This window comes from Alosa pseudoharengus, unplaced genomic scaffold, assembly GCF_046254945.1.
Source record: "Alosa pseudoharengus isolate Yale_2024_CS ecotype anadromous, Long Island Sound unplaced genomic scaffold, YU_APseudo_1.1 YU_APseudo_1.1_scf_9, whole genome shotgun sequence".
Taxonomy (NCBI): domain Eukaryota; kingdom Metazoa; phylum Chordata; class Actinopteri; order Clupeiformes; family Clupeidae; genus Alosa; species Alosa pseudoharengus.
The window spans coordinates 36,012,537-36,084,625 of NW_027468881.1; the positions used below are offsets into that span (position 1 = coordinate 36,012,537).

The following is a 72,089-nucleotide window of genomic DNA, read 5'->3' on the forward strand; positions in this document are numbered from 1 at the left end:
ATTTAACACAACTCTGTAAATGTTTAGGAACTGAGGAGACCATTTGCTACAGTTTTGATAATGAAATATTGTCCCATTACTCCCCGATATAGGATTTCAGTTGCTCAACAGTATGGGGTATTCTTAGTCATGCTTTCCATTCCATTATGCACCTAATTTGACAAATCTGGACTGCAGACAGGCCATCTTAGCACCTGGACTCTTCCTCTATGGAGAAATACTATTTAAATATGTGCAGAATTCATTTTGGCATTGTTTTCCTGAAGTATTCAAGGTCGTCCCTGGAAAAGACATTGCCTGGATGGCAGTATATGTTGCTCATAACCTGTATACATCATTCAGAATTGATTGTGCTTTGTCAAAGATGCAAGATGCCCATGTTGTAGGCATTAATGCTCCTCCACACCATCATAGATGTTGGGTTTCGAACTGAGCACTAAGACAAGTTGGATAGGTTGGATACTTGGATAGGCCCTCTCCTCTTTAGCCCAGATGAGACCATAATTTCCAAAAAGAATGGCAAACTTTGATTGGTCTAACCACAGGACCTTTTTCCACGTTACCTCAGTCCGCCCAGATAAGAGGGTGGTATTTTCTGTATCATGTCTCAATACAATTTTAGCTGTTACAGTTTTGGCTGCAGTTTTTGAATTGAGTATCAAACTGGGCACATATACAATGGTTATCAGAGGTTTTCCTGAGCCCATACAATGACAGGTCTGGAAACAGTTCTGGTGTTGATGCAGTGCCATCTGAGGTCCAAAAGACCACGGCCATCCAATTTGTTTTGCAGCTATTTCCCTTATTTGCAAAGATTTCTCTGGATTCTCTGAATGTTTTAATATATTATGTCCTGTAGATGATGAACTCCCTAATTACGTCACAATTTCATGTTAAGAAGCATTAAAATTACATAGTTTCATCATTTGTGCACACAGGTTTACTCAGAGTGATGAATACCCTTAATACATCTTCACTTCTAAGAGACCCTGCCTCTCTGGAATGCTCTTCTTCATACCCAAACCTATTCCCAGTTCCCTAATTAGTTGTGAAACATTCTTCCTTTTGTTTTCTTTATCATTACACAGCTTTTCCAGCATTTTGTTACCCCCGTCCCAACTTTTTTGAAACATGTTGCTGGTATCAAATTCAAAATGAACATATGTTTTCCATGCAATAGTCAAATTTGTAATTTTCAACATTTGATATGTTGTCTGTGTCCTTTTTACAACTTAATATGAGTTTAAGAGATTTGCAGATTATTACATTCTGTTTTTATTCACATTTTACACAACGTCCCAACTTTTTCTGTTTTGGGGTTGTAGATATTAGTGCAGTGATTCAAAGTAAAGCAAAATCTTGAGACATCTTTCAGTTTATACAGTAAATGTTTGAGTTTGTAAAGAAAAATGCAAACACTGCTATTTTTTAAACAGCCTAACATTCCTTTTTCTTCACTTTCTGTATTTTGGTCATGTTTTGATTTGAAATTGAATGTGCAGTGTTCCCAATGCACTGATATTATGGAATTAACAGTTATTCTAAAGATTTTGAGCTTTATTAAATTTTTTTAAAACACACTGCTATTATTCTGCACATAATTGTACATCACATTTGGCTGACACATTTTTAGCCAAAGCGACTAACAACATGGTAAACAGTTAAAGCTTTTTAAAGCAATTCTCTCAACAATTATAGGACCATTTAAAAAAGGTAGAGTACAATAAGAATAAGTGCATCAGTGAGTGTCATCATAAGTGTCAGTTCTAGTCAGGTGGTAAGTGCTAGGATCATCAAGACTAGTTGTAAGTAGTGCTACGAGAGGAGATGTTCTCTAAAGAGCTGGGTCTTCAGGAGTTTTAAGAAGATGGAGAGGGATGTCCCTGCTGCTCTAGTAGGAACTGGTAGCACGTTCCACCAACGAGGATCAACAGATGAAAAAAGTTTGGATTGGCCTGAGCGTACCAGTGGCAGATCTAGACATTACAAGTTCTAATATCATAGGATCAATGGAAAGGTTGTGAATGTTTGAATATGGTGTATGAATAGTGCACTTTTACTGTAAATGTTACCATGCATGTACACTACATTCTCAAGGTATAAAGTGCGAAGGATCACTGTTAATGGTTCTCTAAGATCTTTTGGTGTTATCGCCCAATAATTTTGCATTCTTTGCAATACTTTTGTATTCCCTCGCAGTTTTGTGCTCTCACACAAAGTCAAAAGCATGACAAGGGAATTGCAAAACTATTATGAAAGAATGCAAAAGTAGCTCAAAAATAAAAAGTTACAGTAATTCCCACCATGACACATCAGGGCCTCATTTTATTTTCCTGGCATTGAGAAACATCTACATCTGCATTTCAGGCTTCAGGCAAGGCAAAGAGTAACTCCTCACTTCCGCCACCCATAGACTACAAACTGCCACACAGCACAAACCTATCCTACATATCAACTCTATGTCAAGTTGAATCCCTTGTGGAGAGATAAATAAAAGCTACCTAGGTTTGAGGTATGAAACAGATTTTGTTGTGACAATCAAAGTTTGATATCAATATGGACATTTTGAATTCAATCCTTAGAAATGCTAATAAAATACACATACTCCATACCATTTAATGGCTAGGATCACTGCAATAATAATAATACATCTTTTAATAAATCTTTTAAATAGTCAGGTGCCAAAACATGTAAAGCTTTATAGGTTATTACAAGGATTTTAAAACCAATCCTAAAACTCACTGGCAACCAGTGAAGATTGACCCGAACTGGGGTGATGTGTTTCCTAAATTTAGACTTTGTCAAAAGTCTGGCTGCTAAGTTCTGAACAGTCTGTTAACGAGAGATGGATTGAAGATTTAGACATGTGAATAAGGCGTTGCAATAAGGCGTTGCAATAATCAAGTGGTGTTGGTGATCACATTTTATCAGCGGATGTAGAGATGGAGGGCTATCAAACACAGTTCAGCTTGCATCAAGGTGCCAAGCGATTGATAATGTCAGCTCGAGACCAGAACTTCAGATGCAGAGGGAGGGAGACATTGCTGCGTCCTGACACTTATGAGTAGGCTAGCCACGTGTTCTACTCATGTCTCATAGGTAGAGAAGAGCTGTTCTGGGAGGCTTTGGAGGCCTACATGAGCATTACCAATGTACTTGAGCCGTAGTAGCCTACAGGCCAATGTAGGCTATTTGCTGTTGAAATTAATAAATGGATAAACTGATAAATTATTCACTGTTGTGCCTTTGTTTAATGAACCTAGTCTAGTGTAAAGTGTTAAATAAACAAAAACGCCCCATGTCAAACAGTGCTTGGGGTAGCCTATTCATGGGTTTCATCAGGTCCCTTTACACAGGTGTATTAATCAAGCACCATGCAGTCTGCATTCATAATCAAGGTGCATGATTGTATGCACCTGTGGAAAGGGACCTGATGAAACCCATGAATAGGCCTGTATAGCCTAAACTGACGAATGGCAAAGCATTCTGCTTTGGGGAACTTTTTGCTATGGTAGGCTATGGCATGGCCATGGTATTCAAATATACTGTACTATATGTTCAACAGGTTGAAAGTTATGTTTAACATCCCATCTCCCAAAAATCGATGAAGTTTTATTTATTAATCTCTAAAGAAATGAGTAAAAATCACAAACAACTTCAGGCGGTGCTCTCGTCCACCAGCTAGATGGTGTTCTTCCCCCGGTGCTCATGGTTCAATCCAACCACAAGCACAAAAAAGGAAAATTAGAAAATTGACGCATTATTTCAATTTTTAACTTCTGAACAGAAAATCATAACTGTGCTCAATTGAAAATCAAAATCATCAATAACCCCTTTACTAAAGAATGGATAACAGATTTTAAAGCCTATTTTTATATTTTTTCATGTGAATTCTAAAAATAGAACACAACACTGCAAATCGTTACACGGACCAACAAAGGCATGTATAATTATCTCTGTGTCCTTTAAAGATAGCCTGATCAACTTAAAGATGACCTGGTTTTGGAAATGTTTCTCAGTTGATAATAACAGGACTGGACAAGGAGTTTTACATGTTGGTCAAATTTTAAATCTGTATAAAATAAAACCCCTAAGTTTCTAGTTATTTCAGGCTAAATTTCCAAGAAAAGTCTGAGCAACGACTTTGTCAGAGCCGATGAAAAGGACTTCTGTTTTGTCAGAGTTAAGTTGTAGGAAATTCTGTGACATCCAGTCTTTCACATCAGCTATGCAATCCTGCAGTACAGTTAGCGGTTTGAGTTAGAGGTACAGCTGTGTGTCATCTGCATAGCAATAAAATTATGTTATGACAGCGAATCATGTGGCCTAGAGGTAACATATACAGGGAAAACAATATTGGTCCTAAAATTGAACCTTGGGGAACACCACAAGTAATAGCTGAGGTAGAGGAAGTAAAATGACCTATTGAAACAAAAAATGTCCTGTTGGACGAATAGGATTTTAACGAGATCAATGGTATCAAAAGCAGCAGTAAGATCCAGCAACAACAAAACAGAGTGCTTACCAGAATCAGCTGTCATTAATAGATCATTAGTTACCCTGATAAGAACAGTTTCAGTGCTATGCTTAGGACAAAAACCTGACTGAAATTTCTGCACTTCAGAAAAAAAACATCAAGAGGTTTCTTTGTGTTTTGAGCCCCCAACGTTGCCTTCAAGGCAGCACTGCCTGGAAGGCGCTAGGAATAGCCGTGGGTTAGGTGCCTTTAAGTTGACAGTGGCAGTGCTGCCTGGAAGACGACGTTGGGGTCTTAAAACACCATTGAGCCATCAAGAACATCTTTTACAGAATTTTGGAAATAAAGGGCAATTTAGAGATTGGATGAAAGTTTTTTAGTATGGAAGGATCAAGGCAAGGTTTCTTTAGGAGGGTCTGGACACTGGCTGTCTTGAAAAGGTAAGAGACACACCCTGACTGAGGGAAGAGACTCTGGGATGGGCCAATTCTAGCCCCCCCCCCCCCCCCCGACATTGCACAGTGCCTAATTCAGAGGGCACTGTTCCCACCTATTTTGGCCTACCATCAAATGCTTTACCTCTTAGAAAGCTGAGACCCTGTAGTTTCTTGGAAACAATCAGAATGCACAAAATATGGAATAATTACACAATAGTCTCTATTTTTGCATTTTCTTTGTTGGTTCAATGGGTGTGTATAAGGACTATACATATGCACAACTAATATTGGATAAAATTACATGCATATTCAATTACTATGGATTTCTGTGAATATTTCAAGGCCCAATATGCTGCATCTACTTATTGCTAAGGATATACACTGCAGCTAGAAGTTAGATAGATAGATAGATAGATAGATAGATAGATACTTTATTGATCCCTAGGGGAAATTCAAGTTAGGAAAGCACCAAAGGCGGAGGAGGGGAAAAATTAAATTTTCGACATAGTAAGATTAATCTGACAATGTAAAGGACTATACAGATTGTACATGAAAAGTGTTGTCATGTATGGATTCCCAAGAGTCCAAGCTTTTAAATGGTGTATAATATTACGATGTTTCATAGCAATATAGTGCATACAATTGATTTAGAATGTTGGGGAGAGGTGGTGGAGGGGGAAGGTGTGCCGTGGAAAGCACACTGTTTAACTTGAGAGCAGACTAGGGCCTTTAGCATTAAACACTTTTTTGAGAAGAGTGGCTGGTAAATGTCTGAAGGACTAGAGGAAGGATTCATTGCTGCAACAATGTCAGTGAGTCTGTAGAAAGTCTAAAATGGCTCAAGTTATTAGGGCAAGATGGGAGACATAGGGCAGTGTTTCCCATACATTTACTTATTTGTGGCAGCCCACAATATCAACATTGACCACCACACAATGATTTTCCAGGTTGTACTAAATTGTGCTTAAATCTGGTTAGCATCATAACCACGCTGCGCTAATTTGTTAAAAACTGTTGCATTCAAGTTAATTCTGCAAACCTACCACCACAAATAGAATTTAATTCTTTGGGAAACACTGTGGGACATTAGCAAGAGACATCGGAGAAGTTTGACCTAATATTAGCAATCTTATCAATAAAAAAATATAAAAACTTTTAACACTCATCAGCAGAGGATGCCAACACAGTGGCAGGAGTAGGATTCAGGAGATGATCAATAGTATTGAACAGGAATCTAGAATGGTTTTGATTGGTGGAAATAAGGTTTGAAAAATACTGTGGCATCTTTGACTGCTTTGTTAAAGGAGGAAGTTAGTTCTTTCAAATGTTGGTAATGAACCAGAAGCTTAGTGGCTTTCCATTTGTGTTCAGTTCTCCTACACAGTCTTTTGAGGCTATGTACTGTATTTCATTAGTGATCCAAGGAGATTTGTTGATAATAGGTTTCCTCTTAGTTTTAAGAGGGGCTACAGTATCTATTATGGTGGTGCATAACTCATTAAATGTGTTAAGCATGTCACCTGTATCTTGTAAGCCACCAGCATTAGGCATGGTATCACTAAGTTTGTTAAACAAAGAGGAGAAATTATAGGCAGTGTGATCCTTAAAACTGTGAAAACTAACAATATGCGTGAGTGGTGGAGCAGCAACTGGGAGAACACTGTCAAAGATGATACAATGGTGGTCTGACACCAATAGGTCTTTCACTAAAACATTGTTCAGCTCCAAGCCAAGAGAGAAAAATAAATCTAAAGTATGCCCACGGTTGTGAGTTGGTTCTAACTAACATGCTGCAGTAAATTAAACGCATCTGTAATATTACAGAATTCAGCTGAGTAACAATTTGTGGAATCATCAACATGAATATTAAAATCTCCAAGAATAATAATCTTATCATAGTTGAGAATGACAGAAGATAAAAAATCAGAAAATGGCAAATTACAAATGCTGCCATACAATGTTTAAGGGGTCGGTAAACAACAATGCAGAGCACGGGGACATCACAGATTAATTTGAACATAAAAACCTAAAAACTTGAGAAGTTTTGCACACATGCAATGTGTGCTGAGCAGCAGTATTTCACAACAGCTCCAGCAGCAGCAAAATCGGCTCCTCAATCTGCATGAGAGAGTTTCAGGACTCCACACAGAGAGGGTTTTGTTTGACAGTGTGCTAGTGTTCGGAGATCGTTTTTGATAATAGCTTCTTAGGTAGAATGTTAGCATATGTAAACTTTCCCAGTACCTGCTGTACCTGAATATGTAGCTGTGGACGTGGATATACACCGTCAATGAACAAATATGTTTATACATACATACACACACAACAGTTATGCAATTGCCTTTTTATCTAACTGGAATTGCATACACTGCGGAAGAGTACTATTTAATTCCTAGACACTAATTCAAAACATGCCTGAAGCTAAACTGATTAAAACCATCTGAGAAATGTGCTATCAAGGCTTCATGTGAATGGTTGTAGGGACTAAGCAGATTGAGAATGTGATTGCCATTCCACCCGTCCTCGAATCCCCCACAGGGACTTCACCAAGGTGTGTGCATCTGAATGTGCTGGAGGCCTCTCAGCTTACAGAACAGGCCCTTTCTCCGCACCAATCACATGACTGCTTTCATCCCCTGCAGGTAAGTGAGCTTGCAGGGGGAGTGTCCTCATTCAGTGGAGGAGGAGGGAGAGCAGGTCTGAGGTGAGAGCCAGCCCTCTCTCCGAGCGAGTATAAAGAACCGTCACACCAGCATCAAGTCACTCAGAGGTACACCTTTCCTCTTAGTGGACTCACCTGCTCCGGTTCTGTCCATCTCTCCTTCTTCTTTTGGCCTGTAGCCCTCCCAAGTTCACAACAGCAACCATGAGTGTCAGAATCTCTTCGTCCAGCTACAGCAGCGGTGGCAGCATGAGCGGCGGTGGCTTCAGCAGCGGTGGTGGCGGTGGCTTCAGCAGCGGTGGTGGCGGTGGCGGTTTCAGCAGCGGCGGCAGCGTCAGGAGGAGCTTCTCCAGTCACTCCGCCATGGCAGCCCCCATTGGCGCCAGCCGCATGAGCTCCGTGTCCATGAGGCGCTCTGGCGGTGGCGGCGGCCTGGCCTTGGGAGGTGGTGGTGGCGGCGGTGGTGCCAGCTTCAGCAGCTACAGCATGAGCGGAGGTGGTGGTGGTGGCGGCGGCTACGGCATGGGTTTTGGAGCTGGTGGTGCTGGCTTCGGCATGGGCATGGGCATGGGTGGTGGTGGCGGCTTTGTGGCACCCATCACAGCTGTCACAGTCAACCAGAGCCTGCTCGCCCCCCTGAACCTGGCCATTGACCCCAACATCCAGACCGTCCGCACCCAGGAGAAGGAGCAGATCAAGACCCTCAACAACCGCTTCGCCTCCTTTATTGACAAGGTCAGTGCTCTTCTCATTGCAAAATCAGTAGAGAGAGTCAGGCATATGGAAGAGGGCATGACATCATTCTTTTAGGCTTGTCATGTACTCAATCTACCATCTAAAGGATGTTGCCTGTAATGCTCTTCACTTCAAAAACATAAAGCAAACAACTACACAAAACAATCAAACAAACAAAACAGTGCATTGCTGTAATAAGCAGTTTTTGTACAAATTTACAAATTCTTGTCCAACCTGTAATGTGGTCTGCCATTGCTTTACATAGCAAGAAGCACTTTCCATACTTACCCAAAGCAGCAGCTACCAGTTAATTTCACCTGTGTACTCAGGTGATGCTCATGAAATATTTCACAGCTTGCTCTACTGCCGGAAGTACTGAAGGTATAGGATTCAGATAGCACAATGCTACATAAAACATACATGCCAGCCTGGATGCACAAGTCATTACTCTTTAATGCTTAATACGAAACCCTTTCTCCTTACAACAACAGAGAAAGTTCTATTTGCTGACTGAAAATAACAATCCAAAATGTGTGTGAATATGTGAGGCTGTGTGTGGAGTGGGGGTTTGAAACTCTAGCCTGGAGAGATCCTATGACTGCAGCCTCTGTCTAAATAAGGGCGGTGATCAAGTTATCTGCCCATTCCCATGGCAGCACTGACTCTCTGACTCCAAATGGGAGATGTGGATGAATGCCTGCTTGCTGTGGGAATGTCTCCTGGGTCTGCGAGTGCAGCATTGTTTCGTCTTAAACATATTCTTCTATAAGTAGCTTCACAGCGACATGATAGTGGGAAGGGTTTTTCTCTCAGGAATAAAAAGATGGCTGCCACACCTTGATGGCAGGTTATATTAATGGGCCACACCTGCTTTTCTAGCTATGAAAGGCTGTGGTCACTTTTTTCAGGTGCCATTTGGATAATTAAACTATGAGTCAGTGCATAACTGATGACCTGCAATCTTTTCAATGATCAGCAGGAGAACTGTGAATTTGTGATCTGAAAAAAAACTGAAGCCCTTCCCAGATGCAAGACATAAAATATGAAATTGAAGGCAAAGCCACAGATCAGGGCGTAGTAGAAAGTTAGCTCACTGACAGGGAAGTCCCTGCGGCAGGGGAGAGGTTTTTCATTTCTGCTGAGGCTTGCCCGGGTAGAGGCTTGGCGTGGGTGTGGCTGCCTCGCCTCTGTGCCAGGGGAGGAGTTTTTGTCATATGAACACTATGCCATGCTAGGTCTGCCGAGGTCAATGAAATGGGGCTGCACCATGCAACTTGTTTGCACGGCAAGCGGGCTTATGCCCTGCAGCAAAAGACAACACTTGGCACTCTGACAAGAAAACTTTGGTGTGAACAAATGTTCCACAACCTGCAAGAGAATTAGCCTTGAGCAAATTTACAAATATACTGCATCAGTTTTTCCATATATGCCAGTGTTGATCTAATGAGTCACTAAACAAATGGAATTAAAAAAGAACAGGATGCCTACTACAACTTAAATATAAAATAATATTTTCTTTTATTCAGTACTGTGCAAAAACTAAAGAGGAAATGTAGTACACTATAACTGATCTAATGATGTTTAATTTTATTCCCACAGGTGCGTTTCCTGGAACAGCAGAACAAGATGCTGGAGACCAAGTGGAGTCTTCTCCAGGACCAGACCACCGTGCGCTCCAACATCGACTCCATGTTCGAGGCCTACATCGGCAACCTGCGCAGACAGCTCGACGGCCTGGGCAACGAGAAGGTCAAGCTGGAGGGAGAGCTGAGGAACATGCAGGGTCTGGTTGAGGACTTCAAGATGAAGTGAGTGCCTCAATTATTTATGGACATTGGTCATTGTCTACCACCTGTCAAAGAGAGACGTATGCAGTTTCAGTTCCTACTCCTATATGACTGACCGCCCTCTGCTCCTTTTCTGTAGATATGAAGATGAAATCAACAAGCGTGCCTCAGTGGAGAATGAGTTTGTTCTGCTGAAGAAGGTAAAAGTAACAATGTATTTGCACTTTGTCAGGGTGATCTGTTTTGATCTCCCATTGCTTTGACCTCTGAACCTGCAGACTTACCCATTCTTTCATCCCTCTTTAGGATGTTGATGCTGCCTATATGACCAAGGTGGAACTGGAGGCCAAGGTTGATGCCCTTCAGGATGAAATCAACTTCCTCAGGGCCATCTACGAGGAGGTGAGTTGGTCATACTTCATCCACAGGGTCCAATCCAAATTGCACTTGCAGTGTTCTCAAGCTCATACGGAACCTTCACATTTGTTTTTCCCTTCCTCACTCAGGAGCTGCGTGAGCTGCAGGGACAGATCAAGGACACCTCTGCTATTGTGGAGATGGACAACAGCCGTACTCTGGACATGGACTCCATTGTGGCTGAAGTGCGTGCTCAGTACGAAGACATCGCCAACCGCAGCCGTGCCGAGGCTGAGGGCTGGTACAAGGCCAAGGTGAGTGCATTGGTGTGGCACTAGCGCTCAGTACTTTATCAATGCAGGATATTGATTCTTGCACTAACTAGAACCTCCATATTAACATCTCTTTGTACACAACAGTTTGAGGAGATGCAGTCCTCTGCTGGCAAATATGGCGATGACCTGCGCGCAACCAAGTCAGAGATCGCAGAGCTCAACCGCATGATCAGCCGTCTTCAGAATGAAATTGAGTCAGTCAAAGGACAGGTGAGTTTTGTTCTCCCATCAAATATTACACCATCAACAAACAATTACCCAACCTCCACCTGACTGACTCATGCTCCTCTGTTGTGATGCAGCGCGCCAACCTTGAGGCCCAGATTGCAGAGGCTGAGGAGCGTGGTGAGATGGCAGTGAAGGATGCCAAGCTGCGCATCAGGGACCTCGAGGAGGCCCTCCAGAAAGCCAAGCAGGACATGGCCCGCCAAGTGCGCGAGTACCAGGAGCTGATGAACGTCAAACTGGCCCTCGACATTGAGATCGCCACCTACAGGAAACTGCTGGAAGGAGAGGAGTCCAGGTAAACTTATCAAACATAAGCATATACTAAGGATCAGTAATATCTATAAATTAATATATCTTAAACTGAATTACCTATCTGTTATAATCATTGTTATAATCAATAACAATGACATCATATTACTTCATCCCTTCCACAGAATCTCCTCTGGTGGTGCCTCTGCAACAGTTCACATCCAGGAGTCCTCATCTGGTAGGTGTAATTATTCATCTCAAGACTTAATAAGAATCCAGGAAATGAAAATGTGTCATTTTGTATACACTGTTTTTTGATTGCTCTGACCTCTAATGAAAAAAAATCTTGTTTTTGCAGGAGGCGGTGGATACGGCTACGGTGGCGGTGCTGGCATGGGCGGCGGCTATGGCGGTGGTTCCGGCTTCAGCATGGGCGGCGGCGGCGGTGGCTATGGCGGTGGTTCCAGCCTCAGCATGGGCGGCGGCGGCGGCTATGGCGGTGGTTCCAGCCTCAGCATGGGCGGCGGCGGCTATGGCGGTGGTTCCAGCCTCAGCATGGGCGGCGGTGGTGGTGGCGTGTCCATGTCTCGCTCTTCTGTGACGTCCAGTAGCATGCGCCGCTACTAAATGAGGAACACCTTTCCACTCTTCCCTCCCCCCCCATGTTCTCCCCTATTCCACTCACTCACAGAGCATTGACAATGTCCTGAGCAACAAGCTTTCTCCATTAACAAGGAACCTCAAAAGTTAAAGTCTGGAGGATAGTGGCTTATGTTATGCTCTGAACATGAGTGTTCTTCTTGTGTTGCTACTCATTTAGTCTCCATATTACCCAGTACAGATCCTGTAATAATCCAGTCCGTCATGAGTTTATCAGCATATATGAGAGATGGTACAAACCAGCAGTGTGGAAGTCAAGTCCCCATTCTGTCAGTCTGGTTGTTATTGATGTTCTATGCAAAAACATAATGTAATTCCATATGGCATAACATCTGTTTGGACATGCATACAAAACTGCACTAGATTCAAATTTCATTATGAAAAGGCTGAAAAAAAAAAAAAAATCCCAGAAATAGTGCAATTCACATTTCCAAACACAAGCCCATGGAGCTTCAGAAACAACTCAAAGTGATATCCTGGCCCTCAATGAATAGAGTAATTGTTTGATAGCCTACAGTATGCATGGTCATCATTTGCTCTGTTCTCTACATTTCTCCTGGGATAATGGGCCTTGCAGAGAGCTTCGTAGGCAGCTCTCTGTTATCACTAACTTCTCCATGTGTCCCTGCAACCGCTGATCTTGACCAGATTTAGGATGTGCCATGTACAACAAGTGAAAACACTGAATAAATCTTGGTCCTTTATAAAGTATTCCTTTGTGGTTGGTTATTTTTGCTTACATTCACTTGTATTACACTGAGAAAACAAAACATTAAATGTATATATAATAATATTTTCAACGTTACATACAATTTTAAGAACTGTGGAAAACAGAAAGAATCCTCTTTTAGGAGGTGCTGTGAATGAAGAAACAGGAATGAATGCTATAAAAAAGACAGTCTAAAGGATAAAAGATTTGTAGTGCAGGGAAACAGTTTTACTTTAAAGCTGACTAACAATAAAGATTTATAGAAAGGGAGGGACAAGTGGGGGTATAGCTGAGTAGTTTGGAATGTATCCCTCTTGAGGCTAAAAGCCATCTGGAACTCATAGGAAATGTGTTATGAAGACATGTTCCTGTGAGGCAGCTAACATTATGCAATCCTATCTCTGAAACAGATAAACCTTAAACATAACTGGTGTAAGAATACTCATGGTGAACATTTTAATGTTTTCCCAGCTAACAAGAGTAGTGAGTCTAAAATAAGTGACTGCCCCCCAAACTATGAGGATTATATTAATATTTGTGTTAATTGTTCCTTAAAGGGTACTATGCAACATTTTCAACTTAACAAAATGGCTTGCAAGATTTGCAATAGCGTCCTGGCAAAGTCTGAATCAGGAAGTCTTGTGAGAAGCGAGAACGAGCGAAAAACACTAGGGGCTCTATCTTGCACTCCAGCGCAATTGACTTTGTATACTCGCACTTTTGTCTTTCCTATTTTGCAGTCAGTGCACTATATTACATCAACGCCTAATTACGACCTATTCATTTGGACAACTTTATACAGCCCTATAAAGGCTAAAGTTACCTTTAGTTTTGTTCCAATTTACCGTTGTGTATGGCTTTAAACATTGTGTGTGCTATAACATCAGCCTAAGCATTATTCCAGCTGCGCTAAGGTTTTGACAAGCACCACAATTTGCCTACCTTGTTGTAAACCATCTGAAGTAACTCCAAGCTTTGCTATGTTCCTTCCTTTCGTTGTTTTCGAAAACATTTTATATCCATGATGGTCTTGAAGTCTTGAGTAAGTGAATTAGCTTAAATCAGCTTATTATGTGCTGTTAACCAGCAACCATTGATAGTAAAAGAAAGCAGCAAGTAGCCTTGGCTACAATTTCTGTAGTTGCTGCGTCCATTCATTGTTATTCTCTCTCCTGCTCAAACAAAAGTTGTGCGTGTATTAAGTTAATGATAATGTGTTAACAAACTCTACTTTACAGAAAATATTGTAAATAGCCTACTGCCATGCAGTTAAAGGGACACCAGGCAAGCCTGATGCTTTTTCTCTACGAAACTCCACCTCGCTCGGTCTTTTTTTTTTCTTTGCATCTTCCGTCAAGGGTTTTCGCTGCTTCTTCGCCGGCTCTGCCATTATACACACGTTTGCAACAATCGCTAGCGTTTCGTTAGCCTCCCTCTGTGCTGTGGATGCAGGATGGAAACTGAAACTGCTTCGGTCGCCGGGTACGATACACTGAACTTGCAAGCGGGATATTCGTCCTACAGGCAGTAGGGGCGGGCGAGAGATTCTTCATTCGCCCTGTAATGAGTCATTTAACCATATACCGACTTACGAAGATGAGTAATTAACACGAAAACGTTGCCTGGTGTCCCTTTAATGGGATACTGTGCAGAGTTGGAAAGTTAGGTCAACTTAGAAACTGTCTCTCGTTGTTGAGTTGCCTGATGGTAAGGTACGGCCGTAGCTTACACCTGCAGGAGCGCTTGGCCGCCTGTGCTGCGCAACGCACACTTCGCTCCTCTCATCTATACGACGCAGTTCCCATTTCTGCAAACCATACATAATTACAAGGAAAAATATTACCACACGAGGGAAATCAGTGTGGTGTCCATTAAGATGTGAAAAAATAGGTATACAGTAAATCTAGAGTGCACATTTCCATGAATCACGGATGTGTTGATGACATAAATATAGTCTATAGAAATATTAGAGGACTTAACCCTTAGAACCCGATTGACGCAAAGTGCGTCAAAAAACACACCCTTTCTTCTCTGTTACATTGCTCCGGAACGGTTCATCGCAGCGAGATGAAACCTTTATTGCACGGCAGAGCAGAAGTGGGGCTTTCCAACGAGACTACACACTTGTCTGTACGATCAAGTATGAAAATTAAAAAAAATCATGAAATTAAATCAAATTGCATCATATTTACAGTCTACTTCCCTGCGTTCACCTGCACACACATTACTCTAGTTTGAATTACTCGCAAACCCGTGATCGCATCGATATGGCAAGCATATCAGATGAAAGAGGAGAAACAGGGCTATCCATTGGTACCATGTTTATCGACCCTTCTGGCTTATAAAACCAGACGAAGTGAATGCAAAATAATAACGTCATGTACACAAACCAATGCTGCACACTCATTACTTTCGTTTGAATTACTCGCGGACCCGTGATCGCATAGATATACCACGCATGTCAGATGAAAGAGGAGACACGGAGCTATCATTTGATACCACGTACATCCTTCTGGGTTATAAAACAGACGAAGTGACAGCAAAATAATAACTTCATATAGCTGGACTTACCCCACGTTTTTGTCTGTTCTTGTGGCAAAGCATGTTTATAATCCAATGCTATCATGTGTTTCTCTATGGCAAAGCATGTTCATATTCCGGTTTTGAGATCCTAGCAAATTCCTGCATGGCATCCAATTCAAGGCTCACATTGCATCCCAATTTGTTCAACAAATAAACACCTTTTTTGCCTTTACTTTGTTCATGGCAATGCAGTAAAGAGTTATAGAATTATTATGACTGCATACACACAGGCACGCAGGCTAACACGCAACCTCGGGTCAAGTCAGGTCAGATCGGTTCGTGTCACAGATATGGAGCGCAGAAAGGTCATTTTTCATCACTAAATAAAAAATGGCATTTATTTCCGTAAATCACACAGCAAATATTTCTGTAAATTGCTCAGCCCCAGAGTATCCCTCTAACATGGCAATTATATTGCCCAATTCAGGACAGTCTGCCCTACACACACATGAAATGCATGTAGAGCTGTGAGCTTGCTGTGGTGAGATACATGTCGAAATATAAGAATTTTTATAATACACTTTTTATATTTTAATTCTTCAAAAATCTAAATAAAATCAATGCTAGTATTAATACATGAAATGATGACAGATCTGAATAGCCTAGACTCTCCTGAAAAAAACAATATATAATATATGTGTGTGGCACTTACAATGACCAGAATAAATCCTTATGAATAAAGGTAGTGAAAATGCCCTAAAAACAGCTTAGGGTTCTAAGGGTTAAGGAGACGTGATGTTGAACTGCATGCCGATGCAATTTAACCAAAATGCCCCAGCAGCAGCACGGGAGAGGAGAGCTTATCTGACAGAAAATCTGCATTGTAGTGAGGTAATGTTAGATTACATTGCAAAAATATCACCATGCATGCATAACCTCGTGATTCAGTGAGAGTAATCCCAAAACATCGGAAAGTATGTCATTGTCACATTTCTGTATTACATTTTGTCAAGAGGAAAAATCCATAGCAAACTGTTCTCAACTGAACAGTGCTTATAGCGCTGTGAATGCTCCTGGCTGCGCTGGCAAATCCGCCATGCTATGGAACAAGCACGCCAGATTTGTTTATTGCAGTTACGCCCAAACCACACCCATGAGTAATGTAGCTACTTCAGACCACCCCATTTTAGATTTGCGTCGGGCGCAACCATGGAGGTATTGGGCGCAACAGTCATTATCCCGCCGGTAAAATAGCAACAGCGCCCGAGATCCACCCTCAAAGCTACTTGCGCTTTGCGTTTTCATAATTCCGTTTTCCGTCGTTAAGATAGAGCCCTAAATGCTTTAGGGCAATTCGACATACACACGCCCATAGATATTAGAAAGCTAGACCGCATTGTCCATCAAGTTCTATTAGGTAGCATACGTGAACACGACCGCCATATTGCTGGGGGCAAACATCTAACTGTCTATGGGCAACACTTGCCGGCAATCAGAGACACTTGTTTCTCCATTGGCCTTCAGTGATCGTTACCATGATGGCGCGTTATTTACTTACGCTCTGGAGCCTAATGTGGTATGTAGCTTTCTTATATCTTTGCACAAGCCCCCCTAAATTACCGGTTAGCCATGCCGACTAGCTATAAGAATAAGCAGCAATTGCTTCATTTTTAAGATGTTCATCATTACATTGCAGAGCAAGGGAAAGACTAAAGAGACAATTGTGAAATATGCAGCTTAAAGCTTGTAGGGGGAGCTCAGTAGAGGATGGATACCCGATCCGAGCCGAGGGTTCGGACAGATATTTAGAAATGACATTGACACTGACATTAACATTGACATCGAATGCTCTCTGTCCATGCTTCATGCTGTGTTGAGTTACATCCAGTTGGGACATTCCAATTTAAAGCAAAGTATTCTTACTGATTTTGTCAGTAACACTGCACACAACATGAGTGGGAATGAAATCACCATCTAACTGTTTGCCATGCAGTAGGCTACAATCTTACGTGTATGCTCCGAGGAAATTCGGAAATAAGTGCGAGTGAGAGAGTGTTCTGTTGCAACTTTTTCACTGTTGGGTGCCTCCTTGAAGGCAAACACTGGTTGACACTTTATTACATAGCATATAACTAGCACATTACTACATTTATTTCTACATCTGGTTTCCATTGTGATCTAATATTCCACATTTCCAGCTCCATCTGTAAGGTGAAAATTGAGACTGGATCAGTTTCAAATCAGGTTAATGTCTTATCAATATTGCCTCAACAGAGTATTAGATATTAATGGGTTGCCTTATTAAATGTGCGCTACAAATGCCCTCTTGATTCCTGAACCAGTTAGTGCCATTGTTTTAGAGCTGCTGCTGTGCCTTTACACTCACAGCGAACTAATACCTTTAAGATATGTTGAAAGTGTATAGTTAAGCAATATAGCATGAGTGAGAGTGGGATTGGTCATGGATATTCCCACGGGTGTTGTTCGGCCGTAGCCACGAGGCCGGAGGCTGAGTGGCTAGGCAACAACAGCCGTGGGAATATCCATTACCAATCCCACGATCACGAGTGATATATTGCTTTTATACAACAATTCTACCACAGACTAAATCATCTGAAAACACTCCATTATTGTTTAAAAAATGTTTATTTCAACTTGGTTTTTAAAGGAACCGTATGTAAGATTGTGGCCAAAACTGGTACTGCATTCACTTTTAAATTACTGTAGAGCAGTGTATCCCCTCCCCCTGCCCCCTGACTGGCAGTGCTGGCAACATGGATGCCAAAACACTACTGACTTTGTGATTAGTAGATAGGTGGAGGGTGGTGTATCAGGCCAAAACACAATATGACAACATCAACATCAGTTGAGGGCTGCAACTTCACTTTTTAAATGACAATATCCTGGCCGGACTACTGTTGTCAGTGATAGAAGTATTTGAAATGAACATGATTTCTTAATGTCTAGTGACATATCAGGGCCATTTTATGATTAATTGAAATACATTTCTTACATACGGTTCCTTTAAGTATCAAAAAATAGTTCCATTTTCAATACAGCGTCTTGGTTGCCACGTCACCAACATTAACACGGTATCCTGGGTAATTTCATCTCCCACTTAGTTTTAAGCCTGCATCGGTCCTGGCTATATTTTTAGGGTTGATTTTAAGGGGAAAATAGCACTCCCCCTTGCTACTACCCCTACATGTGCACGCGCAAAAACGAGGGTTAGGGAAAAAATCTAGGGAGGGACAGTGGCCGGTTGCACAAAGCACCTTAAGTTAAGTTTTTCCCTTAAAATCTGATTTAAGGGTCCCTTAAAATAAAAACGGTTGCACAAACACCCTTAAAGGGGTGGTTCAGGATTTTGGACATAAGACCTCATTTCCAAGTAAGCAAGTGTGATATTTATCAGTGGAGACCGTTTTCAACACGTTTCATCCAGTCCTTCTAATTGCAGAGTTCGCAGGTGCTAGGCTAGCGCAAGTCAACGGTATGTGCTAGCCTGCCACTAAAAACAGTCTTATCCACTCCACAGTACACCCGAGGCAAATAAATTATAACGCCAGACTATCGATGTAAATGTCTGTATTGATACTGTTATTTCTAACGTTATTCTATCCTTGCATTTCAACGATCGCATTACATTTTGAGGGACTAGTTTCTTACCACGACGGAATTATACTTGCTCCGGTTAGTAGTACTGCGCCGAAAAGTAAACAGTAAAGCGCACTCCAATGGGGATACTTAGTAGTAGCCTTGGTAATATCAGTCCGCTGCTGAGATGCAAAAGGACTACTACCAACTTCAGGGACCAAAGTATAACTATTGCAAGGCGATGCGAGGGTAGTTGTATTTCTTACACTATTCTATCAACACAGACATTCGATTGTCTGGAATTTGCCTCGGTGTACTTTGGAGTGGGTAAGACTGTCTTTAGTGGCAGGCTAGCACATACCGTTGACTTGCGCTAGCCTAGCACCTGCGAACTCTGCAATTACAAGGACTGGATGAAACGTGTTGAAAACGGTCTCCACTGATAAATATCACACTTGCTACTTGGAAATGAGGTCTTTTGTCCAAAATCCTGAACCACCCCTTTAAGTTTTCTCCTTAAGATTTCCTTAACATTTTCCCTTAAGTATTTAAGGGTTTGTCCTTATCTTGTAAGTAGGGCTGTAACGATATACGATTTGAAACCGAAATCGCGACATTCATATCCACGATACTGTGTCGCGGTGTGAAAAGGCAGAATCGCGACACACCCTTTCTAGTGTTTCACGCAGTTCTTTGCATCTTACGCGGCCGCAAAATCAACCTACATCTCCCGCTTTATGTATCGGTAGCCTACGTTGTCCAAAAACAAATAAATAAATAAATAAATAAATAATAATTTCATACCTCTCCTTGCTTTCATTTTAGACTATGTGTGCAACTTTACCAAACAGTATAGAAGTAAACCCCCTCTCCTTGCCCCGCTCTGTCTCGCGCTCCCTCCCTCTCACTCTCCCTCCCTCTCCTGCTCAATGAACACGCACGACTTAAATAAAACATTCACAATCGTGAAAGCAAGGACGCATAAAAGACGACTAGCTAAATTACTAGTATTCATGGGTTTCATCAGGTCCCTTTCCACAGGTGTATACAATCATGCAACTTGATTATGAATGCAGACTGCATGGTGCTTGATTAATACACCTGTGTAAAGGGACCTGATGAAACCCATGAATATCCGCTTAGCATCATTAGCATGCTGCACATATTTGTTTAAAACTCTTGCATTGAAGTTGACTGATCATCTCAATACCAACGTTTCCCAAAAGGGCCTGTCCCAAGGAGAACAAGTATTACCTTGACACATGGGGAAACTGAACAGTCCAATCAGTAGACTATGATAGGCTAGCTAGCCAACTATGCTACTTTGTTTACAATATTTCCAGGCTTCAACCAGACAGCTGAATTAAAGAGGTAGAGTTGTAATAAAAAATAGTAGGCCTAGGCTATAGGCTAATCTGCATAAAGTGTGCTGTCATAAATATCAGTCATTCAGAAAAATATTTGTATATCAGGATATAAAATAATAGATATATTATATTGTAATCCTCTGGTGTTCTAAGGGAGGCTATTAAAATGTTATTTAATAAAAAGTCTAGCCCCCCCCCCAAAAAAAGGGAAAAAAAAGAAAAATCGAGATTCGTATCGAACCGTGGGTCAAAAATCGTGATACAAACCGAATCGTGAGGTTGGTGTATCGTTACAGCCCTACTTGTAAGAAATCCCTTAAACTGTTGCACAAACGACCTTAGTAGTCTAACTAATGGGAAAAACCTAAGGGACATCTGACTATACCTTAACCATATTATTATGACCGCCGCGCAGCGAAGCGGCGGTCATATAGGTTTAGTCAGATTTTTTTTTTTTTTTTTCTTTTTCGCATGTCCAAATTTCCGTCAATGAGTCCCGGGACACTGAAAGACCGGGGTAGACGAAACTTGGTGGGCATGTAACCCCATATGTATAGCATGGAACCATCGTTTTTCGTTTTGATCTGTAGCCCCCCCGCTGGACTGCACCCCCCGAAAGGAGGGTAGGGCAGACACAGTTTTCTGTGAATATCTCGAGAACCGTAAGGTTTAGGAGGACTATTTTTTTTTTTGTATGTTGATCTCAAGGGGCCATGTCAACCCATTCCATAACCACTCATTTCATGTATAGCGCCACCTAGTTAAACACAAAAAAGTAAAAATGAGGTGTTGTAATCGCAGGTATCTGTGACCTAACATAGTCAAAACTGCACGAAATTGGAAGTGTAGGATCATTATGACACCCTCTGAATGCACGCCAAGTTTCGTGGAATTCCATTCATGGGGGGCCACACAATAAATTAATTTAGGGTAGGGCAGACACAGTTTTCTGTGAATATCTTGAGAACCGTAGGGCCTAGGTTGACCAATTTTTTCCGTATGTTTGCCTCCAGGGGTGATGTTAACCCATTCCATGTGCACACATGTGCATAAACAGATACACACGCACACACATACATTCACAGTAATCATACGTATGACACATACTCACACAGTAGACATATGTACGCATGCATGCACATGCACAAACACACATACGCAGGCAAACACACAAGCACGCACACACACACACACACACCCACACACATAAACATGAACACGCACACATGCACACAATTCAAGAATTTCTCAGAATTATGAACAGGCAAGATGGGGGTGGGGTTGTATAAAATGAATTTTACATGTGAAATCTATGAACTAATCATGTTTTGGTACTTGTTGTCTAGCAGTTACCAGTGAGAATTGAGTGTGGATAATGCAATTTAGTGAGACAGTTAGAATCATATAGGCCTTTCAGCGTGATTTATTTTTGTGGAAAAAATGTGCTGGACTGGGCGGCGGTCATATTTTGTACCGCTCTGCGGTACATCTAGTTTAGACAGAGGCTGTAGTCATAGGATCTCTCCTAGTAGTGCAGCAGATTAATGGCATATTTCAAAAGAATCGTTCAAATTGGTATAGAAGCATGACATTTGGCACAGATACTCTCTAAGGGTCACTTTTTGGGAAAAAGGCGCTGGCCACCCAAAAATTCAACATGGCGGCCATTTTTACAAGATGGCCGCTATTTCTGTCAAATGTCATGTCAATCGTTCAAACAGTGATGTAGGCATAACATTTTGTGAAAATACTCTCTTAAGAATGTTTTTTTTTTGTGCTTGTGTGCTTGTCCCTCAAAAATTGAAGATGGCAACCATTTTTCTAGATGGCCATATGAAGCCATTCCTCCAACAAGGGCAGCTCTGCTGCAACACACTAAATGTGCTGCATATCAGGCAGGCTGCATATGGGGTCAAGCAACCCAGTGTCAGTCAGAAGCAGAGTCCTGCTTACTGGAGATGAAAAAAGCTTGGTGAACAATGGGGGGTATTCTGGACAGCAAATGCACCAGTTGCACAAAGTTGTGAACAGCTAGCCAAGTGTGGCTGCAAATCAGAGTGCCGTGGAGGATGCAAATGTTTTAGATTGGGTTTCACTTGCACAGAACTGTGCAATTGCAAATGTGAATAAAAAAGTAAGTTTGCAGTGGGTGAGAGCCGATTTCCTGATTCTGGACCATGATGTATATGAATTCCTGGATATGTTGCCCCCAATACAACACTTGCTGACTGCCAAGCAGGGAGGCATTGGCTACCATTTTAACAGTCTTTATTATGACTCGACAGGGCACAACCTCTCAAGCTCAGGCTGGACACTCTAACCACAAGACCTTTGAGCTGGTGAAAATGTGAATTTATGTTATTTTTTCAATCATTTCTTTTAACTCAGTCCCAACAGAGTACACTATTAAAGCAACACTCACTGAAAAATGCCTTGAATTTTTGCAATTGCCTTTTAAAAGTGTGGCAGTTAGAATATTTTTGCTAACATGCATGTGTGCATCAGTGTACATACTACCGAAATGACGGCCATCTTGGAAAAGGTCTCCATCTTGAATTTTTTATTGGCCATCCAGTTTTTTCAAAAAGTGGCCTTAACAGAATATTTGTGGCATATTTTCTGTATCACCTTTTGGAAACAGTGGCAATGAACATAGGACAGGAATGGCAGCCATCTTGAAAAGTGGTTTCCATCCTGAATTTTTGAGTGACACATACCTTTTCCCAAAAGAGTGTTCCTTGAAGAGTATTTCTGCCTAATTTTATGCTTGCATCACGATTTGAACAATTGAAATGATAAATATTCGACAGGAATGGTGGCCATCTTGAAAAATGGCCGCCATATTGAATTTTTGAGTGGCCAGCGCCTTTTTCCAAAATAGTGGCCCTTAGAGAGTATCTGTGCCAAATGTCATGCTTCTATACCAAAGTTAGGGATGTAACGGTATGAAAATTTAACCTCACGGTTATAGTGACCAAAATGATCACGGTTTTCGGTATTATCACGGTATTTTTAAAAGTGTGTTCAATATGTTCAGAAAGCACTGATAGGCCTACACAAGCTGAAATAGTTTCAAAAAGTGTCCCGTTCAGTTTTTCATGTTTAATTGGCTATGTGCTTATCGCTTAACTTACCCTACCATGACTTGGAGGTTGCTATTACTGTTATTTAGTGATGTAGTACTCAAGTCCGGTCTCGGACTCGAGACCGGTCTCGAGACCAATTTCTGCTTTCTCGGTCTCGTCTCGGACTCGTTTCTTCAAAGACTCGGTCTTGACTCGGTCTCGGACCACAGTGGGAGGAGAAGGACTCGTAATTTCAGAACGAGTCCTCGAGACCAACGCATTTTTTATGTTCATATAAAAAAAACACAAAACACATAACAACAATAATAATAAAATGCAATGTTGACCGGCATTATTTGAAAATGACATCCCATGGTGCAATGCAAAGATACTGCCATCAGAGCCAGTCAGCATAGTCCATATTAAGACGTTAAGACTGCTCCTCTAAACAATTCCCAATCTAGCTTAGTCTGTAGGCCTAATGGTTGATTATTAACTGGGGTAATATTAAATTATGAATATGAAAACTGACATCCTAAAGGACTCGGTCTCGACTCGGACTTGCTTCCTCAAAGACTCGGTCTTGACTCGGACTCGACTGTATTTGAAAACCAACAGACTCGGTCTCGACTCGGTCTCGACCCTTCAAAGACTCGGTCTTGACTCGGACTCGGCATAGGCGGTCTCGTCCCCATCACTACTGTTATTTGGATCCAATGAGTGAGACCAGGCTTGGAATTTCACCATTCTGGGGGCGGTGGAGGGCACAAAGGCCACATAGGCTATAAAAAATATCAAAGTTGTATAGCCTATTCACTGCAGTAGACCTGCATCCCTGTATGAAACATTACAAAAACATGAAACATGACATATTATATAGAACTGCAAATCATCTGAACATCTAATATTTACAGATATCTAGGCTATATTTAACATTTATTTTATATTTGGCCTGTTATGAAATCATGTATTGAACAATTTAAGCACAGTTCAGCTTTAAGAAACTCAAATAGCCTAGATGCATGCTTAGCATTTTGTGATCTACTTTCACAAACTCTTAGTCAGCTGTCCTCTGATTTACCGATATATAGGCGATATTTGTAACATTTATTTTGTATTTGGCCCGTTGTGAAATCATGTGGAACAATTTAAACACATTGTAAAACTTAAAGCCCAAATTTGGAGACATCCATGCATGTCGAAATGTACTGCAAATTCAAAAGTGGATTACTCTGGAACGGCTAACTGTACAGGGGACTGCTTTACACCTTTATGTTCGGTAAGGTCTGCTGTTTATTCTGATATATGGTTTGTCATGTGTTAAACGAAAGGTTCGTGAAGTATTGCACCGAGAGGAATGGGTAGGGAGATGGACGAAAACCTTCAGTAGAATTTATGATTAAATGTAATTATATTATTTACGTTTCTCGCGAACCGTTCACCACAGCGATTCGCGGCTAACATCGTTTAAAAGCTGAGAAAAAGCTCTTTCATGTGATACTTGTGATGTCTGTGTGATGAGTAGGCTACTTCGCGAGTAGTTCAACTGAGAAGAATAGGTGAATTTAGACGCACTTTCTTTCTTGCGCTGTCACTTTCTCCACTGCGTAAAAGAAATTAATTTGCGCTGTGAATGCTAAGATTATTTTGACAGGCCATAGAGGCTAAATAAAATTCGCTATTATTAGGATGCAAAGCAGAATATTGAAAGAAGGGCACCAAGGGCACCGTGGCCTGTAAACCTCTGATTTTCAAAGGGACATCACGGCCAACGCAAGGGGCAAAAACGTGGCCGCCGTGAAATTCCTACCCTGAGTGAGACCAAAGTAAGTGTTCGAAATAAAACTTTAGGCTACTGTGTTCTTCTGATAACGTGAGTGGAATGGATTTAATGTGCACGCGAACATAAAAAGACGCAGAGTGCAAATGATACAGTGCAAGTTTTGCGGTGAAAATGTTCCGCCTTTTAAAATCAGGTGTAGCCTAATCCAATTCGCAGTTAAAACCATCAATTAGACAACAGAATCAGTAGGGTACCAATTTTGCTTCATTGTACCAGGCCTACTGTATGTCAAAAGCAGGCTCGGATGAAGCTGGGAAGGATTAAACACACGGTTTCAACACCGTGATAATCAACCGTGATAATTATGATATTTCAAAAGAAAATGGTAATTGTTATCGTCAACATTTTTATCACGGTTTATCATTATACCGGTAATCGTTACATCCCTAACCAAAGTGAACGATTTTTTTTACTAATCTGCTGCACTATAGAGTTTCAAACTCCCCACTCCACACAGCCACACATATTCACACACATTTTGGATTGCCATCATTTTTAGTCCAAAATACTCATGCATTCAATGTAAATATCCTTAAACTGTAATACTTCAATGCTTCATATAATGTATCTTTAGCTTTGTGCTTGTTAGGATTCCATCTGGGCTGATCCTCCACGCCGCCCCACTGGACACTTTGTGTATTGCCGGTCATGTTGTTTTCCCCTTGTGTTTCTGACCCCACCCTGGCCTGCCTAGTCACCTCCTGCCTTGTATTTAGCTTTCCCATCAGATTCTTGTCTCACCTGGTTCTGTTTATGGCCTGATCATGGTCTTCAGACATAACTGAATTGCACAATCAAGGGGTGCCTTTTATCTCATTTGCATACACTGGGGAAAAGTGCACTTTCACCCTCAGGCAAAGATTTAAAACATACCGCAGACTAAAGATTAAACTAAAAGACATTTGAGAAATGTGCTATCAGGCATCCATGTGAATGATTATGGAGATTAAGCACAGTGAAAATATGACTGCTGTTCCACCTGTACCCCTCAGGGTCTTGCTGACTTTATCTAAATGTCTGCACCTCACCTGAATGTGCTGGATGCCTCTCAGATTTGGCCCTCTCCACCAATCACATGGCTGCCTGCATCCCCTGCAGGTAAGTGAGCTTGCGGGGGAATGTCCTAATTCAGTGGAGGAGGGAGAGCAGTTCTCAGTATAAAGAGGGGTCACACCAGCAGCAAGACACTCAGAGGTACATCTCTCCTCTTAGTGGACTCACCTGCTCCGACTCCTTCCTAGCCCTCCCTAAGCTCTCAACAGCAACCATGAGTGTCAGGATCTCCTCATCCAGCTTCAGCAGCGGTGGCAGCATGAGTGGCGGTGGCTTCAGCAGCGGTGGCAGCATGAGTGGCGGTGGCTTCAGCAGCGGTGGCGGCAGCATCAGGAGGAGCTTCTCCAGCCAGTCCGCCCTGGCAGGTTCCATTGGTGGCAGCCGCATGAGCTCCGTGTCCATGAGGCGCTCTGGTGGTGGCGGCGGCCTGGCCATGGGAGGTGGTGGTGCTGGAGGCCTGGCTCTGGGTGGAGGCATGGGTCTTGGAGCTGGTGGTGCTGGCTTCGGACTGAGCATGGGTGGTGGAGGTGGTGGCTTCGTGGCACCCGCCATCACAGCTGTCACCGTCAACCAGAGCCTGCTCGCCCCCCTGAACCTGGCCATCGATCCCACCATCCAGACCGTCCGCACCCAGGAGAAGGAGCAGATCAAGTCCCTCAACAACCGCTTCGCCTCCTTTATTGACAAGGTCAGTGTAATTTTCAAAGTCAGGCATAGGCAAGAGGGGATAACATCATTCCTCTGTGCTTATATGTACTCAATCCATCATCTGAAAGAATGTTGCTTGTGTTCTCACTAAGAGTTCTCACTAAGTCACTAAGAGCAGTAATAACCAGTACTGTGTTCTTCCAGTTGCTTCACATAGCAGGAAACACTTTGTGGGATGATAAAACAATCATGACAAGATTGTGCAGGTCCGTGTCGTTTTCTCAGTAACTTTTTAAAATCTGTTTTTTTTTTAAATCTCTTTGCTGGCAAGTGGGATAGAGTGATAGTTGTCACACGAATCACCCCACATTTTTTGCTTATCATAACAGAGTTATCATAACCCTCCTGTTGTGTTCGCGGTCAAATGTGACCGATTGATCATTCTTTTCTCTCAAAAATATTGTTAACTTATTCTGACCATCATGATGAGGCTCCTTGACTTTGTTAATACAGGGCATCTGAACACACAAAACAAATGTTGATAATTTTTATAACAATTTGAGTCTGTTATTAAACTTTAGAACACCCATGTGTACAGTATTGCCGGTCAAAAATGACCGGCCATTAGGAATGAATGGGTGAGAAAATGGTCAATGTATAAAATTGAGTCCAGGCACATACTTATTGATCAGATGGACTGTATATATGCTTCTGTACATTAGAACACACACACAAACATACCCTCACTCCCCCTCTTTGCTTCTATGCCAGCCCCCACTGGAACCTTTCCCCAATGGAATCTTCCCCTTTCTGACTTGCATGAGCTCAGGTCAGTGAGGCAGTGAGGTTATATCCAATAGAACACAAGTTGATACAAAGGTCTATCACAACATTACATGATAACATGATGTGTGTTACTATGGATTTATAACAAAGTTACAATGCAGCGGCCATTTTTGACTGGGAACAAAAACTAGAAAACATAAAATGAACACAACAATGCGTGAATATTTTGGACTAAAAATGACGGCAATCCAACATTTGTGTGAATACGTGTGGCTGTGTGGAGTGGGGGGTTTGAAACTTTTGTCTGGAGGAGAGATCCTATGACTGCAGCCTCTTTCTAAATAAGGGCGGTGATCAAGTTATCTGCCCATTCCCATGGCAGCACTGACTCTCTGGCTCCAAATGCGAGATGTGGATGAATGCCTGCTTGCATTATTTTTTGCACTTTTGTGAGCACAATTTACTAAATCGTGCGCACATTTTACTAAATAGTGTGCTCATTTTACAAAATTGTGCTCTGATTTAAATTGTTTGCAAAAAAATAGTAAAATATGTCCACGATTTACTAAATTGAGCGCACAATATAATAAAATGAGACCACAATTTAGTATTACTAGAATGCTATGTAGCAAAACGAGCACACAATTTAGTAAATTGTGCACTCAATCTATTTAAATGAGATCACAACTGAATAAAATGAGTGCACAATTTAATAATATGAGCACACATTCTCTCATTATACAAAAATATCTTGCAATGACACCTTCTGGGCTCCATATATATTTCCTGTGTCATGATGACATTTCAAAACCATCAGCAGACATCTGTCTTGTATAGCAGGGTTCTGTTAGCAGCTAGCATCTACAGGAAAATAAAATGGCTGCTATTTCAACTCCAATTCAACATTTGTCTATGTAGATTAGGATATGTGAAACCTGTTTTTAGGTTTTTCTTAATTTTGCATTATATTTTGTCTCATCTCTTAAGAATCAGCGTCAGTCTAACTGATCTAATGATGTTTAATTTTATTCCCACAGGTGCGTTTCCTGGAACAGCAGAACAAGATGCTGGAGACCAAGTGGAGTCTTCTCCAGGACCAGACCACCGTGCGCTCCAACATCGACTCCATGTTCGAGGCCTACATCGGCAACCTGCGCAGACAGCTCGACGGCCTGGGCAACGAGAAGGTCAAGCTGGAGGGAGAGCTGAGGAACATGCAGGGTCTGGTTGAGGACTTCAAGCTGAAGTGAGTGCCTCAATTATTTATGGACATTGGTCACCGTCTACCACCAGTCATAAAGGGAATGTTTCAGTTTCCCACTACTGTATGACTGACCACCCTCTTGTCCATTTCTGTAGATATGAAGAGGAAATCAACAAGCGTGCCACAGCGGAGAATGAGTTTGTTCTGCTGAAGAAGGTAAAACAGAAATGATCTACCCGCGATCTTCCATTGCAGCTATGACCTCTGAACCTGCAGACTTACCCATTCTTTCATCCCTCTTTAGGATGTTGATGCTGCCTACATGGTCAAGGTGGAACTGGAGGCCAAGGTTGATGCCCTTCAGGATGAGATCAACTTCCTCAGTGCCGTCTATGTGGAGGTGAGAGTTGGTCATACTGTACTTCATCCACAGGGTCCAATCCAAATAGCACTTGCAGTGTTCTCAAGCTCATACGGAACCTTCACATTTGTTTTTCCCTTCCTCACTCAGGAGCTGCGTGAGCTGCAGGGACAGATCAAGGACACCTCTGCTATTGTGGAGATGGACAACAGCCGTACTCTGGACATGGACTCCATTGTGGCTGAAGTGCGTGCTCAGTATGAAGACATCGCCAACCGCAGCCGTGCTGAGGCTGAGACCTGGTACAAGGCCAAGGTGAGTGCATTGGTGTGGCACTAGCTCTCAGTACTTTATCAATGCAGTGTGTGTTAATGAAATGTGCACAGATTAGGACCTTCATTATAACATCTCTTGGTCTTCAACAGTTTGAGGAGATGCAGTCTTCTGCTGGCAAATATGGTGATGACCTGCGCGCAACCAAGTCAGAGATCGCAGAGCTCAACCGCATGATCAGCCGTCTCTCAAGCGAGATTGAGTCAGTCAAAGTACAGGTGAGTTAACCTTCATTTTTGCTCTCCCCACCAAATATTCCATCATCAACAAAGCTCCACCTAACTGACTTACATTCCTCTGTTGTGATGCAGCGCGCCAACCTTGAGGCCCAGATTGCAGAGGCTGAGGAGCGTGGTGAGATGGCAGTGAAGGATGCCAAGCTCCGCATCAGGGACCTCGAGGTGGCCCTCCAGAACGCCAAGCAGGACATGGCCCGCCAAGTGCGCGAGTACCAGGAGCTGATGAACGTCAAACTGGCCCTCGACATTGAGATCGCCACCTACAGGAAACTGCTGGAAGGAGAGGAGTCCAGGTAAACATATCCAACATAGTGCACATACTAATTATCAGTATGATCAGTAAATTGGTATAATTTCTAACACCGAATTACGTGTTAATAACCAGAGGCGGACAATTCTTAAGTAAATGTACTCAAGTAGGCTACTGTACTTAAGCACATTTTCAAGTATCTTTACTTTACTTAAGTATTATTTTTTTTGGAAACTTGTGACTTTCACTTCACTACATTTTGAAGACAAATATTGTACTTTTGACTCCACTACATTTTAAAAGCTAGCATTAAGTAAGACATTGGGTTTGAAGAGATTTTGCAATTATGTGATCATACTGTTGTGTTGTCTTAATTTTGTCAATTACTGAATATGACCATGGCAGTGGTCATGATGGCAGTGGTAGGTAATGCAGAGAATTCTTTGTCTCGGCCTACATGTTAAATAAGTCACTATAAACTCACACAAGGGATTTTTTCAGAGCTCCAACCTCAACATCACGCATGTTGATTTGTTTACAAGCCAAAGGATAGGACCCAGAAATTATATTTTTGTAAAAGTCATGTTGATTGACTAGGTAATAAACTTGATTCAATAAGGCTGGCATCCCAGTGCAAATGGTCATTCTCCCAAGTAATTAATTTACTATGACTTCAGAACAATTAAAAAACGTACATACCGGTAATTATGCTTATGAACAAAAAAAAACCTGTTCATTTTACCTGTTGTTTGAGGTCACTAAGACCATCAATAGGAAAAAAAGCAAGAACATTGGGTACAACGATGGTCAATATTGTACCACATTTTCTTGATCTTTTTCCTACTAACAGCACAGACACACACACACACACACACACACAGACACACACTCACACACACACACACACACACACATACACAGTGGCCTTGAACCACAGGGCTATAGGATGAAAATGGGCAGCTTTGCTTTTTCACTAGCAAAATAGTGTCCAACCAAAGAACGTGCATTTCATATCAGTTTAAGTCTGTGGCCTCTGCATCACTGACAAAATTAACATTATACAACACATCACTAGAGAAATACTTTGTACTTTGAATACTTCAGTATTTTACCAAGTTTTTAACAAGTACTTGCATACTTTCACTTAAGTAAAAATTTGACTAGGCAACTTTCACTTGCAGTGGAGTAATGTTTGACTAGGAATATTTATACTTTGACTTAAGTAAAGAAATTGAGTACTTCTTCCACCTCTGTTAATAATCCATCATCCTTTCCACAGAATTGGTGGTGCCTCTGCAACCGTTCACGTTCAGGAGAGCTCCGCTGCTGGTGGTAGGTAGAATTCCTCATTTCAGGACTGCATAAGAATCCAGGAAATGAATAACACTGTGTGTTGGCTGCACTCTCTTTTTGCTGCTCTTGCATTTAACTGAATCAAATGTTTTGCAGGAGGCGGTGGCCTGGCCCTTGGTGGTGGCGGAGGATTCGGCTATGGTGGTGGTGCCGGCATGGGCATCGGAATTGGCGGCGGCATTGGCGGTGGCTCCAGCCTCAGCATTGGCGGTGGCAGCAGCATGTCCATGTCTCGCTCCTCCTTGATGTCCAGTGGCATGCGCCGCTTCTAAATGAGGAACAACACCTCTCCTCCCTTCCATCTGCTTTGCCCCCTGCTATCCCCAATTCCACTCACAGAACATTCGACAACGTCCTTCATGACGTGTTCTTCATGAACAAAAACCTGAAGAGAGAAAGAAATTATGCCAGAAATGGTTAGAGCATCACACTTTGGAAGCCTTTCCCATCACAGGCCCATGGATCTGCAACAAGCCATGTACATGTCATGTGAAAACACTAAATAAATGTTGGTTCTTTATGAAGTATTCTTTTGTTGTTGGTTATTTGTTTTTGTATTCAATTGTCTTACATTGAGAAAAAAAAAAACAAATCTGGGGAAAACAAGGTGTGAATTCAATCAGTTATTCAATCCAATTCAATTCAGCAATATTGGGGTATTATCAATGTTCTGCACTGGGTAAAAGAGAATGAGAGCTGATGGGAAAGGACTGAGAATAGAAATACATGGGAATGCAATGGTATCAAACAAAAATATGAAATCATACGAAAATCACTTTAAAGGTACACTAAGATTTTCACCTTAATATAGCCTTTACAAAGCCAATTTGATAGTAAACAAACTTGTAATAGTAAACAAATTTGTAATAGGCAAACTGTTCACCTACGGTAGCATACAGCAAAGACGTAGTGAGTTGCTACCGAGAAAACCAGCCGGAACGGCTGCCCGACAAATCTCGTGAGAATCGTGAAACATTACCTTGTCAGTAGATATAGCTCTTTGGAGATAGTTTTAGCCTGTTGTTAATCCTTCACCTCCACAACAAAAGCATTTTCATTGTGTACAGGGGGGGATAAGTCACGAGAAGTTTGCTGTTTACAACAGCAGAGTAAAACAGAAATATATCACCACTCTAGAGAGGGCTCTACAGTCACCAAAAATACCGGAACCTGCATAGTTTACCTTTAAAATCACAAAATTACGGGGATCCAAAATAAAGAGATGAACACTAAAGTATTGATATCTAAAGCAAGCTGAGAATAAATGAAGATGTTTGGGGGGGGGGGCATGTATGGGACATGTTGGGCTAACACTGCATAAGAATCCAGAAAATAAATAGTGCTGCGTTTTGTCTGCTCTCTCTTTTGATGTATCCCTCTCCTGGGCCATCTGGAACCACAAGGGAATGTGTCATAGACTGCACAAGAGAAGCCAAGGCTTTTATGTAGCATCTAATGTTGCGCAATCAAATTCCTGAAATAGTCAGATATACCTTAAACATAATTGGTCTAAGGTCACGTCTCATGAATAATATTTAAAAATCTCATAACAGTCAATATATGTTCAAAGCATTTTATTTGCAATTACACAACTTTCATGGATTATTGATTAAGAAAGACAGATACAGAAATACTTTTTTACCTACTGCAATAGCATTTTATAATGACCCCCAGAGCAGAGACAGAGAATCCCCCCAGAGCAGAGACAGAGAAATTATATTTTTAGAATAATATATGTATATAAAATGTATGCATGTATGTGTATATGTGAATGATGATTGTATGGCTGTTGTAACACTAATTTCCCTCTGGAGATGAATAAAGTATATCTACATCTATCTATCTATCCATCTATCTATCTATCTATCTATCTATCTATCTATCTATCTATCTAATTATTCCACACTGTTTAGTGTAGATGCTTTATCATTGTCATTGATGCATCACAATTATCACAGTTATTACAGAATTACACAATTATCACAGTTCTATGCTCTCATGTCCTTTCGTTACATAAATTCACTGCTTTCAGAACACTGACATCTGGTGGTTAACTCATAAAAGTGCATACATGGAAGTGAAACAGCACCGACAAAAGAAACAAATTTGTGACATCCATAAAAAAAGAACTCTTGTAACATAGAATATTATTCTCTTTATATTGTGGCTGGAAAGTCACTTATAATGAAAACATCTCACTGACTAATATAGCCCTGTGTTTTACATATCCTATACTCAACATTTTGCTGGTCTTTTGATATGAGGATGATTCAATTATAGTCTTCAATGAAAAAAGTTTGTTTGTTATACGATTTCAAACTAATGGACTCAAGACCCATGTGTATATGCTTCTAGGTAGGCTATAATGCTTTACGGCATTTCAAAAGGTGAGATATAAAACATCACAGTAATAAATTGACATAATATAGAAACTTAAACCCATCTTGAAAACAAAAATAGACCAAACCTAAAAACTGCAGTGGTGACATTAAGTTGCGCTATTTTGCATTCTCCCAGGGGACCTGAAAAGCAACTGTACATACACTATCGGTCAAAAGTTATGCAACAACTGCTCTTTTATGGTTCCTTAAATGTTTTGTTTATGGTATTATGGTTATGTAGTGTACACAAACGTAAATTATATATAGGCTCTTCCATTTTAGCCTATTGATTCGCAGACTGATAATTATGGCCTACCGAAGTTTATTGTAGAGTTGGCTGAGCTAGTTCTTTCTAAAAATTACTTCCTTTTTGAACATAAGTATTATATACCATTTTTCTAAAAAAGCGTTGGCTCATTTCGCAAATCAGACTTCACATTCTCAAAGCTGTTTGTTCATACTCCATATCATCTTATCACTTCATTAAGGCCGTTTCTCCCTATCTTAGTGCATCACTGCTAACCTGACTCTCGCCAGATGAATTTCGTTCCGCCTAGCTCCACTCATCCATCTGCATTGCACTGCACTGCATTGGATCGATCCATTGGAGTGGTGCTTCAGAAGGCTGGGCCTTATTAAAAAATCCTTGCATAAGATTGGATAAGGCACTTGTCCGTCATCTATTGACGTGCTACTTCAACCACTCACATCGAAGCCAACCCGTGACGCTGAGAACAGTCTCACAGTCGCTTCTACGCTACGTCACATCTATGAAACTCCCGCCCTGCGTCCTGATTGGCTCTACCATACAATCTCGTGCTGAAATCACTCTCAACGGAACCGATCCCAGATGGATGTCAGTGGAGCTAGGCGGAGCTAAGCGGAACGAAATTCATCTGGCGAGAGTCAGGTTACATCAATGCAACTGATTTTGTAAAAACGTATGCTGTTTTTCAAATGTATAATTGCTAATGTCATATACTGTACTAGTTCCCTGCTGAATAGTCCTACCCCATGAAACAAATTGGCCTTATTTTATCGCTTGTGTCATTACATGCAAATGTGTTGAACTAGTTGTCATACTGTAACTAGTCATATTTTAGTCACTAGTCATATTATGTCTAGCTTATATACATATATTTGACCTGACAGACAGGAACGTCAGGATATATAGAAAGATGTAGAGTGGTGCACAACTCACACACATAAATACACACACACACACAGTACACATGCACGTACAGGCACGCATGCACATTGTGGTGCATAATGTAGGAGGACATTTTTACATTTCAGATCTGTGTGCAAGAAAACCATTCTGTATATTTTACTCATGTGCTCTTTTACTTTTGTTTCGCTTTACTTACTTCTTACTTTCGTCCCGGACGAGGCCCCAAACTGTCGTGCTAAAATTCTGGATTGTTCAAAACACTTCTCTGAGACCTATGCCGTGTCGCTAACAAGCGCAGTCTAAAGACACAGAGAAAAGGCAGACTTCTTATAGGATTTGTCAAAGCTTACATCTCCCCTTGTGGCATGTCAAATATTCACTGACCACATCACCCAAACTCGTCAACATTGTACACAAGGATGTATCCCTTAACAACCGACATCAGTGACATTTCCCCAAACTTCGACCTAACATACATGCAGGCGCCAACCTTCTTGGTGAAGATGGCAGCTCCATCTCAGGGCCCCCTCTATCCAAACCAGCACGTGCTGTATGCACAATCACCTTGAGAAAGAATGTCACAAATGCTAAACATCTCTCATCATCCCAATTTCTGTTGACTTATACACTTCTATGAAGAACTTGCTCACAAACAAAAGTAAAAGAGCACATGAGTAAAATATACAGAATACACACATATGGTTTTCTTGCACACAGATCTGAAAGGTTACATGCACACACGCAGGAACGCACACACTCGCACGCCCGCAGACACATAAACACACACACACACACACACAGACATGCACGCACACACACACACACACACACACACACACACACCCACACGCACACACACATATTGTGGACCATTGGGTCTATTTTTAAGTGCATGTCTGCAGTTGCAGCATTGCGAGCTTAGGGAAAAGCCACTTGCTCATGATTTTTTATGTAAAAATAAAAGTGACTCCTTTTTGCTAAGACTTTGTCTTGTAGTCTTTCAAAGAGCAAATGTCAGTTACACTTTACTTGACAGTATTAGGGTTAGGGTTAGGGTTAGAGTTAGGGTTAGGGTTCATGTGTCATGACAGTGTCATATGTTCATGACAGAGTCATGTCACTCTTATGTCGATACTGTCAAGTAAAGTGTTACCCAAACGTCTCTACCTTCAGGCTCTTATTTATGTTGCTATTATTGCAACATTTCATACTCTTGGCAGTTTATCAATCACCTTCAGATAGACGCTGAGAATGTTTTTCCAAACAGCCCTGAGGGTGTTCCCATACAAGTTGAGCACTTGTATTACACAAATAGAAAACGGTCTAAATGTTGTATACTGGCACAGATGTGTACATCCTTAGTATTATTACTGATACAGCCTCAGCAGGAATTTTGTCAAGACTGCATCTTATCATACTGTTTACTATAACACTCATGGAATGTACACAGTTGAGAACCATTATGATTGCGAAATGTGTTGAAGACCACACTACCACTGTGTATGAGAAATGCAATGAGATAGAAACGTCCGTTGAGACCTCCCTGAAGTCTTTAGGGGTAGGGACTGCACATATGAGCGTGCCTACATGTTTATAACAGACAGGATGGTTCTATCAATATATAATACATGCATCGACTATCAAACTGGAAGTGAGTAATATTAAGAGGTTTTATGTTTACGTTTTTACTTATAACAACCTTATAAGTAATTAAAAATGAACATTTAACATCCATTCCACCTGTTCCTGAATCCCCCTTAGGGTCTTACTGACTTACCCTGCAGGTAAGTGAGCTTGCAGGGGAGTGTCCTTATTCAGTGGAGGAGGAGGGAGAGCAGGTCTCAGGTGAGAGCCAGCCCTCTCTCTTTACAGTATAAAGAGGGGTCACACCAGCAGCAAGACACTCAGAGGGACATCTCTCCTCTTAGTGGACTCACCTGCTCCAACTCCTTCCTAGCCCTCCCTAAGCTCTCAACAGCAACCATGAGTGTCAGGATCTCCTCATCCAGCTTCAGCAGCGGTGGCAGCATGAGTGGCGGTTTCAGCAGCGGTGGCTTCAGCAGCGGTGGCAGCATGAGTGGCGGTGGCTTCAGCAGCGGTGGCGGCAGCATCAGGAGGAGCTTCTCCAGCCAGTCCGCCCTGGCAGGTTCCATTGGTGGCAGCCGCATGAGCTCCGTGTCCATGAGGCGCTCTGGTGGTGGCGGCGGTCTGGCCTTGGGAGGAGGTGGCGGTGGTTCCAGCTTCAGCTACGGCATAGGCGGAGGTGGTGGCGGCGGAGGTCTGGCCCTCGGGGGTGGAGGCATGGGTTTTGGAGCTGGTGGTGCTGGCTTCGGACTCGGCATGGGCGGTGGAGGTGGTGGCTTCGTGGCACCCACCATCACAGCTGTCACCGTCAACCAGAGCCTGCTCGCCCCCCTGAACCTGGCCATTGACCCCAACATCCAGACCGTCCGCACCCAGGAGAAGGAGCAGATCAAGACCCTCAACAACCGCTTCGCATCCTTCATCGACAAGGTCAGTGTGCTTCTCAATAAAAAGTAAAAGTTTAGACAGAGTCGAGCATAGGCAAGAGGGGATATCATTCCTCTATGCTTATTATTGTGTACTCAGTCCATCATCTGAAAAGACGTTGCCTGTAAAAGTACTCATTAAGTCACTAGTAATGTGCAGTAATAAGCAGTAAATTGGTCTTTCAGTTGCTTCAAGTAGCAGGAAACACTTTGTGGGGTGATAAAACAATTACAAAGATTGTCCACTGTGTCTATTTCTCAGTAACTTTTTAAAATGTGTACTTTGCTGGCAAGCGGCTTAGAGGACTAGCCCAGATGCGGCCACATTATATGAAGCAGGTCGCCTGGCCAGAGTGTAATACTATGACAGCAAAAGCTCTATTTTTGAGTATTTTGGACAAAAAAGTATGGCAATCCAAAATGTGTGTGAATATGTGTGTGTGGAAGGGGGGGGGGGGGTGAAACTCTTGTCAGGAGGAGAGATCCTATGACTGCAGCCTCTGTTTAAATAAGCGGCGATCAAGTCATCTGCCCATTTCCATGGCAGCACTGACTCTCTGGCTCTCTCTGACAAATGGGAGATGTGGATGAATGCTTGCTGTGTGAATGTCTCCTGGCATGATCTGCAAAAGACCCCAAAGGCCCTGCAGGATGAGAGAGGCATCCGGGTGTGGCTTCCTTGCCTCCATGCCTGGCATGCATGCCACATGTTTACACGCCAAACGCCCAGCAGCAAAGTACAATGCTTGGCACTACGGCAAAGAAAACAACTTTACTGTGAACCAATGTTCCATAGCTTTTAAGAGCCTTGAGCAAATTCACAAGCCTAATCCATCAGTTGTTCATAGACGCTGAATTCCCACGGATCAGTGACTGAACAAATGCAATTAAAGAAAGAACAGGACGGCTACTTAACTAAAGATTCTTTGCTTTTATATATGCACACCACAGCTAAAACAATGTGTCATCAGAGATGGGCTCAATCATTCATAAGTAATAACATTTGTTAAATAAACATTATTTTAATTTAAGATTTTTTGAATTAAAGATTTTTTTTCCATGAAAGGCATCATAAATATCTCATATAACCAAAATAATGTTTTTAATGTTTTTATAAGGTTTCACTTTGTGTACACTTTTTTAGCTGTTCAAAATGTTATAACTAACTTAGGCACTATCAAACGCATACTTGTCTCTTTGTCACATCTGACATCTATCCCTGTCAGTCAGGCTCTGACAAAATTGATAGTTCTTGAATATTTCAGTGTTAATAGTAATATCTCCTGTGTCATGATGATATTCCAACACCATCAGTGGATTTCTAATTAAATTACTTGAAAAATTGTTCTTCTTATGTAAGAAGAAAAATAAAATGGCTGCTATACACAAACTCCATTTTTACTCTGAAAAAGTTTAATGTGTCATAATGTCAAGTTTTTGTCTCAGGAATCAGTGTCAGTTTAACTGATCTAATGATGTTTGAATTTATTCAATTTTATTATATAGGTGCGCTTCCTGGAACAGCAGAACAAGATGCTGGAGACCAAGTGGACCCTTCTCCAAGAACAGACCACTGTGCGCTCCAACATCGACTCCATGTTCGAGGCCTACATCGGCAACCTGCGCAGACAGCTCGACGGCCTGGGCAACGAGAAGGTCAAGCTGGAGGGAGAGCTGAGAAACATGCAAGGTCTGGTTGAGGACTTCAAGAATAAGTGAGTGCCTCAATTATTTATGGACATTTGTCACTGTCTACCATCTGGAATGTATGCAGTTTCAGTTCCTACTTATGTGTGACTGACCGCCCTCTGCTCCTTTTCTGTAGATATGAAGATGAAATCAACAAGCGTGCCTCAGCGGAGAATGAGTTTGTTCTGCTGAAGAAGGTAAAACAGAAATGATCTACCACGATCTTCCATTGCAGCTATGATGTCTGAACCTGCAGACTTACCCATTCTTTCATCCCTCTTTAGGATGTTGATGCTGCCTACATGGTCAAGGTAGAACTGGAGGCCAGGGTTGATGCCCTTCAGGATGAGATCAACTTCCTCAGGGCCATCTATGAGGAGGTGAGAGTTGGTCATACTCATAAACCCACAGGGTCCAATCCAAATTGCACTTGCAGTGTTCCCAAGCTTATACGGAACCTTCACATTTGTGTTTCCCTTCCTCACTCAGGAGCTGCGTGAGCTGCAGGCACAGGTCAAGGACACCTCTGCTATTGTGGAGATGGACAACAGCCGTACTCTGGACATGGACTCCATTGTGGCTGAATTGCGTGCTCAGTACGAAGACATCGCCAACCGCAGCCGTGCTGAGGCTGAGACCTGGTACAAGGCCAAGGTGAGTGCATTGGTGTGGCACTAGCGCTCAGTACTTTATCAACACAGGGTATTGATTTTTGAAATGGGCTGTAACTAGAACCTCCATATTAACACCTGTCGGTCCTTAACAGTTTGAAGAGATGCAGTCCTCTGCTGGTCAATATGGTAATGACCTGCACGCAACCAAGTCAGAGATCGCAGAGCTCAACCGCATGATCAGCCGTCTCACAAGTGAGATTGAGGCAGTCAAAGGACAGGTGAGTTAACTTCACTTTTGCTCTCCCCACCAAATATTCCATCATCAACAAACCTCCACTTGACTGATTTACGCTTCTTTGTTATGATGCAGCGCGCCAACCTTGAGGCCCAGATTGCAGAGGCTGAGGAGCGTGGTGAGATGGCAGTGAAGGATGCCAGGCTCCGCATCAGGGACCTCGAGGTGGCCCTCCAGAACGCCAAGCAGGACATGGCCCGCCAAGTGCGCGAGTACCAGGAGCTGATGAACGTCAAACTGGCCCTCGACATTGAGATCGCCACCTACAGGAAACTGCTGGAAGGAGAGGAGTCCAGGTAAACATATCCAACATAGTGCATATACTAATTATCAGTATAATCAGTACATTTGTATAGTATAATAGTAGTCCCAACATAATAATAGTCCAAAACCTGGCCTAAAAAATTATCTGGCCATTGTTAGGTAGCAACAACAATGACAAATCCTAATCCACCTTCCCTTCCACAGAATTGGTGGTGCCTCTGCAACCATTCACGTTCAGGAGACCTCAGCTGCTGGTGGTAGGTAGAATTCCTCATTTCAGGACTGCATAAGAATCCAGTAAATGAATAATACTGTGTGTTGGCTGCACTCTCTTTTTGCTGCTCTTGCATTTAACTGAATCAAATGTTTTGCAGGAGGCGGTGGCCTGGCCCTTGGTGGTGGCGGAGGATTTGGCTACGGTGGTGGTGCCGGAATTGGCAGCGGTGGTGGCGGAGGATTCGGCTACGGTGGTGGTGCCGGCATGGGCATCGGAATTGGCGGCGGCGGTGGTGGTGGTGCTGGATTCGGCTACGGTGGTGGTGCCGGCATGGGCATCAAAATTGGAGGTGGCAGCAGAATGTCTCAATCCACCAGCTCCAACATGATCCACTATTGATAACATCTTCTACCTCCAACATCCTCCAGCTCCAACATGTGCTACCCCTATTGATAACATCCTCAAGCTCCAACATGCGCTACCCCTATTGATAACATCCTCCTGCTCCAACATGCGCTACCCCTATTGATAACATCCTCTACCTCCAACATCCTCCAGCTCCAACATGCGCTACCCCTATTGATAACATCCTCCACCTCCAACATGCGCTACCCCTATTGATAACATCCTCCACCTCCAACATCCTCCACCTCCAACCTGCGCTACCCCTATTGATAACATCCTGAGCAACAAGTGTTCTTTTTGAAGCATTTCCAAACACAAGCCCATGGAGCTTCAGAAACAACTCAAAGTGATATCCTGGCCCTCAATGAATAGAGTAATTGTTTGATAGCCTACAGTATGCATGGTCATCTTTTGCTCTGTTCTCTACATTTCTCCTGGGATAATGGGCCTTGCAGAGAGCTTTGTAGGCAGCTCTCTGTTATCACTCACTTCTCCATGTGTCCCTGCAACCGCTGATCTTGACCAGATTTAGGATGTGCCATGTACAACAAGTGAAAACACTGAATAAATCTTGGTCCTATATAAAGTATTCCTTTGTTGTTGGTTATTTGTGCTCACATTCACTTGTATTACACTGAGAAAACAAAAGAAAACAAAACTTGGGAAGGCAAGGTGTTGTGGAGGTGAGGGTACACCTTCAAATGAAATCTCAATCAAATTCAGCAATATTGGGGTATTGTCCATGTTTGGTGCTGGTAAAAGAGAAAGAATCATTTGGAAGGAAATAAAAAAACAAACATGGGAAAGCAATGCTATCAAACATGCTATCAAACACCTCAAACATCAAACATCTGAAATCATGCAAAGTCACTTGAAATGCACACAAATAACAGAAATAGACTTTCAAATGCACACAAATAACAGAAATAGATTTTCACTCTTAAACTCTGTTGTTGGCAGTGTTAAGACCTGTTACTGTACACTTGTAGACAGACCCGTGTTGAAAGTGCCATATAGAAATCTGGTATGAAATAGTGCACATACGATTTTGCTACTTGTTCATCTTTGTTTTGACTCCGCTTCATGTCGTGTCTTTTCTTCTCCCTCAACACATTAGAAAGCTTGTGAAAATAAGAAGCTACCTAGGCACTCAAGTGAAAAACGTTTCACTTGTGGCTGCCTGTGTTTGCCATTGGTTAATTGATGATCTAATCATACCTGTCAACACTCCCATTTTTCCCGGGTTTCTCCCATATTTCAAGGTCATCTCCCAGCACCCTCCCGTTTTGTTATTTCTCCCGGAAAACTCCCGTAATTTGCATGGCCATCAAACTTCATTTTAAAATCATTGATGCTTTCAGGTTGCCAGATTGTGTATGAAATACACCCTATACACGATCACTTAGTTTCAATTTCAACCGTTTGGTCATAGGCTAAAACCTGGTAACCCAAAACCCAAATAAAGAAGCGGGTGCCAACTGCGCAGCCTGAGTCTCGTCGTAAGCAAGCGGGCTAGATGAACGGCCTACTCCAGAACTAGCTGTTGTGAAATTGTTGGGAATTTAATTGATTAACACATCACATAAACTGTTATTGAGTGTTGTTGATACACTGAACTTGTTCCCTCGGAACCAAATCTAACAGCAAGCAGCTTTGGAGTTTTGGAAGTAGGCTGCAGATAGGCAGCTGGTGGATACATAACTGGCATGCGTAAGGTAATGGTAAGGTAAAAGCAACGACCGAAATGCAGTGTTGAAACACGTGTATGAAACGTATTAAATATGCAAACACAGATCCGGTATAAACACTGACCCCCCCCCCCCAAAAAAAAGGTATGGATCTAATGTCTCACACTTGTTCACCCACTCATATTGATGTTTTAAACAGACTTGTCTCAGAGATTGTTCACTTCCTGACGAAGGCTTTTGACCTGAAACGCGTCAAAGTGTTTTTTAATATTGATCTGCCCATGAAATAGTCATTTTAAACTTTTTTCACTTGATGAGTGCCTAGGTATCTTCTTATTTTTACAATTGATCAAGCCCTCAACCTAAGAGCACCATCTCAACAACAAAGACTTATCGTTTAATAGCTTTTTTTACATTAGAAAGCTTCTTAGGTGAAATATAACACTAAAGTAATCCATATTATACATATTTCACCACCTTCCTAAAATAATGGCATAAGTCATTTTATTCAGGTTTTGTTTAGAAAACACAAAAAGGTTAACCAAAAATAGACTAGGTGCACGAAAGGCTCTTCCTGTAGGCTTATGTATTTCCGGTGAAGCGTTAACTTTGTTATAACGATATCTTCTGTTATATTCTGCTCCTTCACTCCAACACTGAATATTTTGTTTGCCCAATAACAACAATTTTAACACACGCATAAATCCTTCTTTTTCATAACCCATAACCTGCTGATTCCCTAGTGCAACACCCAACCGGGTCCGTGTAGACACTTATTACATTAACAACAGTGGCAGGTTCAAACACCTGGCTCCAACAAAAACAAACAAGCGCACAGAGTTTTTTTTGTGCATGTAGCCTATTGAATGATAGAATGATGGCAAAACAAATTGTCAAAAAATTACTCATGCCATTATTTTAGGAAGGTGACGATTTGCATATAACATATGGTTATGGTTATGGTTAGGTTATGGTATACTTTTGTCCAAAGCGAGATATCTGTGCTTAGTAATCATACGGAAGCAACATCAACAAGGGCCACATTGTAGTTGTGTCTGCCAGTCACTGGGCACAACAACCCCTCATAAATCAGTAAATTAAGATCAATAACAGTCAATTTAAATTCAAACCATTTAATTTCTGATTATTCCACATTGTTCAGTGCAGATGCTTTGTTATTGATACATTACAATTAACAAGTTATATCATGCTCTCATGTCCTTTTGTTACATGCATACGTTCACTGCTTAGAGAACAGTGACATCTTGTGGTTGTAACACATGAAAGAACAAACAGGTGACACATCTCTAAAAAAAGAACACTTGTAACATATTCTCTCTATATTGTGGCTGGCAAGTAAAGTCAGGTAAACAAGTGAATATAGCCATATGTTTCATATATCTTACTACTTGTAGCGAAGCTACTAGCTTAACTACATTTCTCAGTAGCTTGGTGGTAGCGTAGCTATTTTCTGAAGCAGACAGCTTTTCAATTTGTTTTTTGACCATGTAGAGCAGTAGCTTTTACAGAAGCTACATTTTCCAGAGCATTTGTGGAGCTCACAGTAGAACTTTCTTCTGGCCACCCATACATGCAAGTTCAGTTTCATTCTATGGATCTGACAAACATGACATTTGTCCAACTAAATCTGAGAAGAGACAGGCATTGGTCCTTTATTGCACTACATTGTCTGGGAAACATTAAGGCTATCTATACGGTGTAAATTTGTAAGACAAACTCATTTTTTATGGCAGAGCTGAAGCAACGAAATTGTGCTTGCAAAGATGTTGGTGGTAGAGTCTGGTTTCAACTGTGTGGTTATAAAATTGGCTGTCAATTTTTTTTGCATTAATTTTAACTTGCACATGGTAGAGATAAACTGACTGGGTAGCCTAATTGTACTTATACATGTCAGCCAAGTATAATTAAACTGGGATAATCAAGTGAAGGTGAAACCTTTACAGGCAAAAATCCACCAAACAATGAAGATGCAAACATGCATGCACGCACAGTTACATAGTGTATTCCTTTGCTATTGCACTTCAAATATAGTTAAGGAGTTTTGAGTTAGCTTGCAGTTGATCCTGCAAGCTTAATGCAATTTGAGCATGCCCATGTACCCAATGCACTCTCTCTCAGTACCTGCCTTTTTGTGGACTCTTTTTTCCCCAAATTGATTTTGGAGCTGTGAGAGTAATCAACAAGGGTTATTGTATTTGAACTGAACATATGTTATAGCCTACATGTGTAAATAAAGGTAAGTTACTGTATCTGTTTGGCTAAGTTACCTTGGCTGGTAACACTTTATTTTAATGTGTCGCTGTTACAGTGTACCTACCTAATTAGGTACAGTGGTACAACCTGTGTAACAACATGTACTATCAGGTACTATCATTGTACTTGCATTATGTATTTGTGGGTACCTACATATAGTTGTTACATTGTAATACTGAGTGCTTTTACAAAATTTTGCCAATTTGCCTAAACTTTTATCAGAGGCAAAGAGCTGACCTGAGACCTGCTGGATGGGGTAAATCTGGTCATGATAGATTTGATATGCAAACCATTCTTAGCTCCAGGGCCTCATTGTCTTCATTGTACATGTAACAGCTGTGCTGCTACAACCTTGTTACTCTTTGATACAGTGGAATAAACCCATTAAAATGAAGTGTAACAGTTAAGTACTTACAATTACATATTACATGTATGTTGTGTCATTGGTGTCTTGGAACATGTCTGCCATTACCCTACATAGCACATGTATCAACTGTGTTGGTACACATGTATTAATCTTTTGATACAGTGGAATAAACCCATTAAAATAAAGTGACCAATTAAGTACTTACATGTACATATTATATACATCCTGTCATTGATGTCATGCATTCTGTAATTGACGTGTTGAAACGTGTCTGCTGTTACACCACACAGTACATGTGAATTAGTAGACCTGTTTCAAGACATCGAAGACACAACATACATGTCATATGTACATGTAAGTAATTAACTGGTACACTTAATAGGTTTATTCCACTGTATCGAAGAGTAACAAGGTTGTAGCAGCACAGCTGTTACATGTACACTGAAGACAATGAGGCCTTGACTGGAGCTAAGAATGGTTTGTATATCAAATCTATCATGACCAGATTTACCCCATCTAGCAGGTCTCAGGTCAGCTCTTTGCCTCTGATGAAAATTTAGGCAAACTGGCAAAGTTTTGTAAAAGCACTCAGTATTACAATGTAACAACTATATGTAGGTACCTACAAATACATAATGCAAGTACAATGATAGTACCTGATAGTACATGTTGTTACACAGGTTGTACCACTGTACCTAATTAGGTAGGTACACTGTAACAGCGACACATTAAAATAAAGTGTTACCTAAAAATACAAAGTAGCAAGTAGTATACAAAGTAGATTTCAAACTGATGGACTCAAGAGACCCATGTGTGTATGCTTCATAATGTTTTACAGCATTTCAAGAGGTGAGATATAAAACATAACAGTAATAGACTGACATAATCTAGAAACTGTACTGTGTTCCATAAACCCATCCTGAAAACAAAAATAGACCTAACCTATTAAAAACTGCAGCCGTACTGTGGTGCTATGTTGCGGTCTCCCTGGGGTTGTTGGGGTCAAAGGTCATTATGTCCATGTGGATAAGACCTGAAAATCCATCATGCATACATAACCATGAAACACATAAAAATGACAATTTCTAATAATCCTACACATACATACATACATTAAATTGTGGTTTGCCTAAGAGTAAGTCTGAGTGTTATAGTGTAATATAATCTTACTGAGTGTTATAGTGTAATATAATCTTACTCTTCCATTCGCTTGTGTCCAACTCCAGGCTCTCAAACGAGTCATCATATGGGAGGGACTCCGGCTCGGTCTCAGGGTCATGGAACTCCGACAGGTAAGGGTGGGAGAGGCCCTCTGCAACAGTCATCCTGGCCTCGGGGTCCAGCAGCAACATGGCCTCCAGCATGTCCACCGCTAGAGAGAAAAAGAGAGGGGGGGGGAGGCAGAATGAAGTGAGAAAGGAAGAGAGTGGCCTTGAGGAAAAAATCCAAGAAGGTTCTTCATCATAAACATCTCAACTTTACTCAGTGAAGGAACCCTGTGTCTATTCATGGTATTTTGAGTCCTGAATCTGGTGTGTGCATGTTCCAATGACAACTATCAACTAACATAACCGACATAGGCCTACAACTGTACAGATCTAGCTATCTACTGGAATGACCAAAAGACCCACATTTTGTGAAACTGCTTTTCGCACACAGTTGGGAACAATTATGATTATGACCGAAAGTTCTGACTAACCTTTAGCATCCATGGAGGGGAAGACCTCCCTGAAGTCTTTCTTCTTTTGAAGGGGTAAGGACTGCACATATGAGCGTGCCTGCATGTTTATAACAGAAAGGATGGTTCTATCAATGTATGATACATGCATCAACCCACCCATCATTAAACCCTGAAGTGACTAATATTAGAGCAAGAGCTATTGTGTTGACATTTTTGTAGATTCAAACTTGGTTTTAAAATCTTTTCCACAATTGTAAACCTAACTACTAATAAACGTATATGTAATAAATAAAAATATAAATTGAGGGAAAGGGGCAAAAAGAGAAAGATGAAAAAATTATACATTAAGTTCCAAATCTTTAAATTACCAATGAAATGGATTACTCCAAAAATGTTACAATAGGGATTATATTTTAAGGATATTAATATATTCTGGCAATTCACAGATCATATGTTATGAAACACTTTACAACAATTGAGCAATACGGTGAAGATGAGTGAGGTCCATAAAAGATAACTGTGAAGTAAATCCTAATAAGTGTAATCAACATTAATCAGATCTACTGTATTGTGTTACTAATCTCAGGAGAGCTTCTACACATGCATGTATCTGCTGCCCACTGAACAGTAAGGAAGAGTACATCTTCACTCTGCATCTTTTGGATCAGGGAGGGCTGAGGGGTTCCTGTCATTCTCAGGATCTTCTTCAGCTGATCAATGCCTGAGTGTGGATGTCAAGGAGGACAAAGCACTGACACACGTAAGTACATGAACACATGCACACACATGCATACATAGGCTAAACGGTGCTCTATGACGCCAGTAAGCATCCTTGAGATTGTGCTCATACATGTACGCACACGGGCACACGCACACTAACACACACACACACACACGCACACGCACACGCACACGCACACGCACACGCACACGCACACACACCAGGTTTATGTGTATCTATACTGTATGCTTCTGTCAGTGTGATGCAAGACAAGTTAAAGGATACTATCGCTGCCAGGAAAGAGCACCTGGCCAGTGATCATCTCAGCCAGAATGCACGCTGCAGACCACACGTCCACTGTACAGAAGGAGCCACCGTGAAACAACATGAGATGGGTATGACTAGCAGCACGGTCAGAGAAACAACATGAGATGGGTATGACTAGCAGCACGGTCAGAGAAACAACATGAGATGGGTATGACTAGCAGCACGGTCAGAGAAACAACATGAGATGGGTATGACTAGCAGCACGGTCAGAGAAACAACATGAGATGGGTATGACTGGCAGCACGGTCAGAGAAACAACATGAGATGGGTACAACTGGCAGCACGGTCAGAGAAACAACATGAGATGGGTACAACTGGCAGCACAGTCAGAGAAACAACATGAGATGGGTACAACTGGCAGCGCGGTCAGAGAAAGAACATGAGATGGGTATGACTGGCAGAACAGTCAGAGAAACAACATGAGATGGGTATGACTGGCAGCACGGTCAGAGAAACATTTTTGCAAGAAAGTGACATTTAAAGTCACACTTTAAATTTGCCACAGTACCACAATTGCAACAGGTGTGACTTCTTTTACCTTCCGAGGTTTTTCTGTCTATAGCACCATCCTCACCAATGTTCACTAATAATAATATGTGTGTGTTAAGGAAACTAGAACAGCAACAAAGATTTATGATATCAAAACATAAGGTTGTCAGGGCAACGTTTCTTTAACACGTAAGTAGAAATGCAACAAATGTGAACAAACTATTTCCATCTACTTTAATCATTATACCTAGGTAAATCAAGAGTTAATCAACTCCCTGTAGAGAACCTATTTTTATGTCCATCAGAAGATCATATGCTCTTTTCAAGTATTTCCAGTAAGGATTTCTTATTCGAATGGTCAAAATGTGCAGTAAAACGTGGAATGGAAACCCAGTGACATTCTCTCTCCAATTCACACAGCCAGGATTGTGCATGAGCATGAACTTATTTAAAGCATACTGGACAGACAGCGAGGAGCAATGTGCTGACTGTCACACAAATGTATTGGCTCATAGGCCGCGCCTCTAAATGCTCAAACTGACACACTTTAAGACATGCTAGGAACATTTCACTTACGAAGCTGTAATGTAATGTTGTCAAAAGAACATCAGATTATTTTTTTTTACTAAAAATGAACTAGAATGAAAAGGAAATAAATCCTTCAACAGAATGGTGTCAATGGGCCTCAGCTCTCACCTGATTGACTGTAGTGCATCCAGTTGAAGATGACCTCTGGAGCCCTATACCAGCGTGTCACCACATACCCGGTCATCTCAGTCTCTGTGTGGCGAGCCAAACCAAAATCCAGGATCTACCAAAGGAGGGAATGAATAGGCATTCATGAATACAAAACACTTTTCAATATATTCAAAACTTATTTAAGTCCTGGGATTTGCTTCACTATAATAATACACTCTATTACAACACCATTTGTGTATTAGTATACTAATTACCATGATACACCCTGTTAGGTAATATTATATTCAACCACTGTCCTCTCAGAATTTTACCTTTAATTCACAATTTTCATCGACAGCCAGGTTACCAGGTTTGAGATCCTATAAGACAAGCATTTTATATTTGCGTCTGCATAACAAAATATTACGTTTTCCATTACAACCAAAAAAGTTGGGACGGTAGGTAAAACGTGAATATAAACACTATTTGATAATCCTGTATATCCATAATTAGTTGCAAAAAGAACATAGACAACATATCATAATTATGTCAAAAACGGGAACAAGTTGCATAATGCTAAAGAAAACACAAAGACATTTCACAACTAACACGGTTTACTGGCACCATGATTGGCTATAAAAATAGAATTCCAGAGAGGCAGAATCTCTAAGAAGTAGAGATGTGGAGGTATTCATCACTCTGTATAAAACCGTGTGGGCAAATAATACAACAACACTGTACGAATAATGCTCCTCAAAGTATAATGGCGAAGAATTTCCAGGACCTCTGGGCCTCAGATGGCTCTGCATTGAAAACAGACTTGTTTCTGCTATGAAGCTTATTGCACGGGCTCAGGAAAACTTTGACAACCATTGTCTATGAACAGAGTTTGGGGCTCCATCCACAAATACTGATCTGGGCCTGAGCTCATTTCAGCGGAAAGTGAAAACTGTCCAGTGATTAGACCAGCAAAAGTTTTTTTTTTTTTTTTTAAATCATGGACCCTGCATCCTTCGGGGCTAAAGAGGAGAGAGACCATCCAACTTGTTATTAGTGTACACAGTTCAAAAGCCAGCATCTATGATGGTTTAAGGGGGTAATAGTGCCTCCGGCATTGGTAGTTTGCACATCTTGAAAGGCAAAATTAACGCTGAATGATATTTTCTAGTTTTGACCAACATATGCTGCAATCCAGATAGTGTCTCTGTTTCAACACCTGATGTGCTGTGTTTGCGCTATTCTCTCTATTGAATATACAGTGTGGTTTAGATGTTTTACAATCATGGTTTTGTTTTTATTTCAATTTTACACAGCGTCCCAACTTTTTTGGAAATGGGGTCGTACAGCATGAACATACCAGAAATCTCAGACATAATATGCACAACATTTGAAGATTCTGGATTGCTTTTAAAAACTCACCCGATGGATAATTCCAGCTGAATGGATGTACTGAAGAAAAACAACAATTACAAGTCACTGGCACATATTTCCCATTGATCAAAATTTGTGAGAAACATCAGTAACAGGCAATGGGCAGACCTTTAGCCCCCGTAGTATTTGGTAGAATAGATAGATGATAATTCGGTCTGTCAGTCTCTTTCTCTTCATGATGTGACTAAGGTCCTGGGCCACAAAGGGCATTACCATGTAACTGTGATAGAAATAATATACATACATTTCAACAACAAACACAAACATTTACGACATGCAAAACACAACACAAAATGTAAATAAACCACATTCCAATTCACACTGTGAATGATTTATTCCAGTTCACACTAACATGCTGATAGGAGCTTATCTTCAGAGAATAGCAGTGAATGTGCAGAGACTTGTAAGGTCAGCCCCATTACATAACTACTGATAATGAAGTGAAGGAGGTTAAGTTATCCATTAAGTCTCAAGACAGCTCAAGCAAAAAAGTGAGAAACAATGTTTCAAAATGTTACAGTAAAAGCCTATGGTATTTTATGGTCTGGGCCATTATGGATCAAATTATACAAAATATACATATCAATGTGCACACACATTAATGTATCATTGATATGTAAACACACAGACACACACACGCAGACACATAGACACACACACACACACACACACACACACACACACACACACACACACACACAGATTTCGACCTGACCCAGTTTGTATAGCTTGTCTCAACAAGCTGGGAATTTTAGCACAGGAATGCACTTTTCCAAGACCCTACTCACAAAGTTTGGAACTTCTCCAGTGTGGAATCAGGTGTGAAGATATTCAAGAGGGAGATCACCTTTAAGGAACCAAAACACAATAGCAAATGAAATGTTGGTCTGAAGCCAAAATAAATATACTGATTACTTATTATGAGCCACTGACTCTGTCTTACAGTAATACAAGCATTACTCATGTTCTAAGTAGACTGCATCTTCTATAGTAGGCTATATGTCTACAATTAGAGCCCTCATTTGAGACTGTGATTAAGGATAACGGGACAGTAAGTCAATAATGTCATTCATTTATGAAGCGTATGGCAACACAAACTAATAAGGGTAAACACTTCTTCAACCAAAATACAAGAACAGGTTTGGTAAGTATTGTATGGTGGTCAAAAACAACGCCCCCTGCTTCCTTTTATTAGCTCGTGGCTAAAGTACAATTTAATTTTTAAACATATGAGCTGTCAAACAGGGAGCAACATATTTGCAAAAATCTTAGAACTTACGTTGTCATGTTGGATATGTCTGAGCAGTCTGACTTCACGGTAAGCCCTTTTTGCAAAAATCAATGATTCAAATGGACGATAAAGCTTCTTTATGGCCACCTTTTCTTTGGTCTTCTGGTCAATAGCAGAACTAAATACATACAATAACACACAATAATAACAAAATAAGAAAAAATGAATAACACAATAATACAACATTGGCAGAGTAAAACCTCTGAAATTATGTTTGCTTGATGGCATGGTTCTCATGTCCTCCAATAAACTGCATCTCCTGAATGTTAAAAGCACAGTTCAGCTCTAAAGAATGTCTGCATATTTCAGATACCACAGCTACTGGGCATAGATTTCTTTCTTATCTCAAAGTCTGTAGCAAATACTAATTACTGTAATAGTAATTGTCTGAAACTGATTAACTTTGCAACTATCTCAAAGAAATAAAACGTGAAATTTGAATGACTTAGGCTACAGTCATACCACTGCATTTCTGCCGAGGGATCTATTTGTGTTTACGATTTCAGCTAGAATTTCTCAAGAAGTCTACACATGCCAGTCGACACTGGGTCTGTTCTTACCACACCGTCCCATATGCACCGGACCCAATGGATTGTAAAGACGTGTATCTCTCTGGGACATCCCAAGTTGTTTTCTGAATCTCAAATATGTGAAAGCCCGCTTTCCCAGGGGATGACATCGTTTTAATCCAGCTCTCCTCTGGAGTTACGGCACAATCAGTATTCTTCCAGTATAGCCTGCTCTCCCGTGACTTGACTTTGCCCCAGGTGAGCAAAAGCGCACGGGCTACACGCAGAGGCCCACCTCCCGGCGCACCTTTACCTGTCACGTGGTTAGACTGACGTTGAACAAGTGTTGGACATTGGACAAGGGGTAAATCAAAGGAAATTAAATTGCGATGGGTCGGCCATAGTTTGGGTGATCTACGCATTTAAGCGATTTTTGTGAATGGTGCTTATCAAAATAGAGATTGTGGCGATATGTTCGATGTTTACAATCACCATTCGTTTCAGTTGTTCTTTAATTCGTTAATTATTCATGAGCGGCGGTATAAGAATATCCTAAATAGGCCGATGCGCACATGCGAATAGCCTAGCCTACCCTAAATGGAATTGTCATTGTAAAGCACGTGTTGCATGATTGATATATCATTTATCAGTAGCCTAGATCCATGCTTAGTGCCAATTCTGATGAGATGTAGGTCTACTGTGCAACAACCTGATAGGTTTGTTGTATGATGACCAGTTGTATGATGCTTGTTGATCTGAAATTGATGATGGACACTCAATGTGATTCCATTCTTGTGCGTAAGATGGCAGTGCAAACAACAATTCCACCATCGCGGATAGCCTACTTGGCATTTCTGGGGAAAGGGCTGACAGAAATCAGAAGGCAATCAATTTGGCATGCCATGCACCGTTGATAAGCTACCGATGATCTTGGTAAGATCAATAAAAGTTGTATGACTGCAGTGGTTTGACATTTCATTTCAGAAGATACGGTATAAGGTAGGCTAATGCAAATAAAGTGCACCCACTGTTATGTTTTGTCTGACTCATCTAGCATAGGCCTGCCCTGCAGTGCACAATTCTGAATATGTGACAATGAAGTAGCCTAGCAGGGGACTTCAGTTATTCTGTTATTCCTTGCTTATTTGTTGGCTTAGGCCTAATTGTTATTTTTTGAAGAATATGGCTATAGGCCAAATGAATAAGTAGGCTATCCCAATAATGGGACAATGAAGGCGGGGCTATTTTCAATCACGTAAGGTTCTTTTTCAGGCCATCTTTGAAATCTTTATGCTCCTCTTGGGGTAGTTTCATTAATTAGGCTACCCAGTACTGCTTTTAACTGATTAAGAGATTAGTTAGCCTATGTCTAAGTGATTAATTTGGCAGTGCATTCTTGTTTACGTTTAGGATTTAAAATGCCAAATGTAAGATAGGCTATAAAGAAATTAGTCCACGTGCACAGGCATATGCCAAGAACACTCTGAAAACTATTCAGGATTACATATACGACTGGCGGACCACTGTCGGCCCACTTGAGGCAGATTTTGCGGTCCGCTGGCGTTTTGCTCATCGGTTCTTTGGCGGTCCACTGGCGTGTTTGCCGACAAAGGCCCCAATATTTTGCCACTATTGGTCTAAAATTATTAATTACATTTATTCAGTTATACTTCATCCATCATTTTAAGAACATTTCATGTCTTGCCTTAATATTGATGACAAGTTAAATTTAAAGAGATGGTGGTCCAAAGGCAGACCACAAGCGCACGCCATCAGCAGTCCGCTATCTACCGATATGATTTTGCTATCTGGGATATCATGATATAATGGACATCTCTTCAAACCTGTAACTGTGAATAAGACTCAAATAAACTATAGGGTATCTGGAGAAGTGAAACCTGTCTTTTCTTTAAAATATATTTGTTTATGTTAGCCTGCTTTGAAAATAGGAATTTGCAGTGAAAGAAAAAGGGACCTATTGATTTAGTTTACGCTGGTGAGTGGTAGCCTAGTTGTCGAAGTAGTCCACTGAAATGACCCTGCCCCTTTTTCATCACACACAAGGCTGGTAGCTCGGAGCGCGAGGACTCCCTTGGTATCCTATTGCCGCTCGTCGTGAAACCTCAACCGACATTTCTTAGGAATAACACGGTTTCCATTACCTTAATTTTGAACAGTTATAGAAAACCATAAAGTACTTGATCCGTAGCCTATATAGTACGTAGGCTATTTTCAAGTACTCCAGGCGACAGACTAAAGAACTTGACACTTTATAGAGTAAACACGTGCGCTTGGCAAAGTCCTCTCATCACATTGATGTGGATTTTTCAATTCATCGAAGAAAGTCTGTGAATATATATTTCCTTGGGTGTTCAGGAATTTGCCTTTTCCTGGGATAAGTGATCATAACGGTCCCTGTTATCCGTGGAGTAGGTGTGGCAGAGGTGTGTGACTGAACCTACTGCTGCTGTTTGTCCAAGGCTGAAAACATCGGGAAAGTTTCATCAGGGTAAGATATGTTATAGCTAAAAACCCTTTAAAAGCACAAAGGTGATACAATTTCATAAGCAGGCGAGTTAATATAGTGAATGGAGCTTGTATTGGCTACTCTGTAATGAGGTATGAATCTTGTGTAAAACTACAATTTTGAAGGCGCTGTTTTGACGTTATAGTCGTTTGGATGTCTCTAGCCTTCTAAAATCCGTCTCTCATAAGCCAGCCACCTGATTGCAGATGTAAAAGGACAAAGAATTAGCCTACACGTCTATGCTACTGTATGAACCCTGCAGTCAAACATATGTGTTATGAGGTCTTTGGCAACTTTTGAGGTTGGGATATTAGAGAAATTATAGGCCTAGCTGTAACTTTTAGGAATTATTTGCGCAGTTCATGTTTGGAGGACGTACAGCATCATTACATGTGTTGTGTGAAATCTGTAAACTATTGCAAGAATAAGAATATCTGACCCTAGGGCTAAGACCATTGACACTGATTATGATTCATAAATACCTTCTGCAAGGAAACATGAACATAAAGAGTTCCAGGTTTGATACTGTTCTCCAGTTATGTAGACTGCTTGATGGCTTTACCTGGCTTTCATTATGACAATCTATAGGTAGCCATCTATCTGCACCTTATTCAAAAGGAACAACACACACAGTGAGAGCAGTGCTGTAAGACAATAAGTAATCCACTTAATTAAAAATGCCAATGTTTTAAATGCTCATTAAATTGATATTGATTTATACTACTTGGCTAGGACAGTTGTCTTGATAATATATATGGGTGTTTGATAAAAACAAACAGCTCCCGTTCTCCTGTGCATCCGTGTTGGGAATCAAAAGATTACCCTGCAGTGCATGTCAGTATTTTTGCAAGATCATATGGTATGTATCCAGCTGTCTGCTGCCAAAGGAGTCCTTTGTATGAGCTCTGCTACTATTTAGCAAAGGGTGCCTGCAATCCTTATTCTTTCCCACCCACACCCCATTCTGCCTATTTTTACTTTCTTGATCTTCCCGGCACTTTGAACGCAGATTCAGTGTCCAAAGAAAAACTAGAGACCACACTGAAACATATTTACTCCACAAGTGAGGTAAAATAAACAGTAATCCACCTTCACCATTGAATGGTGAAATGTTTGGTGAAATATTTAATATTGGTGGTTGATTCATGTGCTTCTTTTCTGATTGGCATAAAATGAAACTCAAGCCTAGATGAACACAGATCGTCTGCATTTGACAGTAAGGTCCCAACCTACTCAATCTGCTATAAGTTATTGTTTAAGTATGTTTTAAGTGGTGTCATTGTCTTAATGTGTGTGTCTGTGTGTGTGTATGTCTCTCTCTCTTTCTCTTTCTCTTTCTCTCTACCTCTGTCTGTGTGTGTGTGTGTGTGTGTGTGTGTGTGTGTGTGTGTGTGCATGCTTGAATTGACCATGGTTACTCTTGTTAGACTATTAATAAGAGGTTGCTGTTTTGGTGCCAGCTCTTTTAGATGTAATTGTGATAGTATGTCACTGACACATCACGTTTTTGTTAGAGCTGGTAGACTGCAGCTTTATGTTTTAAATGTACACTTGAGTTAGTTTGTTTCTGTGACCAGCAGGTGACCCACTGAGGAATGAATGAGATATCTTTCAATACTGCACTGCACACAGTCTTTTGGAAGAATGAAACACCTGGTCCACAATATGCATTAAAATGTGCGGTTTCAATTCCTCTTCATCAGGAATCGATACTAGAAAGAGTGAAATAGACCAGATTTAAAAAGGTTACAATAATGTGTTGGTTGGTAAAGACCAAAGGCTAGCCATGAGGGTGACATGAAGTTTCCTGTTGCTAATTCTTGTTCTGTGGCCTTTTGGTGTGGTGTTGTGAGGCTGGGTTATGAAAGAAAGTATTTTTCTGACCAAGGTTAGGCTCTAAGTGTACAGTATGACAGGGTAGTGTTTATGAAACGCTTTATGAAGCACAGCTAGAAAAATTGGAGGATTGGAGGCAACGCCAGAATCTAGACTGGTAAGCTCTGGACAGACCATGCGCTCGATTTATGATGATGACATTAAACAATGAATTATTATGAGATACAAGAAAAACAGTACAGTGATTTGTAACTAAGTTGATGCTTATTGTATTCTTATTACCCCAAGTAAAGGTAGATTTGAAGACAGCACTAAACAATACTAAAAAAGCTGGAAAGCAACCATACATGTAGTTTTCAATAATTTCAATTTTCTTAATTTGACTGTCATAAACACAGATGATTGTAATTGTTGTTATGTCAATGTTTTGTTGGTCTGTTGGAGTTAAAGGGTAGAGAATGTAAGAGAGCTCTTGCGATATCAGAGTTCAGCCTGGCTTCACAGCAGTTAGGAGGTGACAGGACCTCCCCTGTTTAAGTAATTTAGAACTGCATCCTACCATCCTTTTAGATAATGATTTAATGAAGCATTTTACTTAATGAGATGGAGACAAATGAGAGAGAGAAAGAGAGAGAGAGAGAGAGAGAGAAAGCAGCACTGCCTTCCTATGGGCTGTAACTGCTCTGGCACATAAAGAAGTGGTACATTGTAGGAGTGGTGTGTGGTTTAATTCATTCTGTGCACACAACCCTCAGGTTTCTGGTAATGTAGGATGACAGATCAATTTGAATTGTTATGCGCTGACAATAAGCATATGTGAAAAATAAAAATAAAACAATAATAATGTTTGCCAATATACTTGTAGTGTTGGATATATGGGAAGATGTAGAACCTCAGTTTGGTACCATGGGTGCTTTGTTAGTTACACCTTCGCCTTTGTTAGATAAATCAGTGTTTTACTATAGAATGAAAGGTTAAGGGGAAACAAATAAAAAAAAAAACATATTTCACTGAACTACTGGAAAAGATATACTACTGTATGTGAATCATGTAGGAGTCGCAGAATTCAAATTTGTGCATACTGAATCACTATTACACATTTTATCATAATGATCACTATCACACATTTTCATGTTTTTGGAATGAGTCACTCCAGGAGCAGCTGTTGGCCATGGTGAATTCATGACCTGTATGTGGGGGCAGCATGGCATAGTAAGCGAGCACCAAGACGCTCCCTTAGGGGTCGGCAGCACTGTGGCTGCGCCTCTTTAAACATGACACCATTTAGTTCTCTCAGTGGAGAGAATGAGACTTAGTGGGTTGCAGGATGCAGGACGTTTGGGTGGTCCATGAACCTCTGTCCGCTATGAGTGACTACTCAATATGCTGTTCCACATTTCTGGATTTTTTTTTTTTTTAATCAAATTTGACTAGAAATCAAAATATAGGTAATTCCTGAACACTGAATTGTGGAATTTGCAGAGAAGCAGCCTCGTGGCCTGGTGGGCGCTGTGCATGTTCTTCTGAGATCCCCTGTGCTCACTGGCGCGGCATTAAGCTCACCCTGGATGTGCAGTTCATTAGGCACGGTCCCACATGTGAAGGCCATGCATACCTCGCCTTTCTTCCCCTCTGCGGTGGGGCTCCCAGCTCACCCACTGGTGCTCGCAGCCCTCTGGCCTGCCTGTTCGGAGCAGCTTGGCCTTCCCCTGGTGTAAAACCTGGGACAAACCTGGGACAAACCTCCTGTGTGTGCTTCCCTCGGTCCTCTGGGTCCTCTCCATAAATAACTTCTTTTCATTAGTGTCAGACTTAAGTGTTGTGCTTACCAAGAATAAGCTTTTACACCAGTGCTGGTCCGCTGGCTGTGAGCTGGTTAGCACAGCTGGGGGGCGGGGTATGTGCGGGTGGTGGTTGGTGAGTGGTTGAACAGTCCTTGTGTGTGTGTGTGTGTGTCCTTGTGTGTGTGTGTCCTTGTGTGAGTGTGTGTGTGTGTGTGTGTGTGAGAGAGAGAGAGAGTTAGGGGGTGGGGGCTGAGGGGTGGGCCTGCTCATTCCTTGCATTCGCCTCTGCTTTCTCGCCTTCTTGGACTCAGGTAATCTACAGAACTAGCGGCTGTTTCATAGGACCTCGAGGAAAATGGTTTGGCTTGGTTAACTTATGACTTACTTAGTGTGGTAACAAACACACCCATACTAGCCCAGCACACACACTCACTCACACACACACACACACACACACACACACACACACACTCAAACTCACACACACATACATACACGGTATTCATGGTGTTAGATCACACCACGTGCAGACAGTTGTTTGGCTAAAAATACATTAGCAAACATGGCAAACATGCCCACAAACGCAAGTGGAACCTGCTCTAATTCAAAACTTTTCTTTCCCCACTGTTGAAGTGAAGTGCTGTCTGTGCATGTAAGTAATCTAAAGTAATGTAAAGAAAATCCCTCTTTGTTTTTAAAATAAACACACAAAAATGAATCTGTGATAAAATATTACAAATTTAAAACAAGGAAGGCGAATCACTCACAACTTAAACTTAAAGTCATTTTCATCAGAAAATTGTGAAACGGCACACCTTCACAAATTGTTATTTAACATACATAGTGGTTGATGCTCACCATATTTTGAAAATCTGATCAGGTTATCATTGACAGATTACTGGTAAGAGAAGCACTATTTTGCTGAAAACTAATGTTGTGGTAGCTCTTTCCTGCAAAATGCATGAAATCATGAAATCAAACGCCTGCCTCATATGCAGTCACAGTTCGGAGTGCTGGCCTTCACCTTAGCAAAGCTGATGGGGGGGCTCCTGGGCATTGGGTTACTGTTGTCCAGCGAGGCAAGGGCTGGAGATTGTTCTCAAAGTTGATTGATCAATTAAAAGCCGTCAAGCATCTAAGCTCACCCTCAATCGCATTAAGAGATGTGGGATTAACAGTGCAGAGTCAGCTCAGCTTCTCACAGGCCCTCTGCCTCCACCCGACACACACACACACACGCACACACTCCTACCCCCACCCCCCGTTCTGCTCGCTGACTCAAGGGCTGAGTTTAGGAGAGTGGACCAAGCAGGCATCTAATCCCCTATTTCTCTACAATGGGATTGAAGCAGGGGGATGATGCTCTGTGAAGAGAGTGGGCCCTTAACAAGACAAGGGAATCACCCTATTGATTTCTTCTGTTGTAGGAGACAGTGAAGAATTAGGTCAGTTAAGTTCATCTAAATTCAGAAGAGCTCCAATTACCCCATGTTGATGGACAAATGTATTTGTTTTTGTAATTGATTTTGTCATCAGAGCTTATTAATGCATTTTTGGTCTGCTTTTCTCTTGTGCTTTCAGTAAATAAACAAATGAACTGATGCGCTTATGCGTGCATTTGTGGAAATACGGTCCACTCACAAATTGTCATATAAAATGTGTATGACTGCTCTCTTTTAAACAAACTTGGGTTTGCATGATAGCTAAATATTGGGTTTGTGTTCCGATTTCCATTTCTTGGTGTGGCGGGTACGCTGGCGACCACGCCGCTCTGTCCGGCATCTTTTGTCTTATGTGTCAATGTCTTATATGTGGAGCGCTTTGGGTTGCGCTCTGTGCATGTGAAATGCGCTATAAAAATAAAACTGACTTGAAGATTAAAATAGATTTCTTTTGTGTCACTAAACTTTTGCATTTCTGATAAGATTCTGTTCTCATTTCATTATTACAATGAAATATCTTTACTGTAATCTCAGATTGTCCGTCAAATTATGTTTTGTTTAATCCTTCTGAAGACTTTCTGTAGCCTGTTTTTAATCCCAACATGTCATAAAAGACTTTTCCCCATGTTTTACCATCAGTGCAAGTGATTTATGTTTACCTTCCTAACATTATAATAGAGATTCCAGAATTCCATATCTAACCAGTTTAAATGGACATTTTTATCTAACCCGTTGAATGTTCTGATCTGGTTAATGTGTCATTCACAATGCAGTGCTTACACTGCAGACTCTGAGTCTTGTTTTTTATCCTCAATCCCAGATGGACTCTGAGTAGTTGAGCCTTCCTCAGCAATCTGGATGATTGTATTGGACCCGAAAAGTGGCCTTAAATTACTGTTTACTGGCTGGATCTTACTCTCCAGACAAATGAGAGATGCCTTCTGTCAGCCATCTTCCCATTCCACTGTAGTGTTGTGGCCAATGAGGAGCAAAACCAGATATTTGCTCTGCCTTTCTGCTGAACTTTGTAATTAAGTTGAAGACTTGGCCAAGGATTCAGGGATGTTGTTTGTTCCAATTCTCTGGTCAGCAAAGAGGAAATTATTTACAGAGTTACGGCCAGCACATGCTAATCTGCTAATCTATGCCAATGCATATAAATAATGGCTACAGTGTGGTGGACTATGATTGTATTAATAATATTCACTTGTACTGTACATTTGATGATAGTGTGCCAGCAAGCTGAAAAGCTAAATTATTACTAAAACATCATATATATTTTTTAAGATTTGATGTAAGAGTGTTTTTACTAAACACTTGCGACTTCCAAAGCTTCTCAAACCCTTAAAGGCTAGAGTTGAGTACTGTATGTGCTCTCTGTTTTAAAAGAAAAATGTCCGCTGCTGTTTATCCTTCGTTAGGGCTTATTTACTTCCAGCTATGCAGGAAGCGCAGAGTAGATACGGGAGTGAACTAATAGACAAGCTGTACATTTGCTCTCTTAATGAGGTATACATGCCATTGGGAGGCTCTGTGTTCACGGCAGCTGATTTAACCATTCTCCCTGATGGCAGCCAGAGACTGTGGGACTGGTACAGAGGTGCTTCCCATGCATTAGCTCTCCAGCTTGTTTTTCCATGTACAGCTTGGCACCAGTTCAGCCAAACAGTCTGTGGTGAGCCAGCAGTGGTCTGGTATGCCGTAAGCTGACAAGGCCCCTAGTGCTGTCAGATCATATTTGTTGTCTCCAGCGAGAGTCACGATGGCCGTCATGAGGTTAGGAGCTACTCTGATTTGTCGGAAAATATGCAGTGGAAGATCAGGCCATGTAAATTTGAAGGTGATTGAGTCATCACTTGGGGAATAATTGCAGGGATTGTTGGTAATGGTCTCACTCTTGATGTCACTGTTTGTGAGTTACAGAGATAATTATTGATTGCCAGCACCACTATGTTATATGAGGTATAATACTATGAGTATGAATATTTTCACTAATATAGTAGCATAATAATAGTATTCAATGTTTTATAAGCATAAATATAAGAAAAATGGACCATCTCCCTTCTAAACTGCACCAGTGACAAGGAATCAGTGGATATTAGATTAATACAAATGCACTTCCATGATCTCCATGTAGTATTTTGTGCCTTCTTTTGACCCATATAATTACATAAAGTACGTTTTTTGAGGCAATTTCCTTGGTTGGCAAGCATCTCTATATGAGTGTACATGCCAAAGTTATGCTAATTGGCATTCTTCTGTTATTCATAGTAAGAGTTAGACATAAGCTTGTGTATTTCTCACTAACAACTCTTAGTAATGTAAAGCAGTGTAAGCCTCGCTTCATTTGGCAATGGCTACATGTCTCTGTGAAGTCTCCATTCAGCTTCAGCCCAGATGTGACCCTGCTTTGGTGCCGATGATTTAATCAATCATTGATGCTGTCCCCAGGTGTCTGTGCCTCTCGAAGACTGGCTGAGACCTCAAGGGACTCTCTCTGTCTATGGGCCATTTGTGTTAGCTGAAATCAAGACCTATTCCTAACTGTGTCCTCACAGAGATTGCTTCAATTAAGCTAACGGCAGGGTTCCCCACAGGCCATCAGGCCAATGTCGTTTGCCCTCATGATGTCTCGTGTCTTAGAAACACCAAATAATTACCCATCTTGTCTTTACTTATGGTAGGATTTGAGTGTATAGAACATAACATTATCTCCCATTCTTTGCTAAAGCACACACAGTATTGATGAAAAGCATTGTAAATATGCTATTTTTACTCAACATATTCTAGACATACCACTGACTCAACATGCATGTTTTCACTGGACTAGATAATGGGTTTGTATAAAGACAAATAGAGATTCACCACAATGGATGTGTTCCTCGGCAGCGAAAGGTATGAATGCTTGGCATGATTTCCGTTTGGATTGCTTGATGGCTTAAACTGAACTTACTTTGTCTTGTGATTACCTTCTGGTTCAACAGTTTTTGAATATGCATTGAGTATGAAAGACCGTTGGAATAATTAATTCACCTTCCTATCCTCTCCCCTGCCTCATGGTGCGAATGAAATCGTAAGTGTGCCTTTTGTCTTGACTTTGACCACATGCTGGGATGCAGTGTGCGTTATGAATCACGCTGCCTGTCAATCCTCTCCAGAGCTCTGAAGTCACCCTGCCCTCCCTCTGTCATGGCGAGCGGAACTTCTCCCTCCTTCAGCCTGTGCCTCTGTCCAGCTCTCTTTTATGCGTCTGATGAGGGGAAACAAACAGACAGCTGTCTCATTTTCCACCACCTGCAAGCCCCCTCCCTCCCTTTCACCCAGCCACCCACTCACTCTTGCACACACACACACACACACACACACACAGGCTCTCAAGTCTCGCATGCACCACCCCTCAACGTCAACTTCACAGGCCCACTATCAGAGCCAGATTTAACTCCTTGGCTTTTCAACTTGGCATGCATCGATCAGGAACGATTTTCTGTCAGCACAAACTGAGCGGACGTGAGATTGATCACTTGCCATTGTGTGCTGCCCTGCCCATGTGTGTGTGTGTGTGTGTGTGTGTGTGTGTGCTCACACATACGTGTGTTTTAGGGTGGTGTAAAGGAAGCGTGTGGAGTCTATAAAGCAAGTGACAATTGAGGACCTCCTACTCTCAAAGCCACAGCTAAGATTTCTCCTTATTCTCATTTGCAATCTGCTGGTGAAGACAATAAGTGGCTCACGGGGAGGACCATTGTCTTTCAAATGAAGCTGTCCGTCTCCCAAAAATGGAACAGAAGGCTGTGAAAGCTGCCTCCTGCCTCGGCTAAAACCCTCATTTGTGCAAAGAGCCCTTTGTCAGCTCCAGGATTCTCCCTAAGTGATGCTGGTTCAAACTTGCAGGTTACTGCAAGTTTTTACTGATTTGCATTCCCAAGAACCCATTGAATGCAACTCAGTATAGTTTAGATATTTGCAAATGCACTATGGTGTGCAATGAAACTGTAATTTGGTTAAAACAAACTCACACAATGTCTTTTGCTCTATTCGTGTCATTGGAGTTGGGTCATGTCCAGAATCCACTTTCTCTTTTATATTGTGAGGATATAGTTGGATATAGTACAGTATGAATGGCTTACTTAATGGGAATTCTCTGTAAGTAGGGTTCTTCCTGTATTTAGTGGTCGTGCCAAATAGCAAATATAGCTACGGAAGTGGACGACAAATACATGTGAGGGTGATGTGGCATTGCATGAATGCCCAGCAGCCTCACCAAGTCATTACTTCTGCTTGGCTCTCCTGGCAAATGATAAAACAAAGTAGGCAAGAAAAAGAAAGATGAAAGCCATTTGGCATAAAGTGGGCAGAGCAGGACAATTGTGCCCAAGCTGTACGGTAGCCAAACTGGGAGGGTGGCTTTATGCACTGGCCACTGTGGTTTCCCAAGGGAGAGTGAAGTTCTGAAACCACGCAACTCTCATCTACAGAGCAGAATAGGACAGCATGGGATTGTGCCAGATACAAAATTGTTCCTCTTTATCCAGAAATATCCTTGAAAAGTAACACGTGTGAGTAACTTTCCAAGGATATTTTTGGCCAAAGGGGAACAGAGGTTGTTTAAATGAAAGTTGAATGCTGATGCTGAAAATGTATTTGTTTGTGTGCTGTAAACAGTCAAGGATCACAGTGTCGAGAGTATAGCCAACAGTGAACATTAAATATAGTAACACTGACATTCAAATGAGTTAGCTAAGGCATGTTGCACGGTCCTGTTATCTCATTGCAAGACATGTGACTGTCGTCAGTTGTGAATAGAGAACGCCAGACAGATAGTCAAAAGTCTTTGTAGCTTCTCACCTCATCCCAGTGTCCAGTCAGATGTCTCTCTCAATGCTATCCTCATGTATTTAACAGTACCCTTAAGCACAAGATAGGTGTGTGTGGATTGCCTCTTATAATGTTGTTGCCTGATGCTATATGCATAAGTCGTTAATTCTAAAACAACATACTGGGGTTCTCTAGAGTCTTTACCGTCACATCTTGGTTAGAGTATCTTAATTAGGAATCTATTGCAGCTAAAACTATAGTCATCAGTTGAGCTATAGTTAAACATAAACTGGCACCCTGGTAAAAGTGTCTTCACAACTTGTTTGTACACATTTAATTTGGTTTGTTTCCCTCTCCAGACACTCCCTGATGTATTGCATCAGATACACATGTGAGGAGTGTGAACTCTATACTGGTCATTTTGAAATCAATGAAATCACATTGATGGCCTTTTCTACACATGTTCTAACTAGATAACCCTTTAACCCTCTTTCCTGGTTAATTTGGTTAATTATCAATAATTAACAGTGATTAACAGTTATTAGTAATTAGCACTCCTTTGTATATGCCTGGTCCTTAGATTCCTACCTCTCATTGGCTGGTCACCAATTAAGGAAGTCTAAAAAGGCATAGCCATTATGAACAGCCACGCTTACTTGTCCCCATATAAAATGCACCTCTCTGAGACTCTAGACTACTAATATTTAGCCTCTCTGGGCCGGCCCGATGTTTGTCCATTGAGCATGTCAGAAAAGCCACTCTGTGTGAGCGTCTGGCCTCTCACAAGAGATCCTCTATGAGACTGCCAGAGGTGATGTGAGTTCAGTCACTGCCTATCTTGGCTTTGGGAAGACCCAGCCTCACCCCTCATTAGAGCGGCTTTCAAGGAAAATGCCGCCATTTGTAAACAGGAGGGTGTAACAGATGAATAAACTACTACTTTGGGTTCAGAAATACTGCTGTGGAAACTGGAAAGTTGTTGGTCGGTTGGGACAGGACAGCAGACACAGTTTCATTCAGTGACAACAGTATGTTGCTCTTATGTAGAACCGGCGAGAATCTGAGTTTGAAACACACAACAGAACAGCTTGTATCCACTGCATGTTATGTGACATACTGTAGCCTATAAAGTCTCCATAATAGGGCTTTTTCAAGTTTCTGCCCTGTCCAAAGCAACCTTTTAGCATGAACACCTTTTTAAACATGAACTCTGTAAAGCTGGTGATATCAGTAGCAACCGATTTAATTAGACAAAAGTTGGTCATGCGCAAGCCAGTTTCCATTGTTTGAAAATTCAATGCGTCTTGGTGTCCTAGTGAAATTCCTAGTTACTCAGATCATGTTCTTAGTCATTGAGATTGTGATGAGTTCAGAGCGTCTGTATGTGTTCCTCTTTCATCTCAGGAACCAGGGGGTGTCGTCAAGACAACCACGAGCGACAAAGAGCCCTCTGAGTCCATTCAGTGGCACGAGAGAGAGGCGCTTTTGTCCGGGACGACGGAGCGCAGTGTAGGAAGTAATGCATGCGATGCGTGTCCCAACAAATTAATAAGCATGGTCCACCTCTTCAGCTGTCCTAACACAGGGAAGTAGAGCCCATGCAAACTCATAGGATTGACGTGGACACTGGGGCATTGACCCCAAATGATGAATAAGTGTTTGCTGTAAGGATGATTCCTGAGTGCCCACACATGGTTGATTTGAATGTCTTGATGGGTTTTGCACGATTGATGGGATTGCCATTAGGGCTGCACAATATTGGAAAAATCTGACTTTTTCTGGGATATGTATTGTGATCGATCAAATATAGTTTTTTTCACTAGATGCCATGACTAGCTCTATTTGGAAACAATGGATTATACATGAATGATGTGATTTTGTATGGAAGTGTATCTGCATAGGAAACAAAAAAAGCTGAATTTTTTTTTTTACTCTGAAGATTGTTTGAGTGCAAATCATCCTCTAAAAACGTTAATGCCTTTTACTCAATGCTTAAGGCACATGAGGTAATTTAATACATCGGTTGACCCTGATGCAACGTCTCTTGTAGATTATGGAAAATTGGAACCAATAGAGTAGCATGGTAGTCAGGAGTGTTCATATGTGTCCTATCAGTGTCCTTAGTGTCTGGTGGTATATGCGCTGGTGCCTCTGGTGGAAATGGCCAGAGCTGGACTCTGTAATTTGGCCTGGGCCCATGGGTCTCCTGCTCCCACCACTGCGGCCAAGGCTCTCAGCAGGGCCAAACGTCCCAGGGTCTGACTGACCAGCAGACTTGTACTGGCCTCGCCTCTTCCGCTCACTACGGTCAGTTTCTTCTAAATGGATTCAATTAAAACATTCAGTAAAACTCTTCTTGAATGAGACTGATTATCTACCATGTGTTTAAAGCTTTGCTATATATTTGTCTGTATGCAATCGCCATATCATGGGATTGTGGTGGAGCAGGAGTGTCCAGCTTGGCAGAGCATGTGCCTATCCTCCGTGTCACTGCTCAGCTGCTCTCATCTGTCAGGCCCCATGGAATGTTCCGTCTTTGGAATGTATTTTCAAACATGGCCGCACAGTAGTGGTAGCCCCAGTGTGCTGATGAAGTAGCCTAAGTTAGTTAGTCACTGGACTTGCATGACTGGACGATCCCTTTGATGAGCTCTTGAGAAAATCCTGTGCCGTTTTATCCAATGCTATCGGATGTCTGGGCATATATGATAACTGCAGTTCTTGTGTATTTGTACACATATGTTGTTGACACATAAGACATGTTTTATTTATGGATTTGGTATTACTGAAAACATGGCCCTTGACACTTACCTTTCAAGTTACACCTTGGGGTCACGGGGTTGAGGCCTGGATGGGTTTCCCACATTTAGATCTGTGCAGCCCTGACCTCCTCACCCTGCTCCTCCATCAGATGATAAGCCTAAGGGCGATGGGCTGAGAGGCTCTCTCTCCAGTGCCTGAAAGCCCTCTCAATAATTCATCACGCCTGGCTCCTCAGAAAGAGTGGCTGTCATCCACATGTGTCTATGACCAATGCCCCCCTGTAGCTCCTAGTGAGAGCTGGGCTGTGAAGGACAGCATGGCTGGGCTGAAGCAGGTGCACATCTTTGGTGCTTTGAGGCCGTTGAACACCCCTTTATTATTTATGACTTGGCGTGAGGTCTGTCGCCTCTCAGGACACTGGGCCTTGCCATTACTAAGAGAGATGGACAGAGATGAGCCCACTGACAGTGAATCTTATAAAAAATGCATTAATTGGATAAATTAAAGAGCAGTAGAAGGCTTTTGAAACCAAAAGAGGCACATTGGCTGTTGAGAGAAAGAATGCTGCCAGGGTAGGGTCCTCCCTCAGAGATTAACACCGTGCTCCTAAAGCAGAACACAACTCTAATTTTCTGATGTTAACACACTTCCTTGTTACCAATGGCATGAGCAGAAGGAATGTTTCACCACAGCGAATGTCTGAACACTCCTGAGAGGTATTCTCTGAACACTCCTGAGAGGTATTCTCGGACGGACTGTTACGCCAGTGCTACATTCCTCTATTTTATCAAATGTGCCGAGGCAGCTCAGAGGAAGCGTTTAGAGATGCCATGCGGCGGTGCCAGGGCCCCTGGTGCTGGCTTGTCACTCTAGCGAGGGTAATATTATGGTCTGGTCCTCAGGAGAAGACAGCGCCCGCAGAGAGGGCCCCGGGGACAAAGGGGGAAACGTCAGCAGTGCATTTGTCCCCACCTGCTCTTTGACCGTCTGACATCAGGCTGTGGGCTCTATATATAGAGCAGAAGGGCCCAGCTCATCATGGGAACTTCCTGTTAGTGATGGAGCGAGCATCAGGGAATGGGGGGGGGGGGGGACAAACTGACTTTCCGGTCCACAGTGAGCTGTTCAAAGATCATATTCCCCCCCAAAACACGCCACCAAATGTTTACTTTTGTTCATGACAAATTAAATAATAGTTAAGTTTAACTGACATTGAGAGTACTTTGGACATAAAACAGAGTGACTTTAATTGAAATTGCTACCTCACTTTAAGTTTTTTTGGTCATTAATATTTTTGCGCTCTGATGATTGCAAAATGACTGCTGGATACGGCATTAATATGCTTCTGTCAAGTCTGTATTGACTGCTAGAGATTGACTCATTTCTGGCGCTGTAAGATAAAGGCTGTGTTAAAGGAGCTTTGACACTCTTTAAGTGGGTACAAGACAGAGAATCCAGAGGCCTGTCATCTGTCATGTGTGGAATGTGAGTGTGCTGATGGCTGAGTACAGTCTCTGTCCGAGTGCCCTATAAATAACCTCTCCCAGCCTGCCGGCTGTAATTTGGCATTGAGCCTCTGGAGACCCAGGCTGGCTCTCCGAGGGAGGGGTGGGAGAGCACACTACTATGCAGCGATAAGATAAACTCTTACACAATGTTAGAAGCATGTCATGCTCAGCCAAAAGTCCATATGCACACATTTGGACTGCACTCTTTGTTTTTACTCATTGTAACCTTGTTTGTGTTCAGTGCTGTGAGGGTAGAAACCTGACACACTCAAGAATTTAACAGTGCTGTAAAAAGGCAAGACAAGCCTTTCTCTGTCACACATTGATAAATCTACAGTCTGTCTTCTGTATTAAATACGTTTTTACTTAATAAATACGTCTCTATTGTCTCTAACTTCACTTCAAGTTGGGGAAAGGTTTATATTATAAGTCTGTTTGTAAGTGTTTAGATAGTTGTGTAGGAGCTAAGCAGGCCTCATTTGAAAAGATGGTTGCAATCTGCTGATTTCAGTTTGGAATAATAATACCAGAGAAGTGATCTGGAATCACTCCGTAGGGATTTGTTTGGATTAGAAATGTAGAAATGTAATAGTAGTGTATAAAAAGCTTGTAAGAGATAGGTACTGTAGATAACCGTGGGCTAAGAAAATCCAGCTGGTGAATCAAATTCTTACCCAGCCGAGAACAGAAACGGCTTACACTAGACAGACCTTTCTGTAGCGTTTACCAAAAGTCTCCACTTATGATAAAATAAATCTAGTTCAAGAAGGTTGCCATTGTGTATTGACTGCCTCTGTTTTCAATGGTTCTTGTTTACATGTATGTTTTTTCCATCATTTGTTTCAAATTCTGATTTGTATTAAAGTACTTTACCCAGCGATAATACAGCCATAAGTCTGGGAATAAGGGGGAATATCATTATGGAAAATGGTAGTTCAACAAAACACTACAGGCTCCAAATGTCAAACACAAGGACTGACTGGAGTCTCTAACAACATCCAGGCTGTCTGGAGGTCCCTGCGTAGTCTCACCGACTCCAAAACGAGGAACTCCCATGGCCTCCTCTCATCTCCATCACAGTCAGTTCCCTTTAATCACCCAGCGCTACAGTGAGCCTCTTCATTTCCATGCTGTTTTGGTACCTCAGGCCCAGTTTTGTCCATCTACCTCCGTTTCTTCTTCCTAACAGGCTTTACACTCTCACTTCAGAGTTATACTTTGCGTGTCCACAGGTGTGGATTGTCAATTCTGTCATCAGAGGGTCAACATGCGTCTTTTTCGTGGATGTCTGTGTACCTACCACTCAACACTAGACTAGAGCGTGGACCACAGGCTCTTCAGTAAACATCAGGAGTGTGGCCAACCATGGTGTAGTGTCCAGGGAACCCCTGATACGCAGTGCAGATCACAGCAAGCCTTTCATGCCCAGTCAGATGCATGGCCTGGTGTCTGTGTAAGAAGCATTAGTGTTCCAACAGGTTGAATGTAGTTGGTTGAAACCATCTGTTACCACCAAAGGCTGTGTCCCACATCACTGCACCTACAATGACACGCCAGCAGCAAACATAGAAGTCTTGAGCTCATTTCTAGTTGTACATGCTGGTGATGAAATGTTAAAGCTGATAAATGCTGAGCAGTAATACTAAGCTTATTTAGGTTGTGGCAAATGATCAAGATAGACCCTTTTCTTTTTGTAATCACCTAAACCACTCCCGTTGCTCTCTGAGTTGCCTATACACTATTGGTTGGCTCTCAGCGGAAGCTCCCCAGACATCAGTCTCACAGTGAAAGCTGAGCTCAGGAGAAAACATTGGCAGCATCAGGATAAAGGAAGACTGCACTGACAAATTTACATGGAGTAGAAAAAGAAAACAGTGAATTTTGCGGTTGGATTTTAATTGCGGATATTGTTCAGACGGATGGAGACGGATGGAAATGTAGATGGAGCTCTATATTTACCAAAACCCTACCCCCTGGAAATCGTGGCATCATTTGTTTGCCATAAATGGTTAAGGTTATGGAATGGTAGAAGAAAAAACCCTAATCTTTATGGAGGCCATTATTATCTTTGTGTATTCAGCAAACACAATTACAGTATCAGAGCTACAGAGTTCTGGTATTCAGTTGTTTCCTTTTCCTGGCCCACATATGACCAAAGGTCAATGTCATGGAGCCATCAGCTAACAAGTAAAAATAAATATCAAGTATGCATTAGTCAGTTATTTTGTTTTTATTTTAGCTGTTATTTCTTTTATTCTACTTGCATGTTCTGTCTTCTAATAGTAATTCCTGCTTTAATACTTTTTTTCATGGAAAAACTTTTGTAGGAGTTTAGTTTAGATTCCCTTCATAATACCATGGTTAGTTCACTTTGAGCTGACTTGTCTTGTTTGTGCTCTGATATAAAGTACATGGCAAAACCACCAGTTAACAGGCGCTTTAACGGCACTGCTGAAAGGAGTCTGCCAGATGGATTACACTCCATTACAAGAACCGTTTGGGCAACCTGTCACAATCGTTTGAATGGGGATATTGTGTTTGAAAGCCATGCACGAATCATTGGCCATGGCAAATTAGCACATCCAGTGCCATGTCCAAAGATCCATGGCAGTGTGACATTCTGTAGGACCCAATAAAATGTGGGGTCAACGCCAGAGCCTCCTTCGCTGGACAGTGGGGCGGATTCTTTGGGCCCCGCGCTGTGTGGAGCATGCCCTGGAGGCCTGACGCTTCTCGGCCTGTCTTGGCTGTTTCCCCTCCTGGGAACACTTCCAAACAATACAGCCTGTTCAGGAGCAGCAGATTCTTGTTGGAGAGGCGTAACTTCGGGCTTTGACAAGGGTGAAAATTATGGTCACTCTGTTCTCTGTCAAAATTGAAAGATCAATGGCCAGGACATTCATAGTCTGACAATGACGGGGATCCTTTCCCAGAAGGCTATCACATATAGATAAAAGCACATGGACTTTGCAGATCTCAGATCATTTTCCTTCCCTAAGACTCATAGATAAATACTGGAGGATTCAGCAGTTAGGTCTTCAGAGAAAAGCACCCAGTCACAGGGAACAAGTGACACAGTCACAGGAGAGAGTGGGACTTTTCACTTAGCATGTAGACAAACTGTCTCAGTGACAGGGCTAATATTATCATGGGG

General features: G+C 41.6%; 3 protein-coding genes and 1 pseudogene across 3 annotated transcripts; 3 read left to right on the top strand and 1 right to left on the bottom strand.

The window, feature by feature from the left end:
* The first annotated feature begins 7,664 nt into the window (after positions 1–7,664).
* Positions 7,665–12,638, top strand: LOC143114993 (keratin, type II cytoskeletal 8-like). The gene is made up of 9 exons (XM_076276831.1): positions 7,665–8,311; positions 9,911–10,119; positions 10,238–10,298; positions 10,405–10,500; positions 10,605–10,769; positions 10,875–11,000; positions 11,093–11,313; positions 11,453–11,505; positions 11,626–12,638. The coding sequence occupies exons 1-9, from the start codon at positions 7,781–7,783 to the stop codon at positions 11,892–11,894; spliced, it is 1,731 nt and encodes a 576-aa protein (XP_076132946.1). The 5' UTR covers positions 7,665–7,780; the 3' UTR covers positions 11,895–12,638.
* A 13,639-nt stretch (positions 12,639–26,277) lies between these two features.
* LOC143114994 (keratin, type II cytoskeletal cochleal-like) lies at positions 26,278–31,545 on the top strand (annotated as a pseudogene).
* A 5,195-nt stretch (positions 31,546–36,740) lies between these two features.
* On the top strand, positions 36,741–41,393 carry LOC143114997 (keratin, type II cytoskeletal 8-like). Its single transcript, XM_076276834.1, has 9 exons — positions 36,741–37,324; positions 38,827–39,035; positions 39,146–39,206; positions 39,294–39,389; positions 39,499–39,663; positions 39,776–39,901; positions 39,994–40,214; positions 40,387–40,436; positions 40,560–41,393. The coding sequence occupies exons 1-9, from the start codon at positions 36,794–36,796 to the stop codon at positions 40,796–40,798; spliced, it is 1,698 nt and encodes a 565-aa protein (XP_076132949.1). The 5' UTR covers positions 36,741–36,793; the 3' UTR covers positions 40,799–41,393.
* A 4,448-nt stretch (positions 41,394–45,841) lies between these two features.
* LOC143114996 (mitogen-activated protein kinase 14A) lies at positions 45,842–52,523 on the bottom strand. Its single transcript, XM_076276833.1, has 12 exons — positions 52,312–52,523; positions 51,740–51,869; positions 51,249–51,307; positions 50,569–50,680; positions 50,449–50,478; positions 49,362–49,409; positions 49,048–49,162; positions 47,821–47,892; positions 47,456–47,535; positions 46,833–46,911; positions 46,332–46,505; positions 45,842–46,166 (listed from the first exon to the last, which is right to left on the bottom strand). Exons 1-12 carry the CDS (start codon positions 52,428–52,430, stop codon positions 46,105–46,107), a joined length of 1,080 nt encoding a protein of 359 aa, XP_076132948.1. The 5' UTR covers positions 52,431–52,523; the 3' UTR covers positions 45,842–46,104.
* Between the last annotated feature and the right edge of the window lie 19,566 nt (positions 52,524–72,089).

Bases quoted from the DNA above. Each gene is read 5' to 3' on its own strand.
- LOC143114993 (XM_076276831.1), top strand. From the start codon at position 7,781: ATGAGTGTCAGAATCTCTTCGTCCAGCTACAGCAGCGGTGGCAGCATG. The intron at 10,501-10,604 runs GTGAGTTGGTCA...TTCCTCACTCAG, and splicing joins TCAGGGCCATCTACGAGGAG to GAGCTGCGTGAGCTGCAGGG. The intron at 11,001-11,092 runs GTGAGTTTTGTT...GTTGTGATGCAG, and splicing joins TTGAGTCAGTCAAAGGACAG to CGCGCCAACCTTGAGGCCCA.
- LOC143114997 (XM_076276834.1), top strand. From the start codon at position 36,794: ATGAGTGTCAGGATCTCCTCATCCAGCTTCAGCAGCGGTGGCAGCATG. The intron at 39,390-39,498 runs GTGAGAGTTGGT...TTCCTCACTCAG, and splicing joins TCAGGGCCATCTATGAGGAG to GAGCTGCGTGAGCTGCAGGC. The intron at 40,215-40,386 runs GTAAACATATCC...TCCCTTCCACAG, and splicing joins CTGGAAGGAGAGGAGTCCAG to AATTGGTGGTGCCTCTGCAA.
- LOC143114996 (XM_076276833.1), bottom strand. From the start codon at position 52,430: ATGTCATCCCCTGGGAAAGCGGGCTTTCACATATTTGAGATTCAGAAA. The intron at 51,308-51,739 runs GTAAGTTCTAAG...GGTTCCTTAAAG, and splicing joins GACATATCCAACATGACAAC to GTGATCTCCCTCTTGAATAT. The intron at 49,410-50,448 runs GTGAGTTTTTAA...CTTGTCTTATAG, and splicing joins CAGCTGGAATTATCCATCGG to GATCTCAAACCTGGTAACCT.